Genomic DNA, 72,089 nt, shown 5'->3' on the forward strand with positions numbered 1-72,089 from the left:
AATAGCCACATGAGAAAGTATATGACACTCATATAACGATCCATGATACTTTCTCATGGCGGGTCATTTAGTATACATTCTCCAATGCATACCCATGTGTCAACTTGATATCTCTATATCCATGACTTGTGAGATCAAGTCATCGAGTTGACCTACATGCTAGTCTTATTGCATTAACATTGTCCCTGAATGTTAATACTCGACTATGAATGATTAAGAGTAGTGTTCCCTATATCATCTCACTATCGGTTCAACTAACCGATTGATATAGGTGAGAACCTTCTACTCAAGGACGTTATTATACTTAGTTTATTTGGCACCAATACAAGTAAGTATAATAACCAAAAACCAAATGCCTTTATTTATATAAGAATATGATACAATAAGTCCATAATACAATCATCAAATAATTGGCTCTAGGGCGGAGCGTTAAGTTAAGTTGATCATAAAAATATTTATGATCTTAAAATATATTTTAAAAATAATTTAAGTTAAATAAAAAATATTAAGTTTGAATTTGAGGATATCAAAACGTTAAAAAAGTATTAAAGTTTCAGAGTTAAGTTTGAATTTGAAAACATTCATATTTGGATAATTAAATTTTAAATTTTAAAACTTTTTGGACAATATTTAAAAATAACTATGATTTACTTTATTAAGAATTAATTGAAATTAATTATCCTTTTAAGATTAATTATGATTTGAAAATAACTAATATTTTGAAATTTGGACAATATTTAAAAATAATTATGATTTACTTTATTAAGAATTAATTGAAATTAATTATCCTTTTAAGATTAATTATGATTTGAAAATAACTAATATTTTGAAATTTGAAAATAATTATAATTTAATTATGATTAATAATCAAATAATCAGATTTTTTTTAAATTCATTATGATTTTAAATAAGATTTTGAAATTAAGATTAAGATTAAGATTTTGAAATTAATTAAGTTAACTTAATTGAATTAATTTTAATTAATTTGAGTTTGGTTAACTACTTTATATTTTAAACTTAGATCCATCTCACTCTATTTTTAAATTTTCAATCAGAGAACCTTAATAGTTTTGTGAGATGGTTAATTTAATCTTTAATTTAAATTATAATCTAAGGATTGATTTGCATTTAAGTTTAACTTAGGTTTTACAATCAGTTCATTAAATATGCATTTCAAAGATTGGCTTCCAGGCTGTGGCAAGGCACTAGGCCTTCTTGGGTATGAGATCATCACTACTTATAGACAAACCCTTTCAAAGAAATTGGATATTTAATTTCCTTTTTGAAACCCCTAGGTCTAACTAGCCAAGTGTAAATCACGCCTAGGTCCTTATCTAGCCTAGTCTAAGCATGAATAATAAAAAGCAGTAAATCAAACATCAGATAATTCTATTTTATGATAAAAATGGTCTTTTTATTGGCTCCCCCTGCATCATAACCTCGATAAGGTCTATCAAGATAATGAATTTGATCATTGGGGTTTAAATATTGGTCAAGTCAAACTTGATTAATCAAGTTTGACTTGGGGACTCATGTTTGGACTAAGTTTCTATTTGAGCATTTTACTAGAGACAAATAAGATCTGAATTTTTGTTTAGCCTTAAATCTAAGTCCAGATCAGTTGTAAACGGCTCTTTGTTTTCCAAGAATCAGATCAAGATTCTTGGAACCCAAGGTGAACTGTTCCAATGTGTCCTTAAGTTCTTTAACTTGAGTTTTCAAATTGGAATTTTCTTCCTCAAGTTGTTGGACTTGGGTTGAACTTCAATTTTGAACTGGCTCAGTCAAAGAACTTAGGTTAGTCTCCTCCTTAAGGATTGTTACCTCCTTTTGGAGTGACTTGACCCGAATGTTAGATTTGGCCAATTTCTTTAATAAGTATGAAACTAACTTTTCTAGATCTTCTACTTGAGTGTCGTCGAATAGAGAACTTACAGTGGGGTTAGGCCCTTCGAAAATGGATATGGATCCGTGGTTTTCCTCGGACTTAGTTTTGGATTTGCTCTCGATATCAGACTCCGACTTGGACTCAGTTTCGGCAACATAAGCTTATATTGGTAGAGCAAGGTATCTTGCTTACTTGTCTTCTTCTTCGTCAGACTCTTCTGATGACTTGGACCATGTTACCTTCAATGCCTTCCTTCTTCGTTGCTTCTGGTTTGGACACTCCGGCTTGTAGTGTCCCTTCTGGTTGCAACCGTAGCATGTAACTCCAGTCTTGATTTTTGGATTGACTTGAACTTTCTTGGACTGAATCGCCTTCTTTATGAATCCTTTCTTCTTTTTGTAGAGTTTGTGTACTAGGTTGACGATCTCGGCTATGATTTCGTTGTCATCATCTTATGAGTATGATTCATCTTCGGACTAGGGTTTGGTTTTGTGCTTTGCTTTTGGTTCCCAGGTTCTGCTTGTACCTGCAATCAAAGCAATACCTTTCTCGGCTAGAAGTGCATTAGTCTATTCGTGTAATTCAGATTCGAAAAATAACTCGTCTAGTCTAATTAAAGAAAGGTCCTTGGATACTTTGTAAGCATCTACCATAGATGCCCACAAAGTATTCCTCATAAAGGCGTTGAGTGTATACCTGATTATGTCACGGTTTTCTACCTTTTGACCGATTCCATGAAGATTGTTCAGTAGATCTTGAATCTGCGTGTGAAGTTGGCTAGCCGTCTCATATTCCTGCATTTTTATGTTATATAATTTATTCAAAATTAAATCGCACTTACTTGCTTTCGTATCGGAGATGCCTTCATGTAGCTCGATCAGCTTCTCCCATAGTTCTTTCGTGCTTGAGAATAGGTCGACTCGGTTAAGTTCTTCTTTGGTTAAGCCGCATTAAAGAGTACATGTTGCTTTGGCATTGACCTCGACCTTCTTTATTAGAATTGTGTCCCAGTTCTCGCATGATATTGGTTTTCCTGTGCCGTCGAGTGGGAGTGAGATGCCAGTTTTGATGATCATCCACATCTTGAATTGGGTTTGGAGGTAGGACTTCATTCGACCCTTCCAGTAGCCGAAGTCTTCGCCGGTGAAGAGTGGCGGGCAAGCTATGCTATAACCTTCTTGATGGGCCATTTAAGAGGAAACTCTCACACCCAAAAAGAAAAAGAACTAAATATTCCAAGACTTGGTCTTGGATTAGTAGTGCGGGAGAAAAATAGAAATATCAAAAAAATATTTTTTTTAAAATATTAATAAAAATATTAATAAAAATATTAAAAAAATATTATTACAAATTTTTAAAAATGTAATATTTCTCTAATATCGACCAATAGTGAAAAGATGGAAATGAATTTTTTAAAAATAGTTTTGGAGGAAAAAATGAAAGGCGTACCGATTCAGAGCCACCCTGCTCTAATACCGATTGTAGGATCAAAAACGCTAGAGGGGGGGGTGAATAGTATTCGTGGCTTTCACGTTCGTTTTAAAACTATCGAGTAAATACGCAGTTCAATAATAAAACACAAACACAAACGCCAAGGTTTTACTTGGTTCGGAGCCTGTGGTGACTTCTACTCCAAGGCCCACACTCGTGGAGTGTTACTTTAGGAAATTTAGTATCAATCCGGAAATATTACAAAAGGAGTGATACAATTTAAATGCAATAAATTAAAAGTATACCACAATTTAAGAATGGAGAAAGCAGAGCTTGTGGTTGTAGGAGTAGCGTTACAGCTTTGCCGGATTGTTTCGTTAGCAGTGTGCAATAGAAGAATCATGAATTTTTATTGTTTCGAAGCATCTGGTCGAGATAGGCATATATAGCCTATTGAGGGCACCCTCAACTGCTTGGAGGGCGCCTCCAACCCCGCCGAAGTCGCAGCATCGATAAGCTCTGCTTCCCTCGCTGCTTATTCGCATGAGGCTGCCTCCAAGCTCATGGAGGGCGCCCTCCACCTAGCATCCATGGCGCCTCTAGCTCCATGGAGGGCACCCTCTGCCCTGCTGCGCGGAGGTCTTCGACTAGTGCACCCGAAGCGCCTCCAAGCTCCATGGAAGGCGCCTCGAGTACTGTTCATCCGAGGTTTTACATCTTTTTCACTCCCTACAAGATGTGTTAGTCCAAAATATAAAACAGATCCTGCAAAATAAAGTTTAGCACAATAACATAAGATTAATTATCCTGTCCGAGAGTCGAGATGACAGACGCTGGGGATGTGGCGCCCCTGTTGACCGTGCGTGTCCGATGAGACTAGCGTTGGGGATGTGGCGCTCCTGTTGACCGTGCGTGGACCTCCGACGAGACTAGCCTGCAAGCACAAAAGCATTAGTGCCGAGCCAGGGAGTGGTTCCCCGCTGATGGCCCTTCGACGCTCAAGTCAGATCTCCGGCGAAGTAGCAAGCGAGCAAAGAAATGAAAGTGGCCGCGTAACAGTAGCTACAGTAGAATGAACATACCTCTGTCGAATCCCATGGGGTCCTTATATAGGGCTCCCGGAAGATGCATGCATGCTTCCCAAGGCGTGCACGCTCCTCAAAGCATACCTTGAAAGGACGTGTCAGAAAAGCATACCTGACGTCATACCTCAACAGCCCGAGCATATCCCTGACGTGACAGTGGAAGCTTCCACCATACGATTCTCTATCTGACCATTCCACCTGTCAACGACACTGGTTCCTAGGAAGATATTCTCAGCTGCTCCCTTTGTCCATTATAGGTCCGAGCGGGAGAGTTGCTCAACCGATCCGTGTCTATCAGATGGCTACTCTTCATGGGGGTCGAGTGGAAGAGCCACTCGGCTAATCGCCGATGTCCTAGCGCTGCCATCTCTAGGGCCGAGTGGGAAGACCGCTCGGCCACTATTCGGATGATCTGACCCTTGTTGCCGAACGAGAGAGTCGTGTCTCTGCGTTGCAGGATCCGGGACCTAGTGAGAGTCACACACTTCGGTGATGGACTTCTCTGAGCATCGAAAGCTCGGTACCTGGCCAAGACGTAGTGATGTTGGTTCGACAATTCCTAGATCCAACCGGATGAGTAGGGCATCCGGTCAGACAATGATCCAGGAACCTTGATTGCCTTGATCATGACCTTCCACGTGGCCATGACCTTCTCCCGGGCGGGCCCTACCTTACCACCGGATCGCGTGTCTTCCCCTCAAGTCTAGTCGAAGGAGGTTGCAAGTCTGACTGACTGGACAAGTAGTATGGTATCTGATTGGCCAGTATACTGGTTGGATGCCAATCGGCCCATGTAGGACTGATCTTCTTGTGCCGATCGACGCTCTGAGCATTTGTACTTGTGAGATTTTTCCCTAAGCGTTCCCAGAGGCGTGCGAGTCGGGCGGTCAATGCTGACGTCGCCCAAATTACCTCGGGATTCATACAAAGCATCCCCATTAAGGCTGAGCACGCGGCCGCGCCGGGTAAGGGTGCTCATTAAATGCCTTCCTGTAAGCGAATGCCACGTGGCACTGCCGCCATCACCGCACGATCAAAGCGATAGGGGTGATGTGACGTTCGGTGGTTCAAATTCAACGGCTGAATCTGTGCTTTGGATTCTTTGTCCTAGATCGGATGGCTCCGGTCGGCCGAACTCCATATTTATAAAGCCGCAGTGTCGGCTTCTGCTTAATCGCTGGCGTCTTCTTCATGTGCTCCAACGATACTGCTCGTGTCCAGTGCTTTGGCGAACCTCGGCTTCTCGCCTCAGCGATCCCCTCCTGTAAGCTCTTCAATCTTGCGCCTACTTGGTTCTTTTCATTCCGCTACTTTCCCGCTTCTACTTTGGTGTTTTCTCGTCCCCTTTTCCGTCCATCTCCCTATTATCTTGTTTTCCGATGATGGCTAGTTCATCGCAGCCGTTGGACCCTGCTCCCAACCTGTGGTACACCAACATGGAAACCCAGTTTGATGCGGGTGACGCGGCGAGCCTCATAAATGTCTTCGACATTCCCTCTGACCACGAAATTATCTTGGCTTCTCCGTCCGATTGACCGAACGACCCGCCGATCGGCACGATCTGCCTGTTCAGAGACCAATTTATGGCTGGTCTCCGATTTTCGATCAACCCATTCATAATAGAAGTTTGTAATTATTATTAGTTAGAGCCCTAGAGCCAATCATATGATAATTGTTGTATGGATTCATTGTATCATATTCCTATGTATATAAAGATATTTCTTTTTGGTTATTATACTTACTTATATTGGTGCCAAATAACTAAGTATAATACAAGGAACACAGTTGTCTTCCTTGTATTGTATGTGGATGACATACTACTCATTGGGAACGACATCCCTTTGCTGCAGTCTGTAAAGACATGGCTAGGCAATTGTTTCTCAATGAAGGACTGAGCTGAAGCAGCCTGCATTCTAGGCATAAAGATCTATAGAGATAGATCTAAGAGATTGCTTGGCCTAAGTCAGAGTACATATATTGATAAGGTATTACTACGGTTTGCCATGTAAAATTCCAAGAAAGGATTTCTGTCGATGTCACATGGTGTGAGTATTTCGAAGACTCAAAGTCCCTCTTCTAGAGAGGAGAGAGACCGCATGGATCAGATCCCTTATGCTTCAGCCATAGGATCTATCATGTACGTCATGCAATGTACTCGTCCTGATGTCTCGTATGCTTTGAGCATGAGGAGCAGATACCAGTCAGATCCAAGTGAAAGTCACTGGATTGCAGTCAAGAATATTCTTAAGTAGTTGAGAAGGACTAAAGAATATTTCTTGATATATGGAGGCAATGACGAGCTAGTTGTAAAGGGTTATAGTGATGCTAGCTTCCAAACTGACTAGGATGATTATAGATCGCAGTCTGGGTTTGTGTTTTGCTTGAATGGTGGTACAGTGAGCTGGAAGAGTTCGAAGCAGGACACAGTCGCTGATTCTACAATAGAGGCCGAGTATATTGCTGCATCAGAAGCAGCAAAGGAGGCAGTTTGGATCTGCAAGTTCATTACTGAGCTTGGGGTGGTTCCTAGCATAGACGATCTGATAGAGCTCTATTGTGACAACAATCGAGCAATTGCACAGGCTAAGGAACTTCGCTCACACCAGCGGACCAAACACATACTACGGCGCTTCCATCTTATTCGAGAGATCATCGATAGACTAGATGTGAAGATTTGCAGAGTACCCACAGAGGCTAACATCGCAGATCCCTTGACCAAGCCTTTGGCACAGAGAAAGCATGATGGTCACACTAGGTCATTGGGCCTTAGAGTCTACATTGATTGGCACTAGTGCTAGTGGGAGATTGTTAGTTAGAGCCCTAGAGCCAATCATATGATGATTGTCGTATGGACTCGATATATCATATTCCTATATACTTTATAAAGGAATTTCTTTATGGTTATTATACTTACTTGTATTGGTGCCAAATAACTAAGTATAATAGCACCCTTGAGTTGAAGGTTCTTATCTATATCAATCGATTTGTTGAATCGATAGTGAGATGATATAGAGAACACTACTCTTAATCATTCCTAGTCAAGTATTAACATTCAGGGATAATATTAATACGACGAGACTAGCATGTAGGTCAACCCGATGACTTGATCTCACAAGTCATGGATATAGAGATATCAAGTTGACACATGGGTATGCATTGGAGAATGTATACTAAATGACCCGCTATGAGAAAGTATCATGGATCATTATACGAGTGTCATATACTTTCTCATGTGGCTATTAGTATGACTATTAATCCTTGGACCTGAAGTCACCATGGTTCCCTACATAAGGAGTTGCATACTTTGGCTTCGTCAAACGTCACCCGTAACTGGGTGGACTATAAAGGCGATTACTAGGTATATAATAAATTATGTGGAGGGATGTGAGTGATGTAGATGGGATCTATCCCTCCTATATAACGGGAGTGACATCATTATTCTTGATAGACTGAGACCACTAAGTGCATGGCCATGCCAAAATGAGTCAATATGAGATATTGAGCTCATTTGATTATAGTGAGTCTACTTGGAGTCCAAGATTTAGATTCATTAGAGGATGACACGGTCTATGCCTCACTTTGATCAATCTAGGTGTCAAGGATAGAAGGACACTTGTCATATATTGTGAAGAGTCACAATTAGTAGTCACAAGGTGATGTTGGATCTCAACATTCTTGTAACTTGGGTAGTAATGATGTGTTGCTAGATACCGCTCATTACTTATGATTCTAAATGGGTTTAGGAGCATTGCCAACATTACTAGAACCTATAGGGTCACACACAAAGGGCAATTAGATGGTGATTACGTTCATTTGATGAACCAAGAGGATTAGGTTCATGTGATGAACCAAGTTGGATTAAGAGTAATCCAAATTAAACTAATTGAGTTAGACTCAATTTGATTCATGTGTTCAATGGATCTAATTTAGATTATGTTTCATTGAATCAATTTAATCAATGAATAGAGATTCATTATATTAAATTGATTTGAATCAAATGGTTCAATTTGATCAACCATGGGAGAGAAGTGGTCAAGTTTGACTTGACTTGAGAGGGAAGATGAAAGGTCAAGTTTGACTTGACCATTGCCACCTCATTTGTGAGTTGGCATTAAGTGGGCCAATGATGATGTTCCACATCATCAAGGTTGGCTTATGTGTGTGCCACATCATGAGGGAGATCAAGAGTTGTGACTCTTGATATCCCATGGAGGTTTAAAACCTCTCCTTGAAGTGGTCGGCCACTTAACTCATTGAGAGAGTTCCATTTTGTTTTGTAGCTTCATCTTCTTCCTCCTTGCTTTCTTCTTCTCTCACTCTCCTCCACCTTGGAAGAAACCTTCAAGGGTGCTAGCACACTCTAAGGTTTCTCCTCCACCTAATCGTTCGTGTGGATACACATAGAGGGGTGTTCACTTGACACCCTTGAGATCCAGCATCTTCTTGGACAAGCGGGATAAGCGAAGGGCTTCGCTACAAAGGTATATCTTTCTTCCATGTATATCTAAGGTAGATCTAGGATTAGAGAAACTTGTACACGAAATTATGAAATTTTTATCTTCGCACGGATCCGGTGGCATGAGATTTCAGGGTTTCTGCAACGTAAAAGCGGTTTTTGCGGCTCGAAAATCCCAACAGTGGTATCAGAGCCACATGCGAAGCGTGTACGAGTTTCATTTTTTTTTATGAAAAACATTCAGATCTGTAAGTTTCTGTATATTTACAATTTTTATAGATTTTAAGGGTATTTTTCTCGTATAGGCGAAGCAACAAGTGTTTGGACACTTGTAGGCTTCAACTACCGAGAAAACCTTTCCGAAATGGCAAGGTTTCGCCCAAATCATTTTTAGACAGTGGCTTAAGGTGCTATAAGATCGTCGTAGGACACTCGTGATATTCATTTCATGAGAAGGGGCGCTGCCCCTAACCCCGCAAGGGGTATTGTCCCGCAATCGCGCCCGAAAATCGCTAAACGGGACCGACAAAAAATTTTGACTCATAAAATTGTAAAAATAGTAGTAAAAAGTACAGAAATTTATGGAAATACATAATTTAGTATTATGTATAAATTTGTGATGGTCATGGCCCAAAACCCCAATTAGATTGGAAAAATTGTGTTGTAATTCATAATATGGCCTGCGTGTCATTTTGTGTGTTTGTGCGTGTTGTATATGATCGCGACTTGCGCGTCGTACCTTCCTTTATTTTATATTCTTGTTGTAAATAGTTTAGACTCGAATGTAATTCAAGTTTCAAATTTGTAATGTACAAAAATTGAAGCGGTGGACGGTCCACTCGAGGAGGAGTTACGAGGAGGGTGCGAGCAACACATGGCGGTCAAAGGGAGGAGCTTGGAGAAGCTGTTGACCCTAGGTTGACCGTCCGATCTTCTCATTGGCTTAAGAAGATCATAGTAGGGCCATGGCCTAACAAAATTTAATTAATTGCTTATGTGTGTATGTGATGCATGCTAGTGTAGAGTAATTAATTAGTGCTTTAACGATTAGATTAGATCTAAATCGCGTATATGATACACATCAATGATTAGATTAGATCTTAATTGCGACAACTCAAAATGCCTACCATGCCGTGATACCCATCACTACCTCGATCACATGTTGTAGTTGAATCTGCCAAAGCAGAGCAACGCATATTATCTTGGTAGGGTACGGAGGGGCAATCTTGGTCCCGCCTATCAACGCATGGGTGAGTACACACTCAATAAGATTGAATAAAACTAGTTAAACTCAATTAGATCGGGTTTAACTAAAGGTATTTTCCAATTGTTGGTAGATAGGTCAAAATCACATTTATATTAATTCTTGGACGATTTAGCCAAAGCTAACTCAAGTTTTAATATATATGCGGATCTTGATCCTATAAACAAGAGTTGCATAGAGATGTAATTGATAATTAGTTACCTACCGATCATACTAAGTCTTGGGTGATTTAGCCAAAGCTAACTCAAGGCATAGTATGATGTGGATATTGTCCCGCAAGAATTATAGCTAGTTCGTTAGACAAAAGTTCTATAATTTGGTGGGAGCATCATTTAGTTAAAGGCCTAATTAAATGATTAGTGGAATATGATTATTTATTTTCTGCATTTTCTGTTGTAGATTGCAATGTCGTCAAACACGAACAGCTTCTCCCTGCGTTCTGTCCTTAATAAGGACAAGCTCAATGGAGCAAATTTCTTGGACTGGTACAGGAACCTGAGAATTGTTCTCACACAGGAACGAAAACTGTACGTCTTGGAGCAGCCCATTCCCGAGGCACCTCCTGCCACTGCCACGCGAGCTGACCGTGATGCTTATAAGAAGCATCAAGATGACGCATTAGATGTGTGCTGTCTCATGCTCGTGACCATGAACTCTGAGCTTCAGAAGCAACATGAGTTGATGGGTGCTTATGATATGGTTGAACATCTTCGTCAACTATATCAAGGACAAGCTAGGCACGAGAGATTCGAGATCTCTAAGGCACTGTTTCAGTGCAAGATGCAAGATGGGACTCCCGTAGGTCCATATGTACTCAAGATGATTGGGTACATAGAAAACCTACAGAGGTTGGGATTTCTCCTTGGCCAAGAGCTGGCCACTGATTTGGTCTTGCAATCCTTGCCATAGAGCTACAGTCAATTCGTCATGAACTACAACATGAATGAAATTGACAAGCCACTGCCTGAGCTTCTGAGTATGTTGAGAACTGCTGAGATCAACCCTAAGAAGGTTAAGCCCAACTCCATTTTGATGGTGCAATGGCACAAAGGCAAGGGCAAGCTTAAAGGTAAGGGAAAGTCCCAAGCCAAGGGCAAAGGCAAGGCACTGAAACCCAAAGGAGGGGTCGCTAAGGATGCTACCTGCTTCCACTGCGGTCAGACTGGGCACTGGAAGAGGAACTACAAAGTCTACCTGGAAGATCTTAAGAAGAAGAGAAGTGAGACTTCTATTTCAGGTATATATGTTATAGAAGTTAATCTCTCTATTTCTTCATCATGGGTATTAGATACCAGATGTGCTTCTCACATTTGTACTAATGTACAGGTGTTGAGAAATAGTAGGGCATTGACGAAGGGCGAGGTGGACCTACGAGTAGGCAATGGAGCACGGGTTGCTGCTGTTGCTGTAGGGACTTACTATCTATCTCTGCCCTTTGGACTTGTACTAGAACTAGATGAATGTTGTTATGTGCCTGCATTTACTAAGAACATAATTTCAGTTTCTTGTTTGGATAAGAAAGGTTTTTTATTTATAATAAAGAACAAATATTATTCAGTTTATTTAAATGATATATTCTATTGTAGTGCACCTCTGATTAATGGACTCTATATTTTAGACTTAGAGAACCCCATCTATAACATAAATACCAAAAGGTTTAAATCAAATGAAATGAACCAAACCTATCTCTGACATTGTCGTTTAGGTCATATAAATGACAAACGCTTATCCCAGCTCCATAAAGATGGTTTGCTGGACTCATTTGATTTTGAATCATCTGAGACATGCGAGTCATGCCTACTAGGCAAGATGACCAAGACTCCCTTTAGTGGACATAGCGAGAGAGTGATTGACTTGTTAGGACTTATACATAGTGATGTATGTGGCCCTTTCAATGTCGCTGGTAGGGGTGGTTATAGGTACTTCATTACATTTACTAATGACTTCAGTAGATATGGTTATGTGTATTTGATGACACATAAGTCAGAATCCTTTGAAAAGTTCAAAGCATTCAAGAATGAAGTACAAAACTAACTTGGCAAGAGTATTAAGATACTTCGATCAGATCGAGGTGGTGAATACCTTAGCCATGAGTTTCGTGACTATCTAGCTGAGTGTGAGATTCTATCCCAGCTCACTCCTCCTGGAACACCACAGTGGAATGGTGTATCCGAAAGGAGGAATTGTACCCTATTAGATATGGTACGGTCTATGATGAGTCACACAGATCTTCCTATATCTCTTTGGGGCTATGCTCTGGACACAGCAGCCTTCATACTCAATCGTGTTCCATCCAAGGCTGTGATAAAGACACCATATAGGATATGGACTGGTAGAGAAGCCCAGGTGTCTTTTATGAGGATTTGGGGTTGTGAGACTTACGTTTGACGTCAAGTCTCAGACAAATTGGGACCCAAATCTGATAAGTGCTATTTTATAGGATATCCCAAGGAAACGAAGGGATATTACTTCTACATTCCCAGTCAACACAAACTAGTTATGACTAAGACTGGGATTTTTCTAGAAAGGGACTTTGTTTCTAGAAAAACTAGTGGGAGTACGTTCAATCTTGAAGAAGTTCAAGATATGGACCATAGCATTGAAGCCTTGATGGAAGTTGAACTGGAATCACAAAATGTTGTGGATGATGAGATTATTCCACAAGGAGTTGAGGAACAACAACCAGTTCAAGTAGACATACCTCTTCGCAGGTCTGATAGGGTACGTCGTCAGCCTGAGAGATACTCATTTCTCTTGTCTGACCATGATGACGCTATGCTCATTGAGAATGAGCCTACCTCTTATCAGGAAGCTGTGATGAGACCAGATTCTGAGAAATGGATAGAGGCTATGTACATATATTAACAAGATATTACTAAGGTTTGCCATGCAGAATTCCAAGAAAGGATTTCTGCCGATGTCACATGGTGTGAGTCTTTCGAAGACTCAAAGTCCCTTTCCTAGAGAGGAGAGAGACCGCATGGATCAGGTCTCTTATGCTTCAGCCATAGGATCTATCATGTACGCCATGCTATGTACTCATCCTGATGTCTCATATGCTTTGAGCATGACGAGCAGATACCAGTCAGATCCAGGTGAAAGTCACTGGATAGCAGTCAAGCATATTCTTAAGTACTTGAGAAGGACTAAAGAATATTTCTTGATATATGGAGGCGATGACAAGCTAGCTGTAAAGGGTTACAGTGATGCTAGCTTTCAAACTGACCTAGATGATTATAGATCGCAGTCTGGGTTCGTGTTTTGCTTGAATGGTGGTGTTGTGAGCTGGAAGAGTTTGAAGAAGGACACAGTCGCTGATTCTATAATAGAGGCCGAGTATATTACTGTATAAGAAGCAGCAAAGGAGGCAGTTTGGATCCACAAGTTCATTACTGAGCTTGGGGTGATTCCTAGCATAGTCGATCCGATAGAGCTCTATTGTGACAACAATGGAGCAATTGCACAGGCTAAGGAACCTCGCTCACACCAGGGGACCAAACACATACTACGGCGCTTCCATCTCATTCGAGATATCACCGATAGAGGAGATGTGAAGATTTGTAAAGTACCCACAGAGGCTAGCATCGCAGATCCCTTGACCAAGCCTTTGGCACAGAGAAAGCATGATGGTCACACTAGGTCATTGGGCCTTAGAGCCTACACTGATTGGCACTAGTGCTAGTGGGAGATTGTTAGTTAGAGCCCTAGAGTCAATCATATAATGATTATTGTATGGATTCATTGTATCATATTCCTATGTATATAAAGGCATTTCTTTTTTGTTATTATACTTACTTATATTGGTGCCAAATAACTAAGTATAATAATGTCCTTGAGTAGAAAGTTCTTATCTATATCATCGATTGGTTGAATCGATAGTGAGATGATATAGAGAACACTATTCTTAATCATTCCTAGTCAAGTATTAACATTCAGGGACAATGTTAATACGACGAGACTAGCATGTAGGTCAACTCGATGACTTGATCTCACAAGTCATGGATATAGACATATCAAGTTGACACATGGGTATGCATTGGAGAATTTATACTAAATGACCCACCATGAGAAAGTATCATGGATCATTATATGAGTGTCATATACTTTCTCATGTGGCTATTAGTATGACATTAGTCCTTGGACCTGAAGTCACCATGGTTCCCTACACAAGGAGTTGGATACTTTGGCTTCGTCAAACGTCACCCGTAACTGGGTGGACTATAAAGGCGATTGCTGGGTATGTAACAAATTATGTGGAGGGATGTGAGTGATGTAGATGGGATCTATCCCTCCTATATAACGGGAGTGACATCGTTATTCTTGATAGAGTGAGACCACTAAGTGCATGGTCATGCCCAAATGAGCCAATATGAGATATTGAGCTCATTTGATTATAGTGAGTCTACTTGGAGTTCAAGATTTAGATTGATTAGAGGATGATACGATCTATGCCTCACGTTGATCAATCTAGGTGTCTAGGATAGAAGGACACTTGTCGTATATTGTGAAGAGTCACAATTAGTAGTCACAAGGTGATGTTGGATCTCAACATTCTTGTAACTTGGGTAGTAATGATGTGTTGTTAGATACCGCTTATTACTTATGATTCTAAATGGGTTTAGGAGCATTGCCAACGTTACAAGAACCTATAGGGTCACACACAAAGGGCAATTAGATGGTGATTACGTTCATTTGATGAACCAAGAGGATTAGGTTCATGTGATGAACCAAGTTGGATTAAGAGTAATCCAAATTAAACTAATTGAGTTAGACTCAATTTGATTCATGTGTTCAATGGATCTAATTTAGATTATGTTTCATTGAATCAATTTAATCAATGAATAGAGATTCATTATATTAAATTGATTTGAATCAAATGGTTAGATTTGATCAACCATGGGAGAGAAGTGGTCAAGTTTGACTTGACTTGAGAGGGAAGATGAAAGGTCAAGTTTGACTTGACCATTGCCACCTCATTTGTGAGTTGGCATTACGTGGGCCAATGATGATGTTCCACATCATCAAGGTTGGCTTATGTGTGTGCCACATCATGAGGGAGATCAATAGTTGTGACTCTTGATATCCCATGGAGGTTTTAAACCTCTCCTTGTAGTGGCCGGCCACTTAACTCATTAAGAGAGTTTCATTTTGTTTTGTAACTCCATCTTCTTCCTCCTTGCTTTCCTCTTCTCTCCCTCTCCTCCACCTTGGCCGAAACCTTCAAGGGTGCTAGCACACTCTAAGGTTTCTTCTCCACCTAATCGTTCATGTGGATACACATAGAGGGGTGTTCACTTGACACCCTTGAGATCCGACATCTTCTTGGACGAGCGAGATAAGCGAAGGGTTGTTCCGGCATCTTCTTGAGATCCGTCTTTTGTGTGGTGTTGTCGTGCTGTTCCTGTTGCACGACATCCCGCTTACTCCACAAGTGTTTCATTATTTCTATTATCCCAAGCAGTTCGAACTGAGTACCTACCTCTTCCAGTCTCAGGTCGGCCTTGTCTTTTTTGACAAAATGCCTACTTCTAATTAGCACTAGAAGTAGTACTTCTTTTTCCTGAGACTCCCCGAGCGGTCGAGCTTTCGCACAACCTGGCAGGTCAGGCTTCTACCGCAACCAGATTTGAAGAACTACAAGACCCGACCGGAATACCTCCATGCGGTGACCATGCTGTCCGGCCAGAAATTTAACATCAACAAGCTGCTGTCGGAGGGTGTTATGTACATGTTCGGGCTGCGGCCGATCCGAACGAAGCTCCCGAGCTGCCTAGGTATAAAATTTCTCGGCATTCTTCCCTTGAGTCTAACTTATTCTTTCCTTCTTTTGCAGCCGACATCATGATGCGCGCACGGGCGACCGGTCTAATGAAGCTTAAGCAGACTGAGATCGAGGCAACTGCGGCAAAAGAGATGATGAGCCTTGGCCTGACTCCGGTCGGCTCTCATAAAGGCGAGAGTGAGGCGATGCCAACTGAAGTAGAAGGCACTGCCGATCAGACGCCCCACACTGAACTGACAGTGGACCCACTCCCTCCTGAGTCACAGCCTACCACCCAAGTAGAAGGCTCGGGGTCCTCTGGTGAGGTTCCTCTATCCAGGCACAAGAGACGCCGCACGACCACCCCGTCCCATTTGGCTACATTGGTGGTGCATTCTCCCGAACGGGGTGACACCTCCTCTTCAGTCGTTCTTGAGACAATCGAAGCCATTTCCTCCGATCGGACCCCTTCGTTTGCTGATCTACCGCCCGAACCGATCTCAGTCCAACCACTTGCCTCTCTTCCTTCGGCTCGACGGAGGGTCTTACGATCTGGCATCCTTCTGACCTTGACCTCCCAAGCTTCTGGCCCCGCGGCTTCTTCTCAGTGAGCCAACCGGTCGGTGCTCTGTAACGGCAATCCTCCACCTCTCGACGGAGGAGTATTTAGCAGCCGACGATCAACCGCAAACTCTGGAACATCAGATACTCATCCGCAAGTCGCTCGCCAAGGTTTGGAAGGAGGCCCAAGCATGCGCTGCAACCATGCCTCCAGGGCTGCTTGCTGACAGCCATCTGTATATATGTCCACCGGGGTATGTATGCATTTATCTATTCATGATTTTACCTCCGCTCAGCCTTAACACTCTTCAGTTCTGTGGCAGTACTGGGTAGAGAGCACGGCGATGTGCCGACGCTTGACACTTAAGGAGGATGAGCTCAAGAAGCTCAATATTTCTGGTGGAGCATCCTCATCCCAGGGGCCCTCGATTGCCAAACTGCAGGCCGACCTAGCCAAAACCAGCAAAGTTCTAGAGGCTGACCGGAAGAAGTCTGCCGATCAGGCCATTATGTTGGGCCAGCTCGAGTCCCAAATGAAAACTTTCGACCACAAGATCGAGCTGGCCACCAACAGGAAGAACCGAGCTATAGCCAACCTGGAACTGAAAAACCAGGATGCTCAGAAGCTCAAGGGGCTTGAAGACAATCTTGCCGCCAAACGAGATAGCCAACCAGCCGATGTGCCTTTGCTTCGAGGTCAGCTGAAGACCCTCGAAGAAGCTCTGGAGACTACCCGCTCTTCTCTGGTAACTTACTAGGCAGACGAGCCAAACCGCTTCTAGACCATGAAGCGGACATACCTTCGCTCGGACCAGTTCCTTGACAAGGTAGTCAAGCGGATCGTCCAGTCGTTTGAGCTGACCATCGACACGACGATTAGCTAGCTGAGGATGAACGACCACCTCCCTGAAGCCCTGTCCGATGGTGCTGTTAACCGCGTCCAGCTCTTCGACTCTATTCCTGATGAAGCTTTTGACTACATTGAGTGAGCGAGGAGTTTGTAGGGAGAAATTTTTTTGCAAGTCTTGAATGTATCCCCACCATTCGGTGGTGCTCTTTCTGTTAATGAATTGCATCCTCGCTCGTTGTAGCGATGCTTCCCTTTTCCATGTTTGAGCAGTCTTCCCAACCGAGGGTAGTCATTAGTTATATAATCCCGAACGGACGACCCCTCCTCGGGTTTGAGCCGCCATTCGACCTCAAGAATTTTTCAGGTTTTACCTTTGGCGTTTAAGGTCGCCGCTCGACCGTCGATGGAAACTTGAGTTTAACGTCGCCTCTCGACTATTTGACGAAAACTCGGGTTTAAGGTCACCGCTCGACCGTCGGTGGAGACCTGGGTTTAACGTCATCGCTCGACAGTCGGTGAAGACTCGGGTTTAAGGTCGTCGCTCGACCGCCGGTAGAGACCTGGGTTTAACGTCGCTGCTCGACGGTCGGTGAAGACTCAAGTTTAATGTCGCCGCTCAACCACCGATGGAGACCTAGGTTTAACATCGCCGCTCGACGGTCAGTGACAACTTGGGTTTAAGGTCACTGCTCAACCGCCGGTGGAGACTTGGGTTTAACGTCGCCGCTCGACGGTCAGTGAAGACTCAAGTTTAAGATCGTCGCTTGACCGCTGGTGGAGACCTGGGTTTAATGTCGTCGCTCGATGGTTTGAGTTGTCATTCGGCAAAGAATTTGGCAGACATTTGCTTTTGATTTCAGTCTTGCACTTTAAAGGGCGCAGGGATATAGAAAATACATTAATTACATCAGCGCACCTCTCACCCGGCTCGGTATGGCTGGAGATGGTTCGCGCTCCAAGGACGTTCGAGTCACCATCCATCCTCACCCTCCAAGTAATAGGCACCCGAGCGGAGCATCTACACGACCTTGAAGGGTCCAGCCCACAGGGCTTCCAGCTTGGTGACGTCGCTGACCGGCTTTACCTTCTTCAACATAAAGTTACTGACCTAAAACGATCTGGGGATCACCCTTCGATTGTAGTTCTGCCTCATCCTCTATCGGTAGGCCATTAGTCGGACGACGGCTTTAGCACGTGCTTCGTCCACCAAGTCCATCTCCAGGAGTCTCCGTTAAACATTGTCTTCGTCATAGTGTTGTATCCGATCGGACTCTACTCCAATCTCAACGGGGGCGACCGCTTCGCCATCGTACACCAAGTGAAAGGGAGTTACTCCCGTTCCTTCTTTGGGGGTCGTGCGGATCAACCACAACACGCTGGGGAGTTCGTCTACCTAGCTCCCTCCCATATGGTCGAGCCACGCGCATAGGATCCGCAATATCTCCCGATTGGGGACTTTTGCCTGCCCATTACTCTGAGGATATGCTACCGAGGTGAAGGTCTACTGGATGTCATACCCCTCGCACCATTCCTTGAGTTCTTGATCCATGAACAGTTTCCCATTGTCCAAGATGAGCCGGCGAAGGACGCCGAATTGACAAATGATGTGCTGCCAGATGAATTTCTTAACCATCTGTTTGGTTATCCTGGCCAGCGGCTCGACTTCAACCCACTTGGAGAAATAGTTGACCACGACGAGCAGGAACTTCCACTGACCTGTCGCCATTGGGAAGGGTCCCACGATATCCATGCCCCATTGGTCAAATGGGCAAGACATAGTAGACGCCTTCATCTCCTCGGTCGGCCGATGCGAGAAGGTGTGATACTTCTGACAAGACAAGCAGGTGGTGATCATCCGAGCGGCATCCTCCTGGAGGGTCGGCCAGAAGTATCCGGCCAAGAGGATCTTCCTTTCTAATGAGCGGCCGCATGGATGTCCTCCACACGAGCCTTGATGTAGTTCTTGCAGTATGTAGCCAGTGTCCTATGACCCGATGCACTTGAGCAGAGGTTGGGAGAAAGCCTTCTTGTAGAGTTGGTCCCCGATCAGGGTGAATCAACTAGCCCTTTTCCTTAGCATCCGGGCTTCCTCCCGATCGGATGGTGTAGCTCCCGATCATAAAAATTCTATCAGCGTAGTCCTCCAGTCGCTCAGGAAGGTGAGTCCCTCCATCCAAATGATGTGTGCCACCAAAGATACCTGCTTGGTCGGCTGTGCTAATACGATAGGCGAGAGTGAGCTCGCTAGTTTGGCCAATTCATTCGCCGCTTGATTCTCTGCTCGGGGAATCTTCTGTATGGTTACCTCCCGGAAGTTGGCCTTCAACTTTTCGAAGGCTTCTGCGTAGAGCCTGAGACGTGTGTTGCTTATCTCGATCGTCTCGGTCAGCTGCTGAGTAGCCAACTGCGAATCTGAGTGTATGATGACTCGGATAGCTCCGACGTGCCGAGCGGCTTGTAGGCTAGCTAAGAGCGCCTCGTACTTGACTTCATTATTGGTCGTCCGATAGTCTAGCTGAACAGAGAGCTACATCTGCTCTTCTTGTGGGGAGATCAGCAGTATCCCAATCCCACTCCCCTGCCGAGTGGCCGACCCATCTACATATATCTTTCAGACAGCCTCCGATTCAAGATTCTGCCCCTCTATGATGAAATCCGCCAAGGACTGTGCTTTGATGGCCGCTCGGGGTTGATACTGTATGTCGAACTCGCCGAGCTCCATCATCCATTTGATCAACCGGTCGGACACCTCTGGGTTAAGAAGGACTCTTCCCAAAGGGCTATTGGTCATCACAATGATGGTGTGCGCGAGAAAGTATGGACGGAGACTCCGAGCAGCGAGCACCAGCGCATAGGCCAATTTCTCAAGACTGGTGTAGCGAGACTCAGCATCCTTTAAAATATGGCTCAGAAAGTACACAGGCTGCTCATCACCATTTTGCCTAACTAGTGCCGATCTGACCGCATGCTTGGTTGAGGATAAATAAATATGAAGTGGCTCACCGGCAACAGGCTTAGCGAGCACAGGCAACGAGTTGAGATACTGTTTAATATCTTCAAATGCCCGGTTGCATGCTTCGTCCCACTAAAACTTAGTGGCTCAGCGCAGTATCTTGAAAAATGACAGGCTCCGGTCGGATGACTTGGAGATGAACCGCGACAGGGTGGTTATCCGCCCGGTGAGACGCTGGGCTTCCTTCAGATTTCTGGGCAGCGACATATCTTTCAGTGCTTTCACTTTCCTCGGGTTCGCTTCGATGCCCCACTCGGTAACTATGTAGCCTAGGAAACGTCCACTCCTTGCGCTGAACAAACACTTGTTCAGATTTAACTTGATCCCATATGTCCTCATCGTCTGGCACGTCTCCTTGATATCGGCGCAGAGATCAGCAGCTCGAAGGGATTTGATTAGAATGTCGTCGACATATACCTCCATGTTGCGGCCTATCTGCCGCCGGAAGACCTTGTTCATCAGTCTCTGATAGGTAGCGCCGGAGTTCTTCAGCCCGAACGGCATGACGTTGTTGCAGTAGGTTCCATCAGCCATGATGAAGCTGACTTTCTCCTGATCTTCTTGGGCGAGCAGCACTTGATGATACCCTTGGTAAGCATCCAGCATGTATATCAACTCACACCCGGTAGTTGAATCTACCATTTGATCGATCCAGGATAGAGAATAAAAGTCCTTCGGGCACGCATTATTGAGGTCTCTGAAGTCTATGCAGACTCTCCACTTATTCCCGGGCTTGGAGACCAGCACCACATTTACAAGCCAGCTCGGGAATTGAACCTCCCGGATGTGGCCAGCCTCCAGAAGCTTTTCTATCTCTACTCGGATGATTACATTCTGTTCGGCACTGAAGTCCCTTTTCCTCTGCTTCACCGGCCAAGCATCTGGTCGGACATGGAGTTCGTGTTGCACAACTTTAGGAGAGATGTCAAGGAGCTCGTGTGTCGACCATGCGAAGACATCATGGTTCCTCCGTAGACATTCGATCAGCTCGACTTTTTGCTCGGCCTTCAGATAGCCCGCTATGAAGGTAGTAGCTTCTGCTCGGCTTGGGTGGATCTGCACCTCTTCTTTCTCTTCGTAAATCGAAGTAGGAGGTTTTTCAGTTATGGTACTAACCTCTAATCGAGGAGTCTTCCAGGTGGACCTAGCCTCCGTCTTGACCATTTAGACGTAGCATCGCTGAGCGGCCAACTGATCACCCTTTACCTCTCCTACCCGATCCTCTACCAGGAACTTGATTTTCTGGCAGAAGGTCGAGACGCCCGCTTTGAATTCATTGAGGGCCGGTTGACCCAAAATGACGTTATAGGCTGAGGCGGCGTCTACCACAATGAAGTTCGTGGCCCTTGTCCTTCGGAGTGACTCCTCCCCAAGTGATATAGCCAGCTTGATTTGATAGATCGGCTGAACCTCATTACCGGTGAACCCATACAGCGGGGTTGTCATTGCCATCAGCTCGTCCCGATCGATTTGGAGTTGATCAAACACCTTCTTGAAGATGATATTGACCGAGCTGCCCGTGTCAACGAATACATAGTGAATGGTATAGTTTGCTATTACCGCTCGGATAATGAGGGATTCGTCGTGCGACACTTCAACTCCATCGAGATCCCTGGGACCGAAGCTGATCTCGGGCCCATTCGTATTCTCCCGGCTGCAGCTAACGGCGCGGATCTCCAGCCGCCAAGTGTATGATTTTTGGGCTCAGTTGGAGTCTCCGCTGGTTGGTCCGCCAGCTATAATATTGATCTCGCCTCGCGCCATGTTGCTCCTGTTCTCCTCCTCCCGAGCGGACGGTCTGCTTCGCTCCTGTGTGACTCGGTTGGGCTCGGTGCTTCTTTGATGGGGTTCCTACGATGATCTCCTTACTTCCTCTCGCCATTCGGCGCCTTGTTGCCCGTGTCGTCGGTCAGGAGAGGGAGACCAGCGGCGATAACTTCTGGGCGCCGGTTGGGCGACCTAGTTGAATCCGTGGCAGTCGCGGGTGTTGTGAGTTGCTGACTGGTGGAAGGAACAAAACATGGGGATCCATACCTTCCCTTTTGGTTTTGAATGCTCGGAGGCCACGTGCTAAACTGTATGAGGCCTTGCTTCCTGGTGTAGCCGTATCCCTTCAGCTCGGGGCCCGCGCAGAGGCTGATGGCTGACCGGCGGCCTTTGCTCGGTCGCCACTGATGGCTCGGATGACGTTTCCTTTCTTCTTGCCGCTTGGGCCTCTTCCATGTTTATGTATTCGTTGGCCTTCTTTATCATGTGGTCGTAGTCTCGAGGTGTCTTTCGGATGAGAGACCGGAAGAAATCTCCGTCCAAGAGCCCTTGGGTGAATGCGTTCATCATGGTCTCGGACGAGACCAATGGGATGTCCATGGACACTTGATTGAAGCATTGGATGTACGCTCGGAGGGACTCTCTGGGACCCTGCTTCATGGAGAATAGGTTGACGCTTATCTTTTGGTAGCGCCTGCTGCTAGCGAAATGATGCAGGAAGGCCGTTTGGAAGTCCTTGAGGCTTTGGATGGACTCATCCGACAGCCTTCTGAACCATCGTTGTGCCGAGCTAGAGAGCGTGGTGAGAAAGACTCAGCACTTGACTCCCTCTGTGTACTGGTGAAGAGTAGCAGCGTTATCGAACTTGCCAAGATGGTCGTCCGGGTCGGTCGACCCGTTATATTCTCCGATCGCCATGGGAGCGTAGTGCCTTGGCAGCGGATCTTGTAGGATTGCCTCGGAGAATTGGTGGTTGATCCGCTCAGGTGATGAATCAGCTCAGCACTCCTTGCCTTTCCTTACGCCCCATACAGGTGCTTCATCTGAAGAAGAGTCCCTTCCTTGATTGGCTTGAGCAATCTCGGAGGGCATTTGATACAAGGCCCGGTGGAACGGATTAGGCACAAGTGGAGCCTCCCCTTGAGTGCTGGTCGACCCCTTATTCTGCCCCCAGATGGACAATTGCTCCGGTCGGTCGTCATGGGCCGCTCGGCCTCCCGAGGTTGATGTTGCTTTTTGAGCCAGCCGATTGGCTATTACTCTTTGCTGCTGTTGCTCGACTAATTTTTCCGCTCGCGATTGTTCAAGTGCGTCGAGCTCCTCTTGAGAGAGCGTCACTGTGTGAAGTCGTCTAGCTTCGTCCATCCTCTCGGCTCGGATGCAAGTGCATTCCCACAGATGATGCCAAATTTGATCCTGTCCAAGAGTCGAGGTGACGGACGCCGGGGATGTGGTGCTCTTGTTGACCGTATGTGGACCTCCGACGAGACTAGCGCTGGGACATGGCACTCCTGTTGATCGTGTGTGGACCTCCGACGAGACTAGCATGCAAGCACAAAAGCGTCAGTGCTGAGCCAGAGAGTGGTTTCTCGGCGATGGCCCTCCGACGCTCAAGTCAGATCTCCGATGAAGCAGCAAGCGAGCAAAGAAATGAAAGTGGCAACATAACAGTAGTTATAGTAGAATGAAGATACCTCCGTCAAAGCCCCTGGGGTCCTTATATAGGGCTCCCAGGAGACGCGTGCATACTTCCCAAGATATGCACGCTCCTCAAAGCATACCTTTAAAGGACATGTCATAAAAGCATGCTTGACGCCATACCTCAACAACCCGAGCATATCCCTGATGTGACATTGGAAGCTTCCACTGTATGATTCTCTGTTTGACCATGTCGCATGTCGGCGACACCGGTTCCTATGAAGATATTCTCAGCTGCTCCCTTTGTCCATTATAGGTCCGAGCGGGAGAGTCGCTCAGCCGATCCATGCCCGTTAGATGGCTACTCTTCATGGGGGCTGAGTGGAAGAGCCACTCGGCTAACCGCCAATGTCCTAGTGTTGCCGTCTTTATGGCCGAGCGGGAATACTGGTCAGCCGCTATTCGGCCGATCTGACCCCTGTTGGCGAAAGAGGGAGCCGTGTCTCTACGTTGCAGGATCTGGGACCTGGTGAGACTCCGAGTAGGACGACCTCTCGGCACATGCTTCGATGATGGACTTCTCTGACCGTCGGAAGCTTAGTACTTGGTCGAGCCATAGTGATGTTGGTCCGGCAATTCCATGATTCGACCGGACGAGTAGGGCGCCCGATCGGACGATGATCTAGGAACATTGACTGCCTTGATCCTGACCTTCTGTAACGCCCGCCCTTCCAGGTAGAACTAAGGCCACCCCGGAGGGACGGACGTCACTGAAACATAGACATCAATTATACTAATGCATATGGATTCATGGCAGCGGAAGACTTATTTAAATTTTTTTATTCATATGCATTTAGTTTACTTATCATGGCATGTGAATCAAAGCATACTGAACATTATCATCATATCATCATTATTCTAACATGAGTAAAATATCATAAGTGTATGAAATACTAGCTGAAATCATCAGCATAAGCATAGGTCCAACATTGTTCACATGCATAACTTAGATAATTCAAAGAAACTTAAATAGATCTATCCACCAGCACTTCCACACACATCTTCCTTGCCTTTCCTGCTCTGCTCCCCTTAAACAATCCATTCCTTGCCTTTATCTGCAGTACAAGGAAAACGTGTAGCTATAAGCCAAAGGCTTAGTGAGATCCTTGCCTACCCATAAATCCGAAGAAACACATAACATAACATAACATGTAGAAAACATAGCATAGCATAACATAGCATGGAGAGTCATAACATAGAACATATCTTATCATGTAAAAAAAAAACCATAATAACTCATAGCGTCACATGAGGGAAAGCAGAACATAATATATCATATCACATAAGGAGCATAACATATCAAAGTCTATCATGTGAAGGTATATCATGATTCATATCACATTCTTTAAGCACATATCATGAAGCCTATCATATCATGTAAACATGTATCATAACTCATACCAGTTCATAAGGGTGCATAAACATAATTTCATAAGTATGTGCATGTAGATGCGATATGTATATTTTTAAAACATGTATCATGGAATGCACATATGCATCATGCTTCTTTCAAAACATATAGTATACATACTTGAATATCATATCATCATCATCATGAGAAGGGCCCTAGCTTGTACCACATGTAAACATAAATGCGCGCAATCCCTAGGACAGGGTAGCTAGCCCCGAACCTACTAGGGATCTAGGTCCGTTCATAGTCCGTCGACCTAGGGGCGTACTGAGGAGCCCATCCCTTAACGAGGTCCGTTCATAGTCCGTCAACCCCGGGGCGCTTATGGAGCCCACCCTTGGTACAAGCCATACAAAGTAAAATATCATGCATATCATATCTCATCATATCATACATGTCATAATTCTTGTCATATCATTAAGAGAGCTCTTGATCCCAACTTAAGGGAAGCATCTCTTTACCATAGCATGAAGAGTGCTCTTGATCCCAACTTAAGGGAAGCAACTCTTTTCCATAACATGAAGAGTGCTCTTGGTCCCAGCTTAAGGGAAGCAACTTTTTAGGCTTTTCTTCTTACATAAGCCATTCATACATGCATTATGAAACATAACATGTTCTTATCATAACATAAAGCATAACATGTCATTTTCATATCATCAAACATGGCATATCATCTCATGAACTTAACATACATATCATGAACATGGCATATCATATCATGAGTCTAGCATATCATATCATTAACATGGCATATCATGTCATAATTCTTGTCATATCATTAGCATGGCACATCTTATCATAAGACATAGAAATGCAACATATCATAAAGCATGAAAGCTTACTTCACTTATATATCAAAGACTACATATCATGAAAATGCCTAAGCATGTTTGGTTAGGTTTAACTCTTTCCTAACCCAATTTATCCATCTTGGCCGAACCATATCAGTAGGTTTCATCCTCATTTCATTCCATATTAAGCATAGAACTTACCCACATAACATGTAAAACTTAATCTAAGCACATACAAGGTAATATACTTCATGAATAAGCATGTTTGAGTTCAAAACTCTAACCTTAACCCATTTATCTCAATTTGGACAAAACATATCAGTAGGGTTCTTATATCATTTGGTTCCATATGAAGCATAAAACTTATCCACATAGCATGTAAACTTGATCTAAGCACATACAAGGTAATATACTTCATGAATTAGCATGTTTGAGTTCAAAACTCTAACCTTAACCCATTTATCTCAATTTGGACAAAACATATCAGTAGGGTTCTTATATCATTTGGTTCCATATGAAGCATAAAACTTATCCACATAGCATGTAAACTTGATCTAAGCACATACAAGGCAATATACTTCATGAATAAGCATGTTTGAGTTCAAAACTCTAACTCTAACCCATTTATTTCAATTTGGCCGAAACATATCAGTAGGATTTCATATCATTCTACTCCATAAGAAGCATAAGTCTTAACATGTAACATGCACATTTAATCTAAGTTCCTATAGAGCATAGTACAAGTACCTACAAGGAACCATACTTCATGAATAAGCCTATTTGAGTTCAAAACTCTAACCCTAACCCTTTTATTTTCATTTGGCCGAAACATATCAGTAGGGTTTCATGTCTTTTTATCCCTTAGGAAGCATAAAACTTAAACATGTAGCATGCACATTTAATCTAAGTACCTATAGAATATTGTACAAGTACTTACAAGGAACCATACTTCATGAATAAGCCTATTTGAGTTCAAAACTCTAACCCTAACCCTTTTATTTTCATTTGGCCGAATCATATCAGTAGAGTTCCATATCATTTTATTCCATAAGAAGTATAAAACTTAAACTTATAACAAGCCCATTTAATCTAAGTGCCTACAAGGTATTGTACTTCATGTTCTAAGCATATTTGAGTTCAAAAACTTAAACCCTAACCCATTTATTCAATTTTGCCAACCATATCAGTAGGGTTTACCACCATTTCATTCCATATGAAGCATAAAGACCTTAGTTATAAACATGTAAAAATTCATACATCACAAAGAGGTACAACTAGTATGGTTTCTAACTAAAATTCTTGACCTAAGGCCTTATAATCAATTTGGCCGAACCATATAGCTAGGTTTCTCTTTTTTTTTATTTTTTTCTTCACGACATGAAGAATGAAGACTAAACTAACAACATATGAAATTCATATATCATAGAGTAGAAATTTAAGTATGTGATCAAAGAAAAACTTATTCTAGATCCTTTCTTCCATCCTTGGCCGAATCATGCAACAAGTTCTAAATTTTTTTTTTTTTTTATAACATGAAGCATCTCTTATCACTTGTTAACCCTAAGTAACTACCTATTCTTTATCTTGACCATCTTCTTTCAAGAAAAGTTTTAGAGTTTCGAAAGAGAAAAACATTCTAAAAACCGAAGCTACTTGTACTGCAGTGAGGGGATACTCACATCCTTGCGCTTGTTTTCCTTAGAGATTTAACCTTTTGTTGTGGATCCTTCCTAGAGAGGGGAAGCTTCCTTGCTCCTTGGTCTCGGCAAGAAGAAGGAATGGGTGAAGAAGGGGCACGGTGAAGGAGGAAGGAGTAAGAGAGTGAATGAGAAAAATGCCAACTCATTTTAATTTCTTCCTTTTATTCATCATGAGAGGAGGAAGGAAAAATATATTTTTCTTCCTCCTTTCTTTTACTCTCTTCATCATTAAGAAAAGTCTAGATACATCCCTTCTTGGTGAGTAAGAAAGGAATATTCTAGAGCATCTCTTCATTAGAGAGGGAGAAGACAACTCTCACTTCTCCTTCTAAGAGAAGAGCCTTTTCTTCTTACATTTAATTATGGTTTCCCTCTCTTTCCTTAAAATAATTTCTCTTGGTCTAGTGGTTATCTTATTCAGGTATCTAATGAGAGATCTAGAGTTCAAGTCCTAGACCTTATGTATTTTTATTTCTATTTTATTTATTTAAGTGTTTGGCTAGGAGCAAAAATTCAACTAAAGCATATATATTTTTCTTTATTCATGATAGAATATTCTAGAATTTTGCTAAGGACCCTATGGGTGTTACAATGGTGAGGCACATGGCCTTCTTGGATATGGAAGCAACCACCACCGCCTAGACAAAGCCTTTTAAGGAAAGCTAATAATTAATTTCCTTAAATAACTCTAGGTTAACGAAAAAAACAATCGAATCACAAATTCGAAAAACAAAGAAAAAACAAACTAGAAAAATAAATTCGAAAAACTTGATCAAATGCCTCTTGTGTTTAGAATTCTTATAAAAAGAAATAACTAGCATGATGCGGAAAATAATTGCTAATTATACCTTCTCTTTGTATGCTAATGACCTCGAGATCTTCTGCATTATTCCTCGCCTCGCCTTGGACGTCGTGTGGCCGACAATCCTCCAAAATGAACACCACCCAAAGGACTTTCTTCTTCGTCCTCATCATGAGAGAGCACACGCAAGAGACTAGAATTAGATGCCTCCTCCTCCTCCTCCTCCTCCTCCTCCTTCTTCTTCTTCTTCTTCTCCTTCTCCTCCTTCTTGTATCCGGCCACTTAAAAGAACCACAAGCAATATATGTGGTCGACCCTAGCATGATAAAGAGTTAGGGGCCGACCCTAAGGAGGAGACTAGAGAGAAGAGAGAAAAAGAATTCATTAACCCATGAAGCCTCTCCTCCCATTCTTTTATAATAATTGCCCAAGGCAAATAAGGAAAAACATTTTGCAAAAAATTAAAATCTTCCTCATGTTTTTCCTTTTTCCTTTTTATTTTTCCTTTTCTTTCCTCTTAATTGAATCAATCACCAATCATAGATTAGTTTTAATTTGATTGGATGATAATTTAATCCTATTGGCCATCCCCTTGCTTGGGCACCAAGCAAGGGTGGTCGACCCCTATAAGGAAGGAAATATATATATTTTTTATAAAATTTTAGAATAAGAAATCCTCTTATAAAATTTTACAAGCTCTCTTTCAATTTCCTAAAGTAGGAGTTAAAAAAGGAAAGTTTTAAAAATTAAAACCATGTTTTAAAATTTAAAACTTCTCTTATAAAATTTCCTTTTTTAACATGGTGATAGAAAATTTAAATTTTTAAAACTTCTCTTCCTTTTTTTCTAAACCATGAGGATGGTTAAAAAAGGAAAGTTTTAAAACTTTTAAACTTTCATTTAAAACATATGGCCTAATTCAAATAAGGAAATTTTTTAAATTTAAAATCTCTCTTTTAAAACTTGTAGTTTTCTACGAAGAGAAGATTTTAAAAATTCAAAAACACCCCTCCTTGTTTGAATTATTGAGGCCGGCCCCCTCTTGCTTGGGCACCAAGCAAGGGACCGGCCCCTTAAGAGGATAATGTGGCTGGCCCTTGCTTGGTCACCAAGCATTGGGCCGGCCCCTTCTTGGACACCAAGATGGACTTATATTTGGATGGACTTGGACTTGAGGCTTTAATGAGGCTACGACAGTGACCTAGAGGAGAAATTGATTTTGGCCTTCCGATGAGCTCAAGTATCCCGTGTTCGCTCCGAATACACAATTCAAGTTCATCGATAATAACTTATTCTACTAGAGAGTTATTATCACACTACCGCACCAATCCCAAATTACATTATGGGCTCCTTCTTATCATGAGTGTGTTAGTCTCCCTGTGTATAAGAATACTAATGTCCACTAATTAAGTAAGTTACTGACAACTCTCTTAATTAATATCTAGCTCCAAGAGTAGTACCACTCAACTTCATTATCATGTCAGACTAAGTTCGCCTGCAGGGTTTAACATGACAATCCTTATGAGCTCCTCTTGGGGACATTCTCAACCTAGATAACTAAGACACAGATTCCTTCTATAATCAACAACACACACTATAAATAATATCATTTCCCAACTTATCGGGCTTATTGACTTATCGAGTTAAATCTCACCCATTAATAAGTCAAAGAAATAAATACTAAATATATGTATTTGTTATTATATTAGGATTAAGAGCACACACTTCCATAATAACTAAGGTCTAGTTCTTTTATAAAGTCAGTACAAAAAGAACTTACCTAAAATGGTCCTACTCAATACACTTGGAGTGTATCAGTGTAATTTATTAGTTAAGATAAACTAAAACTTAATTACACTACGACTACTTCAACGGTTTGTTCCTTTCCATCTTAGTCGCGAGTAACTGTTTATAATTTATAAAGAACCAACAACATGATCTTCTGTGTGTGACACCACACACCATGTTGTCTATTATATAAATTAATTGAACAAATTACATTTAACAAATAAATGTAGATGTTGGTCACTATGATTCTTTATTTCTAAATAAATGTTTATACAAAATCTAGGCTTTTAGTATACACTCTAACAATCTCCCACTTATACTAAAAGACTATGCTGCCATACATCTGATTCCCAACCCTTCAACATGCCCATCAAAAGCTCTTGCCTTAAGGACCTTAGTGAAAGGATCTATAGGTCATCACCTGATGCAATCTAGGTGGCAACAACTTCTCCTCGTTTATATGATTTCTCGTATTGGGTGGTACTTGCGCTCTATTATGTTTACTTGCCTTATGGACTTATGGTTTCTTCAAGTTTGCTACTGCACCACTATTATTACAATAAATTGTAATAATATTTGGGCAAACCAGAAAATATGTCTAAGTCCATCATGAAGTATCTGAGTCATACAACTTCTATGACTGCCTCAGAGGCTGCCACTTACTCAGCTTCTATGGTGGAGTCCAAAAAAACACCTTTGCTTATCACTCTTCCATAGTTATGACTTCACCTCCTAAAGTAAACACAAAACCCCGAGGTCAACTTACTATTGTCCCTATCTGATTGGAAGTCAAAATCCGTGCAACCCACAGAGACCAAATTATCTGCCTTGTAAGCTAGCATATAATATCTAGTGCCTCTAAGGTACTTCAATAGATGCTTTACCGCAGTCCAATATCCTTGTCCAGGGTTACTTTGATATCTGCTAACTATGCCATCGGCAAAACAGATTTCTGATCTCGTGCATAGCATACATTAGGCTTCCGACAGCCGAAGCATAAGGAACTGCCTTCATTTCCTCTATCTCCTTTGATGTTTTCAGAGACATCTCTTTAGATAAAGCTACTCCATGCTGAAAAGGTAAGAAACCTTTCTTGGAGTTTTGCATGATTAAAACGAGCAAGGATTTTTTCGATGTATGAATCTTGGGATAAGTAAAATATTCTTTTCTTGTGATCCCTTATTACTTTGATTCCAAGAATATATGCATTCTCCCAAGTCTTTCATATCGAATTGTTTGGACAATCATACCCTTACTTCTGACAACACTTTGATATTGTTTCCAACTACCAAAAATGTTATCTACGTATAGTACAAGAAATACCACCACGTTTCCATCGCACTTCTTGTATACACAAGACTCATCCATAGGTCTGGATTACTTTATTAAACCGGATGATCCAAGACCTTGAAGTTTTACGTCAGTCCAAAGACTGATTGAGCTTACACACAAGATGCTCTTTGCTCTTTGCAATGAACCCTTCTGGTTGCTATATATGGATGTTTTCTTCAAGACTTCCATTAAGGAAAGTTGTCTTGACATCCACTTGCTAAATCTCATAGTCCATATAAGAAGTAATAGATAAAAGAATCCGGATAGACTTAAGCAAGGCTACCGGTGAAAATTTTCCTTTTTCAACAAGCCTTGCTTTGAAAGTTTCTACCTTCCTGTCTATCCCTCTTTTCCCATTATAGACTTATTTTCACCCCAATGGCTTTTACACCATTTGGTGGTTCTACAAGCTCTCAGACTTTATTAGAATACATATTTTCTAATTCTGTATTCATTTCTCTTTACAAAGATGCTGCATCTTTATCTTGGAGCGCTTTGTCATATGTCTGGGAATTAGATTCATGTTCACCAGGAATCAAGTCCAGAGACTCTCCCAAAACATGAATATTTTAGGTTGCCTAACAACCCTCCCACTACAACGAGACACTTTCTGCAATTGTGTATCATTTGTAGTAGGTGTTGCAGTTTCTTGTGATATTTCATCTTGTACAGTTGATACTATATTATACGTGTCCTTTATTATTTCCTTAAGAACAAATTTACTTATGGGCTTATGGTTTATTATAGTCATCTTCTAAAAATCGTGCATTAGTGCTAACAATGACCTTCTGATTTTTAAGGACTATAAACCTCTTTTCATTTTTCTATGATAACAAACAAGTGAACTCATGTCCAACTTATCAGTGTCTCTCATGTGCTAGACCACCTAAATCCGAATATGCTTCAGACTAGGCTTACGCCCATTCTGTAATTCTATGGGAGTAGAGAGTTCTGACTTAGAAGGTACTATGTTCACTTCCGTTTCCAGTGTATATCCTTAACACGAATTTGGTAATTTACTGAATAACTCATCATCGATCTAATTATTCCATAAGAGCCTTATACCTTCTTTCTACTACACCATTCTGTTGGGGTGTACCAGGTGTAGTTAGTTGGGATTAAATCCCGTCTTCTGATAAGTTACTCCTAAACTCTCCTAAGAGGTACTCGTTACTACGATTTCACCATAGTGTCTTGATACTTTTACTTTGACGTTACTCCACCATCAGCCTAGTACTCTTTGAACTAATCAAAGCACTTAGACTTTTGACGCGTCAAGTAAATGTATCCTTATCTCGAATAGTCATCTATAAAAGAGACGAAATATTCGAAACAACCTCTTGCCTGGATAGTCAAAGGTCTACACAAATCAGAATGAACCAATTCCAACATATCTTTGGCTCCATACCCCTTAGACTTAAAAGCTTCTTGGTTATTTTTCCTTCAAAGTAAGACTCGTAGGTTGGAAAGATTTCCACTACCAATGAACCCAAGAGTTTATTGGTTATTATCCTTTGAATCCTACTCAAGTTAATATCACCTAGCCTTAGATGCCAAAAATATGATTGGTTCATTTCCGAAGGTTAATTTCTCTTATTAAAGTTAGAAAATGTGTTATTAATTTCCATTTATTGCATCATGGGAGTTATTGGATTATAAATTGTCAACCAACATACCAGAACAGATATCTTCTCTATTTTTCTTGATAACAAGTTTGTTATCAAAATAGACAGAATATCTATTCTTTAATAGTTTAGAAAATCAAATCAGATTCTTTCTAAACTTAGTACGTAAAGATAATTTCTGAAAATCCATATTTTATTTCTATCAGAGGATAAACATCTCCCACTGCAACAGCTGCTACTTTTGCAATAGTGACCATGTAGACGGTGTTTTCCTTTTCATATAGCTATCGGGTTTCTTGGAACCCTGCAATGAATTGCAGACATGATTAGTGGTGTCTGTATCTACACTCCAGGTACTGGTAGATAACACCACTAAACATGTTTCAACAACTAATGAATTAAATACACCTATATTGTTCTCAGTTCTAAGAGGGCAGTCTACCTTAATGTCCAAGTCCTATCATTATAATTGGGACTACTAAGTCTTTTCTATAGTATAACAACTAGGGGATTGACAAACATTTAAAATCCTAAGAATCACAAAAATATTTGGTCAAGACTAAAACTTTAAAATCCCCGTGAATTTTGTATGCCACGATAGTGTGAACGTATACAAATTCAAAAAAGAGATTTTGTCCATTAATTTTATTATCTCGTCATCCTAACTTCATGACAAATAAAATTAATAGTTGGTCTATCTTTGATCAAATATTTTGGTTAAAACTTTGAATTTAAAATAACATTGATTCCTCAAACAATATTATTTAAATTCACCAACACCTCAAACACCGGGAATTTTGCATGCCACGATAGTGTTGACGTATACAAATTCGAACATTTTTAAGAGGAGGGTTTTACCCATTAATTATCTTGTCAATAAATCTTTATGACAAATAAAATTACCTCAAACACCGTGAATTTTGTATGGCACGATAGTGTGGACGTATACAAAACCAAACATTTGTAAGAGGAGGTTTAATTTTATTATCTTATCAACTTATCTTTTTGACAAATTAATAGTTGGTTTACCTTTGGTCACACAAATAATAGCAGTGACTCCGATGGGGAGGATACTATTAGACGTGCCTAAGTGTATACCATTACTTAACACTAAGTCCATTAATAAGATTGTGCCCCTTTCGATGGGGAATATCACACGCTCTTAATTAATTTCCTATAGTCATCCTAAATGTAAGTTTGATCTAGTGATCCGTAAACAAACTCATCCGATATGGAGGAAGGCACTCAGAGCCAACGCGCAAGTTTGTTTGCATCACTTACAAACCAGTAATGGAGACCGTGGAATTTATTAAAATAAATCCCTCTCCCACTTAGTTATTTAAAGTGAGGAATTTTAAACTATCCTAGCATACATCACATGCATACATACACATCACAGCAAATAAAAGCAATAAATATGGAAATTATTTTTCCAACTATTATGGCCTTTTCCATCACTGTCCTCCGTGTGCTCCAACCCTATCTACTACCACCTTTAGCCACCGCCATCAGGTCGAGACGTCGCATCCATCTTGCTTCTTATTCCGCTGTTCCTCTGGTGCTTCAAAAGTACCACACCTCGCAGCATCTGATCCGCGACAAAAATAGAATTTTACATGTGTCAATCTTATATTCCACGAGGGAATGTACATGAAATCTATATCGAAAATAAAATTCTAAAATCCTAGGGCTAATACAGCTCCTGCTGTATTAGTTACATACAATCATGCACACACACAATAATGCCCTTGACATGTCCAAGGGTCCAGTCACACACAACATCTATAAGCCATAATAGTTGGAGCCTGCAACCAAAAAGTTAGCATATCCTACTATTATCCTGCCTAAATTATGTATGATATGTGCATAACCTATTTGAATTATAAACACACAGAGGCAAACCCTAGCTCTGATACCAATTGTTGTTAGTCCTAGGAAAACATACCGGTTCCACTGTACAAAAATTTTGTACAAGTGTCGAACCTTTCCTTAAATAACCTATTGTGTTCTTTAGAAGTTAAATTAGGAATCGTAGACGGAACTTAACATCATTGATTCCAAATTTAACTTATCTGTTCTTAATGGTTTAGATTTGAATCGCAAGCGGAACTTAACATTATTGATTCAAATCCACCTACGTTATAAATTCCATTAAATATTAATTTCCAAAATTAGTTTCCAGGACTGCATGGCAAAGCACATGGCCTTCTTGGATATGGGAGCAACCACCACTGCCTAGACAAAGCCTTTTAAGGAAAGCTAATATTTAATTTCCTTAAATAACTCTAAGTTAACCAAAGAGAACAATCGAATCACAAATTTGAAAAATAAAGAAAACACAAACTCGAAAAATAAATTCGAAAAACTAGATCTAATTTCTCTTGTGTTTGGAATTCTTACCAAAAGAAATAACTAGCATGATGCAGAAAACAATTGCTAATTATATCTTTTCTTTGTATGCTAATGACCTCGAGATCTTCTGCTATATTCCTTGCCTCGCCTTGGACGTTGTGTGGGCGACGATCCTCCAAGATGAACACCACGCAAAGAGCTTTCTTCTTCCTCCTCATCATGAGAGAGCACAAGCAAGAGACTAGAATTAGATGCCTCCTCCTCCTCCTCCTCCTTCTTCTTCTTCTTCTTCTTCTTCTTCTCCTCCTTCTTGTATCCGGCCACTTAAAAGAACCACAAGCAATATATGTGGCCGGCCCCTAGCATGATAAAGAGCTAGGGGCCGGCCCTAAGGAGGAGACTAGAGAGAAGAGAGAAAAAGAATTCATTAACCCATGAAGCCTCTCCTCCCCTTCTTTTATAATACTTGCCCAAGGCAAATAAGGAAAAACTTTTTACAAAAAATTAAAATCTTCCTCATGTTTTTCCTTTTTCCTTTTTATTTTTCCTTTTCTTTCCTCTTAATTGAATCAATCATCAATCATAGATTAGTTTTAATTTGATTGGATGATGATTTAATCCTATTGGCTGGCCCCTTGCTTGGGCACCAAGCAAGGGTGGTCGGCCCCTATAAGGAAGAAAAAATATATTTTTTTTATAAAATTTTACAAGAATAAATCCTCTTATAAAATTTTACAAGCTCTCTTTCAATTTCCTAAAGTAGGAGTTAAAAAAGGAAAGTTTTAAAAATTAAAACCATGTTTTAAAATTTAAAACTTCTCTTATAAAATTTCCTTTTTTAACATGGTGATAGAAAAATTTAAATTTTTAAAACTTCTCTTCCTTTTTTTCCTAAACCATGAGGATGGTTAAAAAAGGAAAGTTTTAAAACTTTTAAACTTTCATTTAAAACATGTGGCCTAATTCTAATAAGGAAAGTTTTTAAATTTAAAATCTCTCTTTTAAAACTTGTAGTTTTCTACAAAGAGAAGATTTTAAAAATTCAAAAACACCCCTCCTTGTTTGAATTATTGTGGTCGGCCCCCTCTTGCTTGGGCACCAAGCAAGGGGTCGGCCCCTTAAGAGGATAATGTGGCCGGCTCTTGCTTGGTCACCAAGCATTGGGCCGACCCCTTCTTGGACACCAAGAGGGACTTATATTTGGATGGACTTGAGGCTTTAATGAGACTACGACAGGGACCTAGAGGAGAAATTGGTTTTGGCCTTCCGATGAGCTCAAGTATCCCGTGTTCGCCCCGAACACACAACTCAAGTTCATTGATAATAACTCATTCCACTAGAGAGTTATTAGCGCACTACCACACCAATCCCAAATTACATTATGGGCTCCTTCTTATCATGAGTGTGTTAGTCTCCCTGTGTTTAAGATTACGAATGTCCACTAATTAAGTAAGTTACTGACAACTCACTTAATTAATATCTAGCTCCAAGAGTAGTACCACTCAACTTCATTGTCATGTCGGACTAAGTCCACCTGCAGGGTTTAACATGACAATCCTTATGAGCTCCTCTTGGGGACATTCTCAACCTAGATAACTAGGACACAGATTCTTTCTATAATCAACAACACACACTATAAGTAATATTATTTCCCAACTTATCAGGCTTATTGACTTATCGAGTTAAATCTCACCCATTGATAAGTCAAAGAAATAAATACTAAATATATGTGTTTATTATTATATTAGGATTAAGAGCACACACTTCCATAATAACTAAGGTCTAGTTCTTTTATAAAGTCAGTACAAAAAGAACTTACCTAAAATGGTCCTACTCAATACACTTGGAGTGTATCAGTGTAATTTATTAGTTAAGATAAACTAATACTTAATTACACTACGACTACTTCAACGGTTTGTTCCTTTCCATCTTAGTCGCGAGCAACTGTTTATAATTTATAAAGAACTGACAACATGATCTTCTGTGTGTGACACCACACACCATGTTGTCTAATATATAAATTAATTGAACAAATTACATTTAACAAATAAATGTAGATATTGACCACTGTGATTCTTTATTTCTAAATAAATGTTTATACAAAAGTTAGGCTTTTAGTATACACTCTAACACATCCTTCTTGGTATTCTCCTCATCATCTTGAATCTGAATTGGTTCAAGTGTTGGAGGAGAGAACTCTTCCTGAAGTTTCATCCCTTTTGGAGCAGTCACTTGAGGATCTTCCAAGGTCCGTCTGTTCCTAAACTCAATTCTATTACAGTGTTCCATTGGGTTAACATCAGGTTTTCCCGAAAATTATCCTGGTGCTCTTAAAGATGATGAAGCTATCTGAGTAATTTGGTTATCCTACATCTTCTGATGTTTTTCTGAATTATCCATTCTTTGATTAAGTAGCTTGATTTCTTGTTTCAATTCATTTTGACTAGAAATAACTTCTTCAAGCATTTTCTCCAATTTGGATAATTGATGACCTTGAGAAGGTTGTTATTATTGATAGCTTTGTTGTCCAAGCTGGTAGCTCGGTTTAGCCCCCGTGGATGGTCCTTGCTCTTGGTTATTACGATAAGACAAATTTGGATGATTTTTCCAACCAGGGTTGTATGTGTTGGAGTATGGATTATTCTGCCTTTAATTGAAATTTACAATAGCATCACACTGCTCAAGTTGATTAATTTACACAGATAAGGCTCCTAATGGGTATAAATCTTGAGCGTGATCTGTTCTTCCACATGTTTCACATACACATACTATGGCATTGACCATGCTTGTATTTGTCCCCATATTTTCCAACCTTTTGGTAAGAGCATCCAGCTTTGCAGACATCAAAGTGATTGCATCTACATCAAATTTTCCTGATGCTTTAATTGGGTTTGCAGATGAATAGCCTCTACTTCTTTCTGATGCCCACAGATGATGGTTCTGTGCTACACTTTCAATAATGTCTTCGGCCTCATCTAAGCTTTTATTCATCAGTGCCCCTCCAGCTACAGAATCTAGGGATATTTTTGTATGATAGTTGATGTCGTTATAAAACATATGAAACACTAGCTATTTTTCAACTCCATGATGTGGGCATTATCTGAGCATATTATTAAATCTATCTCATGTTTCAAATAATGATTCTGAGTCTGACTGTCTGAAGCTTGCTATCAAATTTCTCATATGAGCAGTTATGCTAGGAGGATAGAATTTATTTAGAAATTGTTGCTCACATTGCTCCCAAGTGGATATGCTATTTGCTGGCAAAGAATTTAGCCACTGTTTAACTCTATCTCTCAAAGAAAACCCAAACAATAGTAGTCTTACTGCTTCTGCTGGAACACCGTTCATTTTCATTGTACTACAGATTTCATAAAAGACTTCAAGGTGTTGATTTAGATCTTCATGTGGTCCGTGTTGGGTTTTTCGGGCCGCGAAAACCGCTTTTCGCGTCGCGGAAACCCCGAATCACCCAAAGCCGTAGATCCGTGCAAGGAAAAATTTTGAAAACACAAATACGAGTTTTATACTACGATCTACAGTAGATCTACAAAGGAAAAACCATTTTACCTTCGATGCGTGCCCTTGCAAAATCCCGCTCGTCCAAGGTACTTGTCGGATCTCCAAAGTATCAAGGTAGATACTTCTCTAGTGATATCCACACGAACAAGGAGTGTCTCCCACACTCAAAGGATGGAGAAGAGAGCCCCAAGTGTGCTAGCACTTTCTAGAGCTCTCGAATGGGATTGGAAAGGAAGAAAAAGAAGAAGGTATAAAAGAAATCTTATACACTAACTAGTAGTATCCTTCCTTTGTGACCTTCACTCTTCCTTTGCTCTTGGATTCACTCAACCATCTTCTCCTCACCATGGAAGTCACGGCAACCACCACACAAGAGAGGGGAGAAGCAAGGAAGAAGAAGATAGAATGAATGCACACATCAATCCCCAAAATCAAAACACCTCACAACATTAGTGTGGCCGGCCACACAATGTAACCCCCTTCATTAATGTGGCCGGCCACATTAAAACCAAGGGGAGAGTGTAACCCCCATGAGGTGGCATACCTCATGAGGTGGAGGTGATGTGGCAAGGATGAGTCATCCTTATGATGTGGCAATACATCAAGTCAAACTTGATGTTTCAACTTCCATTTGGTCAAGTCAAAATTGACCAATTTCTTCCTTGTTGAGTTAAATCCAATCTTTGATTCAAGTCAATTTCAATTTAATGAATCTCAATTCATTAATATAAATTGACTCAATGAATCAAATTTAAATTAGACTCATTCAACAATTGAATCTAATTGAGTCTAACTCAATAAGTCTAATCCGAATCCAATCTTTGGTGCATCATATGAACCTAATCAAATTGGTTCATCATATGAACCTAATCTCCATCCACTTGTTCTTTGTGTGTGACCCAATAGGTTCTTGTAACGTTGGCAATGTTTCTAAACTCCTTTAGAAACATAAGCAATGAGCGGCATCTAGCAATACATCATTGCTACCCAAGTTACAAGAAATGTCGAGATCCAACATCACCTTGTGACTACTAATTGTAACTCCTCACAATATGTGACATTGTCCTTCTATCCTAGACATCTAGATTGATCAATATGAGGCATAGACCGTGTCATCCTCTAATCAATCTAAATCTTGAACTCCAAGTAGACTCACTCGATCAAATGAGCTCAACATCTAATGTTGACTCATTTGGGCATGGCCATGCACTTCGTGGTCTAACTCTATCAAGAATATTGATGTCGCTCCCGTCATATGGGAGGGATAGATCCCATCTACATCACTCACATCCCTCTGCATAATTTGTTACATACCCAGTAATCGCCTTTATAGTCCACCCTATTACGGGTGACGTTTGACGAAACCAAAGTACATAACTCCTTATGTAGGGATCCATGGTGACTTCAGGTCTAAGGACTATAGTCATACTAATAGCCACATGAGAAAGTATATGACACTCATATAACGATCCATGATACTTTTTCATGGCGGGTCATTCAGTATACATTCTCTAATGCATACCCATGTGTCAGCTTGATATCTCTATATCCATGACTTGTGAGATCAAGTCATCGAGCTGACCTACATGCTAGTCTTATTGTATTAACATTGTCCCTGAATGTTAATACTCGACTAGGAATAAATTAGAGTAGTGTTCCCTATATCATCTCACTATCGATTCAACTAATCGATTGATATAGGTATAAACCTTCTACTCAAGGACGCTACTATACTTATTTTATCTGGCACTAATACAAATAAGCATAATAACCAAAAACCAAATGCCTTAATATATATATAAGAATATGATATACATGAGTCCATACAATCATCAAATGATTGGCTCTAGGGTTCTAACTAACAGTCCGCTCCCAAATTGATTTTGTTGTACCATAGTGATTATTGTAGGCTTTATTTCAAAATTATTGACTTCAATGGATGGCATTGTGATGCTAGACCGAAGCCCTCATGAATATGGTGCTGCGTAGTCCTTCAATGGTTTGTTTGCCATAACTGAATGTTCTTGTTCTTCTTGATATCTTTGCAAAATTCTTTTTCTATGAAAAGTTTTGTCAATCTCAGGATCAAGAGATAATAGATCTCTTGCAAAGATAGATATTCGCTTACAATAACAAAATTCTAAATATTTTTATCACAGAATTTAAGAAAAAGTTAAACTGAAGTGCTAGAAATAATAAATGCAGAATTTGAATTACAAATAAGGAATGCAAGGTAAAATTGCAAAAATAGAATTTCTAAGACTAGTTACAAGTATGCAATAGAAAAGAAAGAAAAGTTTAGTCTAACTCAAATGATTATCTCTAATGTTATAGACGCAGTCCCCAGCAACGGCGCCTAAAACTTATTACGTCACCACAAGTGCACGGTTTCATCGTTAGTAATAAAAAAAAATATCGATCCCATAGGGACTGGTTATAAGAACTAGAGATGTCTCACAAAAAATTAGCTAAACAATCAATTGGATAAAAGTTGTGTTGAGTAAGAAACTAGAAATAGAAATAATAAAGTAAATGAGAACTTTGGTTTTTGCGGGTGTTCTAGGAGTTCAGTTTTATTGTGATATTCATCAATGTAAGATGGTTAATCAACTAATATCCTCAATTAACATGCATTTGTAGGAAGTTGCTAATTATCTCCTGCATAAGACAACCAACAAGGGGCTTTGATCGACATCATTAGCCACTAAATAGATATGATTCCTATGAAGTCTGTTAGAAGGACTGTCTGTCACTAGCGTCCCTCGATCATACAACACTGAAACACATCTCTACTTAATGTACATAATGATGAAGATAATAATTACATTCATCCATCCCACCTCCTTGTAGAAACTTGCTTCACCTTTCAAGATGACGCCCTAGACGTCCATTAGCGGGATTACCTGTCACTAGCGTCCCTCGATCATACAATCTAGGATATCCCTCTACGGGATCCACAAGCATCACAAACATTCAATCAAACATGGTAATTAAGTCCACACACATGAATCCACACAAGATCAAATAGATACAAAACATGCTAACATCATCGAGATAGGGAATTGGCATATCCTTGAGTTCTTACATCGAGTCACACCACAATTACTCCCTTAATCCTAGAATAATAGATCTACTCCATGGCACAAGAAATAAGATTCGAAGACATAAATATTACAAGCATTCTAATCCCACATCCATGAGAAGAAAAGAGAAATGCTTATCGAATGGCGTCGAGTGATCTTCGGAACCAATCTTGAGCTTCCAGAGTCGATGTAGAGAAGGAGACGACCTCGGATCACCGATCAAGGCTGGAGATAATGGATAACAGAACCAAGATGGATCTCCCCAAAGGGAGAGCCTTCCTCCCTCTAGAAAGGGGAAGAAACCCCTTTTATAGAGTTGGGGCATGGGCACCACACGACCAGTGACACGGCTATGTGGCTTTCACATGGCCTCCTACATTCTGCCGTCGGCTAGGGTGACACGGTCATGTGGAGGTCACACGGCCGTATTCTGCTTTGTCTCTAGATGGCCTACACGACCGTGTGTCTCACACGACCTGACCATTTTTGCTCTCTGGAGATGTTGCACGGTCGTGTGGGTCACATGACCAACCTATGCTTGCTCTCTAGAGATATTTCACGACCATGTGGATCTACACGACCATGCTCTAGATATGTTGCTAGGGTGACACGTCCGTGTGGAAGCCACACGACCAGTGTGCACCACACGATCAGAGTCATTTTTCTCCTTACTTCTTTGACATGGCCATGTGAATCACATGGCCAATGTTGTTTGCCTTTGCTTGCTATCTGGACTGTCAACGAACATCGCTTTCTCTCCATATTTGACTTCTGTCAATAGAAAATGAACAAAGAGTAGATCTCCAAACAAAGAGAATAATTATGCTAAAAGTAAGACATGGAGTATAAAAGTACATAGATAAAGCATGCGTAAAATATATGAATGTGCGTCAAAACATGCATAATAAGTGTATATAATCTACGCACATCAACTAGGTACAAGCGCCCGGAACCTGCCACATCATCAAATGGTAACTTCGACCAGTGAGCCTATAAAAGGAGGCCTAGTGCTCGAGATTAGGAACAACACTTGTATTCAATTCAACATTTTGGTTGCAAACAAAGTAAAAAACCATGTAAATCGATAGCGTCATTTAATTTTTATAATTTAGTTTTATTTTAGTAAGTGTTTCTAATTAAAGTCCAAAGTTCTGAGAAGGGTACATTTGTAATTTCAAGCAATTTACCCCCCTATTGACGACCGCACGGGACCAATAATTGGTATCAGATGAGGCTGCATTTATGGTAAAATAGTTTGGTAAATTTCTTAAGTCTAACAAATTTAACAAGTCGCGGGCTAAGAAACTTTCATGAAGCAAACGAAAGATGCAGTGCTATAACTATTAAGAAGAAGGGAATATTAACGACACTGCCCAAAATTGAAGGATAAGGACAAGAACAAAAGACCAACCTTGACGAAGTACAAAAATCTAAAAGTGACATGGGACAAATCATCGTCATTAGAATTAGAAATTAAAGCCTTCGCTGGACTTGCACGAATGGTAAGTCACTAAGAAGACAACAAAGCAAGCTCATCTGAAATGAGCATCGAGAGCATCGACGAAGGGGGAGCTACTTCAGAGGGAAGTAGTAATAAATGGGGTGCGTCGTATAACAAGATCGACAAGGTAAGTTAGGTATAATCTCTACCTCCTAACAAATTATACAAATTCATTAAAATGCTCTATAAACATTCTTGTCAATTAGAAACTAAAAATGAAAAATTAATAAAGGGAAACTTAGAATTAAAAGGAACTTTAGCAAAATCTAGTCGATTAGAAGATTCTGACAAGTTAAAAATTGAAAATAAAAAATTAAAAGAACAAATATAATTATTGAAAAGAAATGATGCAGGCCTAAATTTAAGTTCTTTTTAAAATTCAAAGTTTATAAATTCTGGTAGGCTTAGTTGGTATTTTAGATACCATAAGGTCAAAGCATTAAAATATAAATTAATTGGTTTATAAACCAGAAAATATTTGGTTTATTTAGTAGGAAATAATTTATTTTGGATATCAAAATCATTCTTAGCTCAATTAATTAATTTTTCTACACGCTATAAAATTAATTGGCTTAATTTGTTTTTTTTGGTAAAATCAATTGTTTTGTCAACTTTCTATTCATATTTTCCACTCAAAATTTTATCTGTGAAAAATAGTAATATTATCTACTTAAAGAAAAATTATCGAAATGTTTTGATTGCTATATTAATTTTTATAAATTTCTAAACAAAAATCATATTTTTAAAATTAAAATTATTTCACAAATTTATTTTTGAAAAGTTTATTTTTTTGTGATAAAATATTATATTCTCTATCAAAATAAGTTTTTCAAATTTTTTTTGATAGATAAATAACTTTCTATAATTTTTTTATCAAAATGTTATTTTTTAATATTAAAAATTTCTAAAAGATAGACTTCAAAAATTTAATTTGTCAACAGATATACTTTCTATTTTACATGTTTAGAAAAAGTTACAAGATTTTTAAAACAAAAAATATATTTTAAAAATATTTTTTAGAAAATTATATCTTTCTTTATAAAATAATTTATTATTGCTTATATAAATTATGGTTAATTGTGAAAATTTACCTCTATTCTAGATTATTATGTAGGATAGTGACAAAAAATTTCATAATTTTCTTAAGAATAAAAATAATTTTAAAAATATTTTTTTCAAAAACTAATTTTTAATTCATAAAATTTTAGTTTTTAGAAAAATAATTCCCAAAATTTTTTTTAAGTTAATCACTATTTATGTATCCCTTAGAATTTTTTAAAAATTTATTTTCGATATTTACCCCTATTTTTAATGTGATAAAAGAGGAGAGAAAATATAAAGTCTTGGGGAGGTATCATTTTAATTGTTTTAATTTGTATATTAATGTTTTAATTTACATATTTCATTTATTTTACTATTTTGGTTTAACCCTAACTTAACTTGGGTTGAACACTTCAAAAAGGGGAAGTTTGCAAGTACCCCATGGTGATTTTGATGTGATCAACGTAAGTCAAGTTAGGCTCTGCGTATTTGCTGTCTTGCGTACGAGTGCCCAAGGACTTAGGAACATAAGAAGTCAAGCGAATGATGTCATAGATGAGAAGGATGACATGAGAATCGAGTTGACGGGATTGGTGTATCCAAGGGACGAGAAGCTGCAGAAGAATACGTCGGTGGAATGAGAAGGAGGCACATGACACATTTGAGGGACGAGAAGCCAGACTGAAAGACTGCTCGAGGAGAGAAAGCTGAAGTTGGGTTCGGGTAAGCTTAACTCTGGATGGTCAAAAAATCACCCAAGCTTAACTCTGGATGGTCAAAAAATCACCCAAGCTTAGCTCTAGATGGTCAGAAAGTCAACTTAAGTTGACCTTGTCCGAGCACTTGGACTAAGTCCAAGCGCCCATACTAGTTTAGTGCCAAAAAGGAGTCCATTACTATGGATCATAGCTGAAGCCACGTCAGTAGAGGTTCGGGCGCCCGGGAGTGGCTAAATTCTTATCACTTCACCTTTGCGAAGCGAATAGAGGCATCTAGTTGGGGGCGCTCGAACTAGGTTCGGGTGCCCGAAACCCTCCACATTATCAAATGATCAATTCGACCAGTGAGCCTGTAAAAGTAGGCCTGGTATTTGAGATTAGGAACTACACTTGTATTTAATTCTCTTGTTTCCTATTTTCATCATTTTGAGATGAAAATAGTTGTACGGGGCTTTTCCGCCTTCGAGAGTTTCTCAAAGAAGGAATTCTGATAAGTTCTGTAAAATACTGAAAAAGGGCAGAAAATAATAAGGGAATTTTTCAGAATTTTTGGAAATTTTTCGGGAATTTTTCGGAGCTCGTATGAACGAGTTTACCAGGATAGAAACGGGACCCGGGAAAGCCTGTTTAGGCTATCCCGTTTTAGCGAGGAAATGTGGATTTTCTTTATTTCCTTTTCTTTTCTTTTTATTTTCTATTTCTTCATTTTTTCCGCCGTTTCCCTTTCCTCGCGTGTCCGACGCCGTTCCCCACCGCCGTCTCCTCTGATTTGCCCTAACCGCACTTGGCAGTTCCATCTCCTTCCGCGTGCTTAAGCCGTGACCAAGAGAGAAGCCAACACTTCTCTTCCTCCTCCTCCCATCTGTTGATTCCCCACTCTGTGCTAAATCCTGACCTCTTCCTCGCGTCGTCCACAGCCGAGCGCTTGTCACCATCTGAGCCGAAGGCGTCATCCTCACCGTGCCCTAGGTGTCGCCTCTTCAAGGGCATTGTTGGGTTCCGGGAGTTGCCGGCCAAACTTCTTTTTCCCCCATCTCCGACCTACTTCGGAGCGTTGGCGCCACTCGACCGTCGCTTCTCTGCTCTAATTGGTGTCAGACAGGAGCAAGGAGCCGAGCCCTCTTCCCATCTGCTAATCGTCGACGCCGGCCAAGCTTCTGTTCCCCATCTTTTCCTCTCTTCTGGTAGAGCAGAGCCGTTAACTCCCTGTTCTTGAGCCGTGCCCTAGCACAGTAGCCGGATCCTTGATCACCTCCGACCAGTGGAGAGGGAGAGGTAAGATGATTAGATTGTTGCATTCATGATCTCCATCTTGATCTCACGTTGAACTGAATTGTGGGAAAAAAATTTCAGCAGGAATTGTGTACTGTGGGGAGTTCATGGTTTCGGCAGCAACCCATCCAGCATCCCCTTGTTCCAACAGTAAAAGCACAACTGTGTATTAAGGTAAGGGTTTGGTGTATGGATTGAGTTGGCACACTCTTGATACCTGTTGTTTTAGTATGAGTTGATACATACATAATTGGTTATGGAGTGATTTTGGTACATTTTGATACATGGTAAATTATAGTTCATGTATCGAATTTGTTATTAGTTAGGTATGATCATTTTTGTTGTAGGTGAATTATACTCGATGGTTAGGTTGATTAGGGTTTTACCCTAATTTAGCCTTAAGGATTTTATTTAGCCATTCCTTTGAATGTTAGCTAAATAAATGTATATATATTCGTCACTCAGGGTTTTGACGCGAGACGAGCATCTCGATGTCCGAGTTGGACTGGATTGAACCTTTCTATTGGAGGCGGGTACTTTGACTTATGTCTTTTGATATGCATAATAATGTTTTTAACATATAGCAATGATTATGTTTCTCATTTGCTTCAGTTGATCACTACCCGACCTGTTACATGTTGTTTGTTTATTTTTATGCACATCATGTTAGTATTTACCTGATCATACATGCTTATAGAGGTAGTGACACAACCATGTTATATATTATGTTCAGGACCTAGGATTTATTTGATATCTTAGCTGATCTATGTACCTTTCATTTGATACATTGTCCTGTGGTACACATTTTATATTTATATATGGATCTTGTTATGCTGTTCATGATATTGTCATGTTTAGTGTCATGCATCATCTTGCATGATTGCATGCTGTGCGATAGTCTGCTCTATTATTGTTGAGCACATCGCCAGTTACATGTATCCATACACACCACCACTCATGGGTTAGTGGTAGATCAGTCAGGTGTGTGACAGTTCTGTTGTTTGGCTCCGTTAGTCTGGTGACTCAGTGTGGTAGCCGGCAGACAGTTCTGCTCTGTTTGGCTCCACTGGTTTAGTGTAGCAGCGTGGTAGCCGCCAGGCAGTTGGCCTCTGTTTGGCTCCATTGGTCCGCTCATGGGTAGTGTGACGCAGAGTGGTAGCCAGCAGAGATTCCTCCCCGTCATCGTGTACCGGGAGATGAGAGAATTGTGCTCCCCCATTTATGATTTGGGGTAGGAGTATGTGTGTACTCTGACAGCATCCTATCCACTCGATCACTCATCAGAGGTAGTGATGTCAGAGTGCACGGTTGTCACAACCCTACCCACTCGGTCTCACCATTGTGTGTGAGTCGGCTGACTGGCGTCAGGGGTGACCATGACATTTGCATCATATGCATGATGCATTTATTGCTTGTGTTTGCTGCATTTACTTGCTGCATTTATATGGATGCATATGATTGACATGCATACAGGATTTATGACACTCTCGATCTGACGACCTGTTATACCTATACCTTGGTCCTGGTTAGTACAGTTTTCTCCTGTATTTCTCAGTTGCATTTATCTTTCTTGTATCAAGAGACTGTACGCATGATTAGTGCTAGCTATTATATTCTTTATTATGCATATCAGTTGTTACCCGCTGAGTGTTGGACTCACACCCTCCTCCGTTGCTATTTTCAGGTTGATGCTGTCCGGAGAGCGTTCCAGTCGCTAGCCCCCTACAGACCGTGAGGACGTGCGGTTTATCTTTTGGTTTTCTTTATCAGACTAGTTCTGTTTGATACACTTGGATTATGGTTTTTGTGTTATGGATATTGCACTATCTGGACTTGTATTAGTTTACGATATGGTTACTGTCGATGATTTTCATTCAGATTTATTTTACTACATGCTTGCCTGGATGGCAGAACAGGTGAGTTGATTTTATCGTCGGATTTGAGTTTTATGAGTATAGTGGAGTAGGGTTGGTTTTGAGTCTCCTTATCACTGTTCAGTTTGTTTACTATTAAACTGCGTGGTTGTGTCAGCCAGAGGCTGAAATTGATATAAACTGCGTGGATGTCTGTGTTATTGTTTGTTTATTATTGTTATTATTTCAGCCTCATGTGGCTGAGGTATATGATGATGTAGTAAAGTTTCATATTGTCCGCCGTACAGGGGAGATGCTGCCGAAATTTCTTCGGACAGGGACTCCTCCGGGGCGTGACAAGTTCACTTCATTTGTCTTAAATTAGTAACCTCCCCAATTGTAAACTAAATAAATCTGTAACCTTGTTTAATTTTATGCAATTTAGTTTTATTTTACTAATAAGAGTGTCTAATTAAAGTCCAAAGTTCTGAGAAGGATGCATTTATAATTTCAGGTAATTCACTCCCCTTTTGATGATCGCATGGGACCAACATTTAGTATGTTTTGATTATGAAAGATTCTATGATTTAATTGATTAACTCAGAAGATTGGATGTGAAGGAATTGTGGAATGGTTAGGGTTAATTGAGGGTTAAACCTAATCAAAGGAAGAGGATGGCTTAATTAGGGTTAAAGTTAGCTTAACCCTAATTTAAGCAAATGAATGCTATTAGTCAGACCTAAATATTAATTGGGGGTTAATCAATGATTGTGTTCGATTAAAGTTACCCTAATTAGTTTTGGAGATTTGATTTAGCTATTTAATTCATATACAATTATCTAAATAACATATATTCATACAGGACTCTGACTTTGACACGGACATCATGATGTGGGATTTATTCTAACATGAGTTACTTTTCGAGGAGGGTATTCCTTCCTTGACCTCTGTAGTTAATTGACCTTAGTGCATGGAAAATAGTTGATGAAGTAGATTAATTACCTTGACTCTACTCATATTATACCTGAGCTTGATACTTTTATGTTTGATCTTAGAGATGATCTATTTATTTCTCATAAAATATTTTTTGGATATTCAACTCAATAGTGTGCACACATGTATGGTGTGTGCTATAGGAGTGCCATGTTGATTATTTATATGTTGTAGTGTAGACACATGTATGGTGTGTACTAAAGGAGTGCCATGTTGATTATTCATATGCTATAGTCATATACACATGTATGGTGCGAACTATAGGTGTTACTATTACTATACATATTGTTTGGTAAATAGTTCATGGATCTTTTCATATATATAGATATATGTGATTGATAGATCATGCTTTTGGATGTACTTATGTTTATCATATTGTTGTATTGATGAGGATTGTATATATATCATGTTTATCTACAACATGCACATCATCGCATTGTATGCATGCTGACAATTAAGTCTCCCTCTATGGTTCAAAGAGTTGCTAGTCATATTCATTGCCTCCTAAGCCACTTAGGGGTAGTGGCAGCTAGAGTTGCATGCAACTTGTCCTATAGTGCCCACTCAGCCACTCGAGGTAGTGGTTGCAAAGTTGCATGCAAACAGTGACCTCCTTGTTATGTAGCTAGATAGCTACTCTACATCTTGCTTGACCTGCCACTCATATGCACTTGTAGCTGGAGTCATGAGTAGTTGTTATAGTTTTGCCCACTCAGTCACACAAATGTCATGGTAGTTGGAGTTGTAACGACCCGCCTCCTACTAACTAGGCTGTGAGGCCGATCGTTACATTATGATGTGCTAACTATTCCATGACCATCAATAAATCTAAGTGCGGAAGCTGTACTAATTAAAATTTTGCTAAACTATTATCATTTCTTGGTTCTACATGTGCTAAAGGGTGTAATCTAAACTATTCATGACATATATTATATCCCCCAATGGTCAAGGAACTTAACTAAGAGTTTCTTGCTGACATCAGGCCTCCCAATCGATCCACGGATCGATTGGAATGGACGAATCGATCCATTGATCGATCCAGGTGGCTACTGTATGTGGGGCTTAGGTTGGATCGATCCAGTAATCGATCCAGCACGCTACTGTGCTCGGGCAATATTCTGGATCGATCGGCTGATCGATCCAGACTGGCCAATCGATCCAGTGATCGATCCCAGAGCCTTCTATTCGCGACAAAATTTGCTGGATCGATCGGCTGATCGATCCAGAGGCCTACTGTTCGTGGTACGAACTTCTCAATCGATCGGCTGATCGATTGAGAAGCCTCCAATCGATTAGCCGATCGATTGGGGTTTCTGATTTCGTACCAGAAGTCTGATTTCAGCACTGTTTCGTGCCTCAATCACACATACAAGTTCAAAAATGGTTAGCAAACATTCTAACATCATGTAACAATGTTCGAAGCATGATAGAGTGCATGATTCACTAGTTCATGGCATTTAACATACTAAGGTGCGGAATAATAAAATGCTAAAACAAATTCTAATGTTCAAAACAAAACTCGCTAAAATTCTCTAAGATCTTTGTCCCAAGTTCCATCCACACACATCTTTGCAGCATTGTCCTCCAGCCTCCGCTAGTCCATCTTCCCTTTACCTTTATCTACAGTATAAGGAAAATAGTATCTGTAAGCTTGAGAGCTTAGTAAGAAACCATCTACCTCACTAAAACATGCACACGATGCAATTTATGATTTGAAAACATGCTAGTTGAAATACATATTGAACCGGTGAGAGCATGGCATGGTATCATACAACATAGAAACCAAATCTAATCATAGAACTATCACATGTATCAATAATGAGAGCTAAACTGAAACGTGAACCGAGCTAAAATCAAACTAAGCTAGAACTGAATTTAAACTGTATTCATGACTGATTTGTGAGTTTCGAAAACTACTTATCATAATAGATTAAAATACATAATCAAACTGCTGATGGGCCCGGCAACTGTACGTGTTATGCGCGCATCTCTAACTAGACCCGGGTTTGCAAGTCCCGAATTTAGTTGAGTTTACTAGGTTATCTAAACCTAGGGATGACTGTGGGAGCCCAACCCAATGGATATCTAATCCAGTACAGTGCCTCTGCTAAAATAAAATACTGAACATAAGCTAATACATTCTTGTCTTGCTTTTACTAGGTTGTCTAAACCCAGAAGTAGGTTATCTATACCTAGAGGCGACTGTGGGAGCCCACCCATTGAACATCTGGTCCTATAAAAGCTGGAGCAAGACTCAATAAGCTATGAAATGCTTCTATTGCATTTATCTAAGCCACTAAAATGCCTAAGTTGTATTTTTCTGTGCTAAACAATTTAAATCGAACACTTGGTATGCGCTAATTCGCATCCTTTGTGTCGATAGTCTACATATTACTAAACTAATACATAAAATTCACACGAGAGCTAGTTATACTGCAGGTGAGGGGTTTCTTACCTCCTGTTCGGATTTTCTTACAATCTAATCGCTAGGCTTTCTGGAGGAGAGATCCCTTCGACGATCTTCTCGCGTCTATGCGTTCCTCTCGCGGAGAGGAGCGTCCTCGTATCCTTTGTATTGCTGGGAGGTGCTCCTAGAGCCCTTGGCTTGGTGCGCCGAGAGAAGGAGGAGGAGAGGAAGGGATCGACGGAAATTAGGGTAAGGAAGGAGAAGTTGCCGATTAAAAATTCCATCTCCCCACTTATTAATTCCTATTTATATTAAGAAATTAATTCGCCCAACTAAAACATAAATATAATTGTTTCCCTTTCCTTTCAGCACGGCCCTGCTGGGTTCACTTAAGTCGTAGGACCCAATAGGTCTCGGGTTCAATTCCCGCGTAGGCTATTTTCGTTTTCTATTTATTTTTGCTACTTCCGCTACTCTAAAAATTCTGTAAAAATATCCTAAAATTTCAGAAAAATGGTAGAATACTTCTAAAATAATTTTGAGAATTTTCGGGCGTTACCTTCCCTCATACCTTATAAAAAGTTCATCCTCGAACTTAGAATAACTCTGGGTACTTCTGTCTCATACTGGCTTCTGTCTCCCAAGTTGCCTCTTCTGCTGTGTGACTGTGCCAAATAACTTTGACTAATGATACTTCCTTGTTCTGCAATTTCATAACTGCTCGGTCTATTATCTGAATAGGCCGACTGTCATAGCTGAGGTCTTCGCGGACTTGTACCGACTGGGACTCAATCACCTAGGTGGCATCTGGGATATGCTTCTTCAGCATAGAGACATGAAATACATTATGGATAGCTGACATTTCCTGGGGTAGCTCTAGCTCATATGCTACCTTGCCCACTCTTCTGCTGATAAGGTATGGGACTTAGTTTGCCCTTTTTCCCAAAACGCATTACTCCCTTCATGGGAGCTACCCTGAGGAACACTGAATCCCCAACTGAGAACTCTAAAGGTCTGCGCCGTGTATCAGCATAGCTTTTCTGTCTATCCTCTGGCGGATCTGCTGTATAGCTGCTGTGGTATCTGCTACTAGATCTGTCTGAAGCTCTAGTTCTTTCTGTTTACCACTCTCATACCAGCAGATTGGAGATCTACACCTCCGCCCGTAGAGAGCCTCGTAAGGTGTCATACCGATAGTGGCTTGATAGCTGTTGTTGTATACAAATTCTTCTAAACTCAGATATTTGCCCCAACTTCCTTTGAAATCTAGGGCACATGCTCGGAGCATATCTTCAAGTACCTAATTTACCCGCTCCGTCTGTCCATCTGTCTAAGGATGGAAAGCTGTGTTGAACTTTAACTTCGTGCCCAACGCTGACTGTACACACTCCCAGAAGTGTGATGTGAATCTGCTGTCTCTGTTTGATATAATGGTTCGTGGGACTCCATGTAGTCTAACGATCTCTTTGAGATACAACTGTGCTAGCTGTTCCATGGAGTAGGATATCCTGATAGCTAAGAAGTGGGCTGATTTAGTCAACCTGTCGACTATTACCCAGATGGTATCAAAACCATTCGTGGTTCTGGGTAGTCCCACTATGAAATCCATGGAAACATCTTCCCACTTCCATTCGGGTATCTGAATGGGCTGCAAGACTCCTCCTGGTCTCTGATGTTCTGCCTTAACCCTCTGACAGGTTAGGCAGATGCTGACATATCGAGCGATGTCTCTCTTCATCCCAGGCCACCAAAAACACTTCTTCAAGTCCTGGTACATTTTGGTGGAGCCTGGATGCATCGCATAGGGAGTCTTGTGAGCCTCATCTAAAATCTTCCTGCGTAGTTCCTCCTGATCTGGAACACATAATCTGTCACCAAAGTACAACACCCCGCTAGCGGACACTCTGAATTCTCCACTTTCTGTTCCTGCTAATCCTTGCTTGATTTTCTGAATTTCAGGATCCTGCTCCTGAGTTGTCTGGATGTCACCAAGCAAGGTAGACTCTAATGCCATAGTAGAGAGCTGTCCGACTATGAGTTCAAGACCGAAATCTGTGATCTCTTTCTGTAGGGGCGGTGACATGGCTGCTAAAGATAATAGGGCAGCACTGGACTTTCTGCTAAGTGCATCTGCTACCCTATTTGCCTTTCCTGGGTGGTAGAGGATGTCTATATCGTAGTCTTTATCCAGTTCTAGCCATCTACGCTGTCGCATATTCAGATCCTTCTGAGTGAAGAAGTACTTCATACTCTGATGATCTGTATACACTTTGCACTGAGCTCCATACAAGTAATGTCTCCAAATTTTGAGAGCGAACACCACTGCTGCAAGCTCAAGGTCATGGGTAGGATAGTTCTTCTCATAATCCTTGAGTTGTCTGGAGGCGTTGGCAATTACCTTACCGTCTTGCATCAGCACTGCTCCTAGTCCCAACTTAGAGGCATCACTATAAATATCAAAGCTGTCTGTGTTCTCGGGTAGAGCTAGAATAGGTGCACTGGTCAATCTTCTTTTTAACTCGCTGAAGCTGTTCTCATAGTCCTTTGTCCACTGAAATTTCCTATTCTTCCTGGTAAGAGCTGTCAGTGGGGAGGCTATTCTGGAGAAGTCCTCCACAAACTTCCTGTAATAACCTGCTAGTCCCAGAAAGCTTTTGATCTCGCTAGCGTTCTTGGGTCTTTTCTAGTTACTCACAGCTTCTATCTTACTGGGGTCTACCATAATACCATCCTTTGAGATGATGTGACCCAAGAAGGACACCTGATCTAACCAAAATTCACATTTTGTGAACTTGGCGTACAACTGGTTCTGCTGAAGGGTCCGCAGTACTATTTTCAGGTGCTCTGCGTGTTCTTCCTGAGTTCCTGAATAGATAAGAATGTCATCGATGAATACGATAACGAACTTATCTATGTATTCTCTGAATACTCTGCTCATGAGGTCCATGAAAGTGGCTGGGGCATTTGTCACACCAAAGGGCATGACTACGAACTCGTAATGTCCGTATCTGGTCCTGAATGCTGTCTTGGGTATATCCCCTTCTTTAACTCTCACCTGATGATAACCTGATCTGAGGTCTATCTTAGAGAACACTGCTGCTCCCTTTAGCTGATCGAACAGGTCATCTATTCTGGGAAGAGGATATCTGTTCTTGATCGTGACTTGGTTTAGTGCCCGGTAATCTATACACAGGCGCATGCTCCCGTCCTTCTTCTTCACGAACAATACAGGCGCTCCCCATGGTGAGTGACTAGGGCGTATGAAGCCCTTGTCAAGCAGCTCCTGTAGTTGCTCATGAAGTTCCTTCAGTTTTGCTGGGGCCATGCGGTAAGGCGCTTTGGAGATAGGATTTGTACCGGGAATGAGTTCTATCTTGAATTCAATCTTCCTGTCTGGTGCTAAGCCTGGTAACTCTTCAGGGAAGACTGCTGGGTAGTCACATACGACTCGGACCTCTCCTAGCTGTTGGTCCCTGTCCTGACTGGTACTGACTACATGTGCTAAAAATCCCGTACATCCTGAATCCATTAATCTCTGTGCCTTCATAGCTGAGAGAAATTTCTTGGGCTTTCTCTTTGGTTCTCCGACGAATTCGAACTGTGCTTCTGCTTCAGGTTGGAATACAACTTTCTGCTTACGACATTCTATTGAGACACCGTATTTGATCAAGAAGTCCATCCCAAATATGACGTCATAGTCAGTCATATTTAGCACTATCAGATCACAAAAGAGCTCTCTGTTTGCTATAATGACTAGCACTGCTCTGAGCCAGTGCGTGGATGCCATAATTTCTCCTAAAGGTAAGGTCGTCAGAAACTGAATACTGAGTACCTCTGGAGGTCTTGCTAACTTCTCAGCAAATGCCCTGGATATATATGAATGGGTTGTCCCAGTATCGAATAAGATAGTTGTACTTTGCTGTAAAATACTAATCTGACCTGTAACAACTGTCAAGGCATTTGCTACGTCCTCTCTGGTCAGTGAATAGATCCTCGCATTGGTCGTAGCTAGAGGGGCTTCTAATCTGCCCTGACTGATGTGTGGACCATCTAAAGTAGCTTGCATATGATGCAACTGTGCTGGCTTGGCTTCGTATTGGATCGGCTGTGGTGGAGGGAAGCTGGCCTTATTCGGACACTGCTTGGCCATATGCCCTTCCTATCCGCATTCGAAGCATCCTCGTGTGCCCTTACGACAAACTCCAGGATGGAATTTCCCACAAGTAGCACACTTTGGGTAACTAGGCTGCTTGCTAGCTGGTCCTCCTTTTGGGTAGCTCCCTGGTTTGCGCTTGTTGCTGGAGTTCCCTTTCCAGTTAGAGCCGTCGGAGCTGTGGCCCTGGTGTTTCTGAGTGCCTGAGCCTCCTTGACCCTTAGATTCTGATAGAACTTGCTTCTGCTGCTTGATGCTATTCTGGTAATGCTCAGTGCTCAGGGCGCTGCTAACTAGTTCTTCAGTGGTTTGCGGCCTAAGAATGCCGCTAGCCACGTTCATTACTATTTCCGGCCTTAGCATCTTGAGCATCAACCGAACTCGTTCTTTTTCTGTACTGACTAGTTCAGGGCATAAACGAGCCAACCTGTTGAATTTCTTCACGACTTCCTCAACTGATAGGTTGCCCTGACGAAACTCGGTGAACTCGTCGTAGTGGCGGTTTGTGACCCGCATGTGAAAGAATTCCTCAAAGAACTCCTTCTCAAAGTCCGCCCATGTCATCTGGTTTACTGGGCTTCGCTCTAATTCTCTCCCACCACATGCGTGCATCCCCTGTCAAGCAGAAAGAGGCGCACTTCACCTTTTCACACTCTGGCCAGTCCAGGAGCTCCATCGTACTTTCCAGTGTTTTGAACCAGGCTTGAGCATCCCATGGTTCGTTGGTGCCTGAGAAATTCTCTGGCTTGACTCTCTGCCACTGGATCAGATAGGCTTCTCTCTGTGTTCCTGATGCTGGAGCTACTGGTGCTGCAGGCTGGACTGGTGGAACCTCTAAGACTACTGGTGTCGCTAAGTTTGGTTCCAGGGTAACTGTGGAAGTATTCTGCTGATTAGCCTTTAAGGTGGCTATTTCCTGTTGTTGTTCAGCTAACTGCTGCTGTAACTGAGCCACTAATGCTGTAAGGTCTGGGGTAGGCACTGAACTTCCTGCCTCATGCTGGGGCTCAGTAGCTGGTGCCCTTCTAGCTGGGCGTCCTCGTGCCATTCTAGAGACATAGAGGCATATATGACTAATACAATCTTAATAGAGTAACTACTGTTATCATATTAACTACTATCATAAACAAGCATGCTTTAGTTATATCTGAACATGGAAACAAGAAACAAAGAGAAGGTGAGAGACATTCTTACTTGGAAGCTGCAGGTTCAATGCTGATGTGTGTGTAGGAAGTATGGGAAACTGCTCTGATACCACTCTGTAATGACCCGCCTCCTACTAACTAGGCTGTGAGGTCGATCGTTACATTATGTTGTGCTAACTATTCCATGACCATCATTAAATCTAAGTGTGGAAGCTGTACTAATTAAAATTTTGCTAAACTATTATCATTTCTTGGTTCTACATGTGCTAAGGGGTGTAATCTAAACTATTCATAACATATATTACATCCCCCAATGGTCAAGGAACTTAACTAAGAGTTTCTTGCTGATATCAGGCCTCCCAATCGATCCACGGATCAATTGGAATGGCCGGATCGATCCATTGATCGATCCAGGTGGCTACTGTATGTGGGGCTTAGGTTGGATCGATCCAGTAATCGATCCAGCACGCTACTGTGCTCGGGCAATATTCTGGATCGATCGGCTGATCGATCCAGTGATCGATCCCAGAGCCTTCTATTCGCGACAAAATTTGCTGGATCGATCGGCTGATCGATCCAGAGGCCTACTGTTCGCGATACGAACTTCTCAATCGATCGGCTGATCGATTGAGAAGCCTCCAATCGATCAGCCGATCGATTGGGGTTTCTGATTTCGTACCAGAAGTCTGATTTCAGCACTGTTTCGTGCCTCAATCACATATACAAGTTCAAAAATGGTTAGCAAACATTCTAACATCATGTAACAATGTTCGAAGCATGATAGAGTGCATGATTCACTAGTTCATGGCATTTAACATATTAAGGTGCGGAATAATAAAATGCTAAAACAAATTCTAATGTTCAAAACAAAACTCAAAAAAATTCTCTAAGATCTTTGTCCCATGTTCCATCCACACACATCTTTGCAGCATTGTCCTCCAGCCTCCGCTAGTCCATCTTCCCTTTACCTTTATCTGCAGTATAAGGAAAATAGTATCTGTAAGCTTGAGAGCTTAGTAAGAAACCATCTACCTCACTAAAACATGCACACGATGCAATTTATGATTTGAAAACATGCTAGTTGAAATACATATTGAACCGGTGAGAGCATGGCATGGTATCATACAACATAGAAACCAAATCTAATCATAGAACTATCACATGTATCAATAATGAGAGCTAAACTGAAACGTGAACCGAGCTAAAATCAAACTAAGCTAGAACTGAATTTAAACTGTATTCATGACTGATTTGTGAGTTTCGAAAACTACTTATCATAATAGATTAAAATACATAATCAAACTGCTGATGGGCCCGGCAACTGTACGTGTTATGCGCGCATCCCTAACTAGACCCGAGTTTGCAAGTCCCGAATTTAGTAGGGTTTACTAGGTTATCTAAACCTAGGGACGACTGTGGGAGCCCAACCCAATGGATATCTAATCCAGTACAGTGCCTCTGCTAAAATAAAATACTGAACATAAGCTAATACATTCTTGTCTTGCTTTTACTAGGTTGTCTAAACCCAGAAGTAGGTTATCTATACCTAGAGGCGACTGTGGGAGCCCACCCATTGAACATCTGGTCCTATAAAAGCTGGAGCAAGACTCAATAAGCTATGAAATGCTTCTATTGCATTTATCTAAGCCACTAAAATGCCTAAGTTGCATTTTTCTGTGCTAAACAATTTAAATCGAACACATGGTATGCGCTAATTCGCATCCTTTGTGTCGATAGTCTACATATTACTAAACTAATACATAAAATTCACACGAGAGCTACTTATACTGCAGGTGAGGGGTTTCTTACCTCCTGTTCGGATTTTCTTACAAATCTAATCGCTAGGCTTTCCGGAGGAGAGATCCCTTCGACGATCTTCTCGCGTCTATGCGTTCCTCTCGCGGAGAGGAGCGTCCTCGTATCCTTTGTATTGCCGGGAGGTGCTCCTAGAGCCCTTGGCTTGGTGCGCCGAGAGAAGGAGGAGGAGAGGAAGGGATCGGCGGAAATTAGGGTAAGGAAGGAGAAGTTGCCGATTAAAAATTCCATCTCCCCACTTATTAATTCCTATTTATATTAAGGAATTAATTCGCCCAACTAAAACATAAATATAATTGTTTCCCTTTCCTTTCAGCACGGCCTTGCTGGGTTCACTTGGTTACTAGAGTCCGCTATAAGTCGTAGGACCCAATAGGTCTCGGGTTCAATTCTCGCATAGGCTATTTTCGTTTTCTATTTATTTTTGCTACTTCCGCTACTCTAAAAATTCTGTAAAAATATCCTAAAATTCCAGAAAAATCGTAGAATACTTCTAAAATAATTTTGAGAATTTTTGGGCGTTACAGGAGTGGTGTGTAGAAGTGACACATACATGTCCATATGCATAGATGATGCATGTTACATATCTTGGAGATACTATTGTGCATATGCATGTGCTATGTTGTATTTTGTTTGAGCAATGGTTGTTGCATATGCCTCACATTATTTCATACATGTTCATTTATCATATATGTATATTCCATCATATGTTGATCATGTAGTACGAGTAGATCTATTGTCAATCCCTAGTGATTACTGTTCATTATACCTTATATGTTAGATCGATTCTAGTATGTGTATTTGTTATGCCATTTATGGTCGTGTATATCGATATTACTTGCGAGACTGTATACTTTGATATACTTACACATTTAACCATGTACTATCATTTATCTATTACCAACTGAGTCATTTGAACTCACCACCCCATGTTTGGTTTTGTCTTCCCAGGTAGCAAATAAATGATATGTGGAGTCTCTTAGAGATCCTGCCCACCAGTCACCTGTCGCATCCAATATTTTTATCATTATTTCTTTTACTTACATTATTGGTTTCAGGATTTGTTCATGTAATAAATAACTTGTGTGTGGATTTTGTCCTTATAGTGTTCTTTTATTCAATTATGTACTTGTGGGGTTAAGCTAAGTCGGCTCATAGTCTTTTCAGTTTATTATCTTGTGTGGTTTGTGTTTGCACCAACCATGTGGACTATGTATTATTATCTTGCATGGTTTGTGGTTATACCAGCCGTGTGAGCTGTTTCATGTTGTATCATACATTGTCATAAGGGGGTACCATCCGTTCCATTGGACAAGTATACCTCCGGGGAATGACAAGTAGGGTTTATAAGGTATATAACAAAACAACACAAAAAGTTAAAGACACTACTAATGTCACATTTGACAAAAACTCTAAGGATTCAAACTTAAATCAAGAAAAACTAAAATTTAAGAAAATATATAATGAATCTTGCATTGTTAGTGAAAATACAACCATAACACAACAAGAATAAAATCAAAATAAACAAGAAGAAGAACTTAACCCAAGAACACAATGAACAAATCGAAACCACCCAATTGAACAAATCTTAGGTGACCCAAATTTAAGAGTCCAAACTCGATCAACCTTTAGAAATATTAGTCAGACAACCTTAATTCCTAAAATTAAACTCAAATTCTTAGATGAAGCATTGTTTGTACCTAAATGGGTAATAAAAGAATAATTAGCTTAGTTTGGAAGAAATGAAGTATGGAACTTAGTGTCTCCATCGAAAAACAAATCAGTTATAGACACTAAATGGGTTTTCCTTAATAAATTAGATGCTAAAGGAGCAATCGTTAGAAACAAAGTCGGTCAAGTTGCTAAAGGGTTTAGTCAAGTCGAATGACTAGATTATGAGAAGACATTCCCCCGTTGCTAGACAAGTCCATTAGGATATTGTTAACCTATGTAGTACATAAAGGAGTTAAGCTTTACCAAATGGATGTTAAATCTATATTTTTAAATGGTCTAATTAAAGAAAAAGTCTATGTAGGTCAACCACCTGGGTTTGAAGACATAGAATAATCAAACTATGTGGTTAGGTTTAAAAAGGCTTTATATGGGTTAAAACAATCACCTAGGACTTAGTATGAAAGATTATCTAGTTTTCCGAGTTTAAAAGGGTTTAAGGAAGGTAAAATTGAGCTAACACTTTTTATAAAACCCTTGAATCAAACATATTCATAGCCCAAGTATATGTAGATGATATAGTGTTTAGTTTAACCAATTCTAAATTTTTAAAAGAATTTACAACTCTAATGGAAAATGAGTTTGAAATGACCCTAGTAGGCGAATTAATTTCTTTTTAGGACTACAAATAAAATAAATTTAAAAAGGAAGTTATACACACTAAAATAAGCATACAAAAGAATTAATTAAAAATTTTGGCATGAAAAATGATAATGAATTAAAAAATTGTATGGAAACTTACATATTGTAAGATAATGACCCAAATGGTAAGATGATAGATCTAAAGTACTATAGAAGTGCAATAGGTAGTATGTTATACTTAACTGTAAGTAGACCTGACATATTATTTGTAGTAAGTATGTGTTAGGACCCTTGCTGGCCGACAAGAGGGAGGTGAATTGTCTGTCAAAATAAAACAAACACCTTTCTCGTTCTTTCAACTCAAATTAAAAGAAACTATAATAATAAATGAAAATAACAACTTAAAAGATGAGGCATAAGATTTACTTAGTTACAACCTAGGTGATTGTTAATCCAAAACCAATAAAAGCAATAAAAGAAAAAATCTCCTTCATTGAAGGCGGAGAAGCTTTTTACACTCGTTGAAAGCTTAGAAAGTTGCTAAGAAAATTAAAACAAAAGTTGATACATTATTTCCTAGGTCCAGGGGTCTTTTTATAGCCCCTGAGAAAAGTTATTCGTGGCTGGAAGGAGCCTCCAACAGGCTGGAAGGCGCCACCAGTGAGGCACCAAAGGATAAAGCTTTATCCTTTGAGAACGGCTAAACTCAGCCTGGTCAAAGGCGCCTTCCATAGGGCTGGAAGGTACCTTCATACTATTCATCAAAGGCACCTTCTAGCCATGGAAGGCACCTTCCACAGTGAAGGTGCGGAGGCGCACGGAGGCACCTTCAACTCCCTTTGAAGGCGCCTCCAGCAGTATTTCCAGCCTTCTTTTTGCTCTTTTGCTGCTCCGATCGCCTAGATAATCGCGAGCATCCGAGATAGGGCTCAGCTGAACCTATTACCCGGTCTTCTCCTCGAGCAGGCTTCTGCTCTGGCTTCTTGTCCCTTGGAACGTCGCACACATCCTTCTCGTCCACCAATGTACTCTTCCGCATCACCTCGCCCCTCGGATGCACTAAGCCCTTCGGCTCCCTTCCCGTGTCATCCTTCTTTCTAGCTCCATCTTCCACTCGACTTCTTGTGTTCTTAAGCTCCTGCAGACTTAGAAACAAGGTTCAAACACAACAGGACCTAACTTTAACTTGGTTGATCACATCAAAACTACCACGGGGTTCCAACAATCTCTCCCTTTTGATGTGCATCAACCCAAGTTCAAATTAGGGAAAAAACAAACAAATTTTAATAACATAAGTTTTGTAAAGAAATTGCAAAATTAGGTTGAAAAAACTAAATTAGGCAATAAAATGTGATTTTAAAAAAGTGTCCCTTACTAACCCTAAACTTGTACCTATTCCTCCCCATTTGATCACATCAAAAAATAGGGAAAAGTAACAGAAAAAGGTAGAAAATTTTAAAATTAATGTTTGGTGGGTAGTTAAAAAATTTCAAATAGAAAAAATTTCCATAAAGACATACTTTGACTAATTAAAAAACTTTAACTTGTTAAAAGATTATAACAGTTATTGGTTAGCCAACTAAACAATTCAATACTTGGATTCCAGGCTATGGCAAGACACTAGAGCTTTTTGGTTATTGGAGCAACAACCACTTTCTAGAGAAAGCCTCTTAAAGAAATTAATATTTAATTTCCTATCTGGCATTTTACCCTTTTAAAAATTAAAATAATTTTAGTCTAAGCATGATCTTGGAACCGAATATAAGTTCCTTCCTACTAAATTAATCAAAAATTTTGGAGGTACATAATTTCTTGGGATCTTTCTAATTTGACCCCTGTGAAATCATAAATACTAGTTTAGCTTACCGATAGATCTAACATTTGAATAATTAGAGGTATTTTTGTATATAAAATTTTGTTTGACTAATTCTACTTTTTCTTTTAATCTTTCATATTCTAATTTTAAGCTATCTAATTGTTTTTTCAAATCAATTTTTTCTAATTTTACCAAATCCTTGGAAAGAATTTTAATGAAATTAAAAGACCGCTTGGGAGATAGTGCACGTACCTCACTTACCTTATGTTCTGATGTTCCCCCTTCATCATAGTTTTCTTTTGATGATCCTTCCCCTTTTATCAATGCTCATTTCTGAGCTTCTTTCATCTTCTTCTTGGTGGTTAGCCTGTAAGGCTAGTGTGGCGTATTCTTCGATCTCGGACTCAAAGGACAATGATTCATCCCATATGGCCTTTAAATTCTTGTGCTTGGATCTTATTGGTTTTTTGCCCTTGTCCTTCTCCTTTTTCTTTAGTTTAGGGCATTCATCCTTGATGTGCCCTTCTTCGTTGCAGTTGTAGCATTGGACCTTCCATTTATTTCGATAATCCCTTTTTGTCTATTACTTAAATTTATTAGATTGAATAAACTTACTAAACTTCCTTACCAACAGTGTTGCTTCATTTTTGTTGATGGATGTTTCGGAGTCAGGATATTCCTTCTTGGCTTTCAAGGCAAGATTGTTGTTCAACTTTTCAATTTCTTTAGAATTTGCACATCAAGTTTCATGAAGTTTAAAAGTATAAAATAATTCTCTAGTGTACTTACCTCGAAATCTTTAGAGATGTAGTATGCATCAATAAGGATAACCATTATGGAGTTCTCAGGAAGGCATTGAGCACATACCAGATTGCATCTCGATTCGTTATCGATTCTCTAAGATTGTTGAGCTGAGTGATGAGTTCTTTGAGTCATGCTTGGAGTTGCACTACATTTTCTCCATTGTTCATCCACAGGCTTTTTTAGCTGGGTTCGGAGGATGTCTCGCCTTGCTAACTTCGCTTCTAAAGTGCCTTCATGGAGTTCTAGGAACTTCTCCCAGAGCTCTTTAGTGGTGTCGTAGTTGCCAATTCGATTGACTTCCAGAGGTGGAAGGGCGTTCAGTAGATGGAACTCTGCTTTACCATTAGCCACGAGGTTGGCTTGCTTCTTCTTTGTCTACTGATATTCTTATTTTTCTTTTGGAACTACAAACCCATATTTCATAATTAACAGAATTTCAAAATCTATTTTAAAGAATACTTCAATCCAGCGTTTCCATTGTGTGAAGTCTCCCTCAAATTTTGATGGATTAATGCTTGCATCGGCCATCGTCTCGATGCTTTAGTCGGCGGTTAGTCCTTCTAAGGCATCCTGACTCTGATACCACTTGTTAGAACCCTTGGCGACCAGCTAGTAGGGGGTGAATTGTCTGTCAAAATAAAACAAACACCTTTCCCATTCATTCAACTCTAATTAAAAGCAACTATAATAATAAATGAAAATAACAACTTAAAAGATGAGGCACAAGATTTACTTAGTTATAACCTAGGTGGTTGTTAATCCAAGACCAATGAAAGCACAAAAAGAAAATCTCCTTTATTGGAGGTGGAGAAGCCTCTTACACTCGTTGAAAGCTTAGAAAGTTGCTAGGAAATTAAAACAAGAATTAATACATTATTGCCTAGGTACAGGGGTCTTTGTATAACCCTTGGGAAAAGTTATCCATGGCTGGAAGGCACCTCCAACATGTTGGAAGGCGCCTCCATCAGGGCGCCAATAGATAAAGCTTTACCCTTTGGCAACGGCTCAACTCAGCCTGGTCGAAGGTGCCTTCCATAGGGCTGGAAGGCACCTTCATACTGTTCATCGAAGGCGCCTTCGAGCCATGGAAGGTGCCTTCCACATTGAAGGTGCGGAGGCATGCGGAGGCACCTCCAGCAGTATTTCCAGCGTTCTTTTTGCTCTTCTATTGCTCCGATCGCCTGGGTGATCGCGGTCATTCAGGATAGGGCTCACCCAAACCCATTTCCCGGTCTTCTCCTCGAGTAGGCTTCTGCTTCAGCTTCTCGTCCATCGAAATGTCACACACTTGCTTCTCATCCATCGGTGTACTCTTCCACAGCACCTCGTCTCTTGGATGCACCGAGCCTGTCGGCTCCATTCTCGTGACATCCTTCTCACTAGCTGCGTCTTCCGCACGACTTCTTGTGTTCCAAAGCTCCTGCTGACTTAGACACAAGGTTCAAACACAACAAGATCTAACTTTAACTTAGTTGATCACATCAAAACTACCATGGGGTTCCAACAGTATATGTACTAGATACCAATATTATGCTAAAGAATCTCATTTAACAAATGTTAAAAAAAAATAGGTATCTAAAAAATGAACAATTAATGTAGGAATGTGGTATCATAAGACTACCAATTTTAAACTAATTAGGTATTCTAACTCAGACTATGTTGGCTATAAGTTAGATAGAAAAAATATATAAGTGGAGGTTGTCAATTACTAGGATCCTCATTAGTCATCTAGTTTAGTAGAAAGCAACATTATGTTGTCTTATTTGTAGGATTGGTGAAAATGCTAGAGGGGGAGGGTGAATAACGCTCATCGCTTTTTCACTTTTTCATGAAACATAAGAGCAACCCCAGTGGAAATAAAGATAAAAACAATACTAATACTTTTCTTTTTCTTAGTTCATAGCCCGACGACTACTAGTCCAAGGCCTCCAATCGTTGAGTGCTTTCATTGGATAATTCACTAATAGCACAAAGAAAATACAACTGAATCGAATACAAAGTGCATGTAAATAAAAGATATTGACAACTTAAAGGATAAAGTAGCATAAGCATCAGTTGTCAGAGCATCGCTTTAGCGTCGTAGAGTAGGTTTTAAAGCAGCATAAGAGTATGAAAGTAGTAAGGAAAGTTATTTTTAAGGTATTGGTCAAACCCTCCTTTTATAGCCCATTCCAAGAATTTGGATCCCTTTAGGGTGCCTGAGGTTGACTTGATCTAATCTGACTCAATCGATGATTATCCACCTCCGGGTGCTTGGATCTGTTCAAGGCGTCTGGATTACTGACGTGGTTGCATCTCAATGAACCTCTATCTAAGTCACCTCTATCCATTCCTGGGTACCTGGACCCATTCTAGGCATCGGAGTCTGACATGTGCCAGCCAACCAGGGTATGCCAACTCAACTTCTTGTGTGGCTGGATTTGGGCCATTCTGAGTGCCTGGACACATTCCAGATGCCTGGATCTATTCCGAGCGTCTAGAATGCCTTAACTCTAGCTTTGATTTCCTATATCACAAACCAGGTGGTGGCCTCCTTATATAGGAAGCTCCGGGTGCTTGGATCCCTTCCGGGCGCTTGGACTGTGACGTAGGCCCAGCCAACCAGCGTGCTCCACATTTGCATCGAGATAGGATTTTGCATTTCGGGAGCGCGGATCCCTTCCAGGTGCCTGAATCCCTTCCAAGCGCCCGGACCACCATTTTCCAGCAAATCTTTTCCTACAAGAAAATGTTAGCCCGAGGTAAATATAAATTATACTACCCTGCAAAACAAAGTGTTAGCACAATTAAGGTCAAATAGAGTAGTAATTATATTATGTCTCACCGAGACCAGATTCAACTTAGATTCTGGAAATGGTTCTAAGTTAGATCGATGTCTATTGTTCCCTCAAATGGGGAACACGCCCTCACCAAGTTACTCCCCTCCAGTGACTTACCTTAACTTACCTGCCAGACATCCGGTCAGCCCGTCGACCTGTTTGGACTTCGTGCCAACTATCCAATCAGCCCGCCGACCTAGCTGGGCTTCATGTCGGCTATCCGGTTGGCCCGTCAACCTAGCTGGGCTTCATTCCAGATATTTGATCAACCCGTCGACCTATCTAGACTTCGCATCAGCTATCTGGTCGGTTCGTTGACCTAGCTGGATTTCTCCTGCACACTCAGTCAAAGTGTTAGATTACAATAAACATAATTTAACCTACTTTGTCATTCATCAAAATATTAGTTAGACCATTAGTGCTAACCGCATCAACACCTCTAACTAAGTCATTTAGTTTGGTGAAGTTTCTAAAGTGAGTATGAGGCAGTCTTTTATGCCATAGCCAGGTTTCCTCCTTTTGTGTCAAGTGACTAAATAAGTGAGAAGTTGGCTAGATTAATTATGTAAATATTATTATTCCTAAATTCTTTTAATTTTATTATGGGATCTTTCATATGTTTAATTAAATATTCAGTGCATGTAAACTTAACCTTATACTCTGAATCACACAATTGACTAACACTGAGTAAGTTGAATTTGAAATTTTCAATAAGTAGATAACACTTCGACATGACCACCGCGAGGAAATTTTGGTAATGAATTAAACTTCCTACACATGCATAGGGATAGAGGATGGGTGATTGGTGATCCTTAGTAAAATGATTAGCATCACAATGAAACCAAACTCTTAGAGCATTTCCTTCAACCAAAGTCCTTAACCAATTCTCAACTCTTTTAATATCTCTATCTTTCTTCCTCTTTCTCCCAATCTTACTTCTCTTTACTTTAGTGCATAATTTCCCAATTATTGATCGTTTAGCTAGTTCGCTGTGATTGATCTCTAGTATTTATTTCTAGTACTTGTGGATTTGATATCTTTTATTATTTGACAACAATCGTGCACTTACAGATTGTACACATCAAGTTTTTAGCACCGTTGTCGGAGACTACACATATAACATTAGTTGATAATCACTTGAGTTAAACTAAATATTATTTTCTTTTCTATTTTTTAAATATTTTTACACTTTTATTTTTCATATATCTTATATTTTCTTACTTTTATTTCTATAATTTCTTTCCTACATTTTAATTCTGCATTTTGATTTCTTTTTTTCCATTAGGATACTCTATTTTTCTGCAACTTAATTTCTATATTTCTAAATTTCAACAAGTTTGACTTTTCAGTAAACTTGATTGTGTATGTGAAGATCTGATCCTGTAGAGGATTTATTGATACTTGATCCTGAGATAGATAGAACTTTTTGAATAATAACAAACCTATAGAGATAATAGGAAGAATAAGAAATATCTCAAATGGCGAACAAACCTCTTAAGGATTACACAACGCTTTTTGCATGTAGGCTTTAGTCTAGCATGACCAGACCAGTTATTGAAGCTAAAAATGTTGAGATAAAGCATGTGGTAATCATGATAGTACAACAACATCAATTTGGAGGTGGACCACACAAAAATCCAAACCAATATTTGGAAGTCTATTATGAGATATGTAGGACCATGAAGATGAATGGAGTCCCCGTAGAGGCAGTGAGATTAATGTTATTTGGGTTCTCTTTGAGAGATAAAGACAAGCTTTGGCTCACTTCTCTACCGCCTGACACTATTACATCATGGGGCAATGTGAGAAGTTATTCCTTGACAAGTTCTATCCACCAAGCAAAATGGCCTATATGCGGAATTTGATTGTCATCTTTAAGCAGGTTAATACAGAATCTCTATATGGAGCTTGGGATAGATTTAAAAACATGCTCAAAACATGTCCACATCATGGTATAGAAAGGTGGTTAGTGATTCATATATTTTATAATGGTATCAACTATCACACTAAGGTGTCTCTAGACTCAGTGGCTGGAGGGACACTAATGAACAAAAGTTTATATGAAGCCAAGGAAATCATAAAAAATGTGGCTCTTAACCACCACCAGTCAGCATCTGAGCATAGAGGAAGCTTTTTCCTTGGAAACTAAATGAAGGCATTGGGCATGTTTAATGTTGATGCATTTACAATAATGTCAGCAAAAGTGGATGCCTTAATAAAGAAGTTTGAATCAGTGGGGACTAATTCGGTGAATGACATAGTAGGAATTTGTGATTCTTGTGGAAGTATGGAACATGCGCAAGAAACTTGAGCAGTGTGATGCCATAGCAAGTTTTGGTCTGAGGCAGAACAACTCATACTCAACACATATAATCCGAGTTGGAGGAACCACCCGAAGTCTTCTTATAGAAATAATCAAGACTAGGGGCAACCTATGGGTCAAAGGCAGAGCTACCAACAGGGGAAACAATAGAGCCATCAAACAGCAACAACAAGGCTATCAATAATCCTGATTAGAAAAATTACTTGAAGAAGTCCATGTAGCATAAATGGAGATGAAAAATGAAATCAAATAACTCACTCAAAGGATGGAAAATTCTAAAAAACACCAGAAGATCCAAGATAATCAAATAGCACAGATAACCTCATCTTCCTCAAGAGCACTAGGAGTCCTTCTAGGAAAACCCAATGTGAACCCTGTTGAGCACTGCAACAGAATTGAACTTCGGAGTGGACAGACCTTAGGAGATCCCCAAGTGATTGCCCCGACAAGGGAATTGATATTCTTTGAGAGACCTCTCCTTCTTCATCACACCTAAGTGGCACACAAACAAAGGAGGAGAGTAACGAGAAGGTTGAAGATCTTTCTCCACTAGAAATTCAAAGTCAAACAATTCCTTTCCTCCAAAGATTAGCCATTAATAATCAGTATTTAAACACTTTATTTTATTACTATAACTCAATATTTCTATCCTTATGTATATTTTTAGTGTGTTTCAGGAGTTTAGATCTTTGTTAGTCTTCATTTTAATTCTTGTACATTTTATGGGTATTTTTGAATATTATTTGATCATATTATATTTTGCAGGAATTGAGGGAGATAACAATTGAAAGGAGGAACATGGGTTTGATCAAGTCATGGTTTGGTTCAATCGCCACAAATTTAAAGGAGAAGAAGGGGCCTAATTGGAATATCCTTAAACCCTAATTTAAACTTGGGTCTAGTTCAACAGTGCAATTCTAGTTCATTCTGGTATGGTTCAAGAGAGGAATAAAAGGGCTTCACCGGTTCAAGGGTTCACTAGCACGAGCATTTCTCCTTGCACTGTTGGCATTTTTCTCCTCCTACACAACTAATGCTCCCAAGCTTCTCTTACGTAATTTCTCTAGCTCAGTGATGACAGTAACTCAGCCAGCTCCTATGGTTGACAACCTCAACTAGGGTTCACTTCCCAGCAGAGTGATTCTGCTATGGTGTGTTGGTGAGTCTCTCTCATTTCCCAATTCTCGACAAAAGGAGGCTGTCACGCCTTAGAGGAGTCCCTGTCAAAAGAAAATCTGGCAGCATCTCTCTTGTACCAGTGACAATCTGAATCCTGGAATATATAGCCCTCAGGGCCTCTCAATCCTCATCCCACACGGCCGGAACATATATGATAAAATAAATAAACATTCCACGCAGTTTAATATAAAACCTACTCCACTACAAAGAGGTAAACACTACCCACAATGGAAAACCATCACAGCGGAAAAACATGGGCATCATACCAAAAACTCGATATAAAATGCATGAGTGCAAGAACTACACATTACAAGTCTGTAGATCACATAACAAGGAACCAAAGTCCGAAAATAGAAAACCATCTCGACACGGAGTGGGGACTAGCAACTGGAACCTCCTGACGGCTTCAACCTGAAATAGGAATAAATCAACGAAGTGAGTTCAAGAACTCAACGGGTATTGATCAGACATGCATAGTAATATATAACTATCAGTAATAATCATGCAGTACAGTCTCCTGAACAATAACAGGTAATGCAAAACTAAACAATAGAACACCAGGACCTCCTATCCGACACGGAGTGGGGACTAGCAACTGGAACCTCCTAACGGCTTCAACCTGAAATTGGAATAAATCAATGGACTGAGTTCAAGAACTCAGCGGGTATCAATCAGACATGCATAGTAAGATATAACTACCAGTAATAATCATGCAGTACAGTCTCCTGAACAATAACAGGTAATGCAAAACTAAACAATAGAAGAAACTATACTCACGAGGATCTCTTATCCAAATATAAGGGTGTGAACCATACCAACAAGTGCAGGGTCGTCTGACCAAATACATAATATCTCCTGTATGCATGTCAATCATATTCAACCACCAAAATGTAGCATCCAAAATGCAACAAGCATAAGCAATAAAGGCAATCCATGCATATGATGCAAATGACATGGTCACCCTTGACGCCAGTCAGCCACCTCACACGCGATGGTGAGGTCGAGTGGGTAGGGCTATGACAACTGTGCACTCTGCCATCACTACTCTTGAGTGATCAAGTGGACATGATACTGTCAGAGTACACCTATCCTCCTACCCCAAACATAGTGGGGGAGCCTAAGCTCTCATCTCCCTGTATCAAAGTCAAGAGAAGGGATCCCTGCCACTACCACGCTGCGTCATCACTACCGATGAGCGGCCGAGCGGAGCCCTGATAGAGCAAACTGCACACACCCTGCCTGATGTACCACTAACCCATGAGTAGTTGTGTGTGTAGACCATGTAACTAGCGATGTGCTCAACTATAAAGAAGCTGACAATCGCTCTGTTAGGATGTATACTAAAAGCCTAGCTTTTTGTATAAACATTTATTTTGAAATAAGAATCACATTAGTCAAATGTCTGTATTTATGTTAAATGTAGTTGTATATTTAATTTATATTATAGATAACATGGTGTGTGGTGTCACACAGAAGATCATGTTATCAGTTCCTTATAGATTATAAATAGTAGCTCACAACCAAGATGGAATGGGGCAAACCATTGAAGTGGTTGTAGTGTAATATGGTAATAGTTTATCTTGACTATAAAATTACACTAGTACACTATGATTGTATTGAGCAGAACCATTTGAGGTTATTCATTTTATGTTGACTGCATAAAAGAATAGGACCTCTGTTATTATGGAAGTGTGTGCTCTTAATCCCGATATAATAACAAACACATATACTTAGTATTTATTTCTTTAATTTATCA

At 40.4% G+C, this 72,089-nt stretch overlaps 1 non-coding gene across 1 annotated transcript; it reads left to right on the forward strand.

The window, feature by feature from the left end:
• The first annotated feature begins 38,654 nt into the window (after positions 1 to 38,654).
• Positions 38,655 to 38,761, forward strand: LOC121994612. The gene has a single exon (XR_006115789.1). It is a non-coding gene; the product is annotated as a small nucleolar RNA R71 (small nucleolar RNA).
• The last annotated feature ends 33,328 nt before the right edge of the window (positions 38,762 to 72,089 follow it).

This window comes from Zingiber officinale, chromosome 1B (genome assembly GCF_018446385.1).
Source record: "Zingiber officinale cultivar Zhangliang chromosome 1B, Zo_v1.1, whole genome shotgun sequence".
NCBI lineage: Eukaryota > Viridiplantae > Streptophyta > Magnoliopsida > Zingiberales > Zingiberaceae > Zingiber > Zingiber officinale.